At 43.2% G+C, this 68,909-nt stretch overlaps 3 protein-coding genes across 5 annotated transcripts; 1 reads left to right on the top strand and 2 right to left on the bottom strand.

Annotated features, from left to right (window-relative positions):
- Positions 1-43,416: 43,416 nt before the first annotated feature.
- On the bottom strand, positions 43,417-50,872 carry LOC115016819 (alpha-2B adrenergic receptor-like). The gene is made up of 2 exons (XM_029444866.1): positions 50,521-50,872; positions 43,417-46,202 (listed from the first exon to the last, which is right to left on the bottom strand). Exon 2 carries the CDS (start codon positions 46,065-46,067, stop codon positions 44,520-44,522), a length of 1,548 nt encoding a protein of 515 aa, XP_029300726.1. The 5' UTR covers positions 46,068-46,202; positions 50,521-50,872; the 3' UTR covers positions 43,417-44,519.
- A 2,418-nt stretch (positions 50,873-53,290) lies between these two features.
- On the bottom strand, positions 53,291-56,391 carry LOC115017134 (zinc metalloproteinase nas-4). 2 transcript variants are annotated; one of them, XM_029445373.1, is made up of 10 exons: positions 56,264-56,391; positions 56,161-56,193; positions 56,011-56,076; positions 55,859-55,908; positions 55,277-55,346; positions 55,098-55,212; positions 54,729-54,901; positions 54,154-54,235; positions 53,802-53,923; positions 53,291-53,731 (listed from the first exon to the last, which is right to left on the bottom strand). In XM_029445373.1, exons 1-10 carry the CDS (start codon positions 56,307-56,309, stop codon positions 53,703-53,705), a joined length of 786 nt encoding a protein of 261 aa, XP_029301233.1. In that variant the 5' UTR covers positions 56,310-56,391; the 3' UTR covers positions 53,291-53,702. The 2 variants fall into 2 exon arrangements, with proteins under 2 accessions (XP_029301233.1, XP_029301232.1); XM_029445372.1 differs by lacking the exon at positions 54,154-54,235.
- Positions 56,392-57,157: 766 nt separating this feature from the next.
- Positions 57,158-59,649, top strand: zcchc9 (zinc finger, CCHC domain containing 9). Of its 2 annotated transcripts, none has more exons than XM_029445370.1 (6): positions 57,158-57,279; positions 58,124-58,524; positions 58,818-58,968; positions 59,063-59,155; positions 59,231-59,299; positions 59,425-59,649. In XM_029445370.1, the coding sequence occupies exons 2-6, from the start codon at positions 58,138-58,140 to the stop codon at positions 59,535-59,537; spliced, it is 813 nt and encodes a 270-aa protein (XP_029301230.1). In that variant the 5' UTR covers positions 57,158-57,279; positions 58,124-58,137; the 3' UTR covers positions 59,538-59,649. The 2 variants fall into 2 exon arrangements, with proteins under 2 accessions (XP_029301230.1, XP_029301231.1); XM_029445371.1 differs by lacking the exon at positions 57,158-57,279 and adding an exon at positions 57,653-57,793.
- The last annotated feature ends 9,260 nt before the right edge of the window (positions 59,650-68,909 follow it).

Genomic DNA, 68,909 nt, shown 5'->3' with positions numbered 1-68,909 from the left:
ATGCAATATGGCAGGATATCGTCTGGGAGACGTCTGCGTCGTGATGGAGAAGCCGTTTAACATGCTGGTGAAGTACTGCAGCCACACTTAAGATCTGTGTAATATTATGTACATTATGCAGTTCACTGACGCCCACGCAGCCACATTTATGAGGGCAGAAAGTGATATTCATTAAAAGATATAATCTTTTATCAATGGATGGATCTGTTAGATTTCCTCTTGTATTTAGGACAGCAGTTCTTGTTTGTGTTGGAGAGAGAAGGAGGGAGATGATTGTGACGCAGACCACTGCAACATCACAGGGCTTTCTGGACTCCTTCATTTAATGCACATTATAAGTGCAGCGTGTCCTCGCCTGCCTCCAACACATCATGTCTTATGAACTACATCTGAGCACCCTGGCACTTTGTGTCGTTGTGTGAAGTCCAGACTGAAACGTCGACTCTTTAATAAATCAATGAAGAGGGAATAAGAATGTGTGCAGCTCCTCCTGAATCACAGCAGCTCAGCAGTGAACCAGGAGAGTGCAACACCAGTGATCCCAATGTCAGCCAGAGCGTGCCAGGAGTAGTGGGTGGGAGATTGTGTCGAAGGGCAGCGGTGAGGTCAGGAGGATGAGGATGGTGAGCAGTCCAGAGTCAGCTGCACGGAGAGGTCGTTGGTATTTTAACCAGAGCTGTTTCGGTACGGTGCATTGGGCGGAAACCAGATTAGAAGGTTAATGGGGTTGTTTGAGTCGAGTTGGGACTGGAGTTGAGCGGCAACCACCCTCTCAAGGGTTTTTGAAATGAAGGGAAGGTTGGAGATGGGCCTGTGCAGAAGTCAGTGCACCGTTCAGGGGAGATTATTAGGATCATTAACTTTATTATGATTAATATATATAAAAATTATAAGTATATCAAGCATATATAAAGATATCATTTATAAAGATATATGAATATATTAAACTAATTTCAGCTGTATGATCTCTCTTCTCCCCTGCTCTATCCTGCTCTCTCCCTCTATACCCTCTACTCTACTTCCTCTCTCCCGCTCTCTACCCTCTCTCTCCCTCTCTGCCTCTCTCTCCCGCTCTTTCCCGTCTCTCCTGTCTCTCCCTCTCTCCCCCTCTCTCTCCCGCTCTCTCCCGCTCTCTCCCTCTCTCTCCCGCTACTTTCCACGCTCTCTCCTGATCTCCTCCCTCTCTCCCCCTCTCTCTCCCTCTCTCACGCTTCCCCTCTCTCTCTCCCGCTCTTTCCCGCTCTCTCCTGCTCTCTCCCCTCTCTCCCCCCCTCTCTCCCGCTTCCCCGTCTCTCCTCTCTCTCCCGCTCTCTGCCTCTCTCTCCGCTCTTTCCCGCTCCTCTCCTGCTCTCTCCCTCTCTCCCCTCTTCTCCTGCTCTCTCCCTCTCTCCCCCTCTCTCTCTCCGCTCCTCTCCCGCTCTCTCCTCTCTCTCCCGCTCTCTGCCTCTCTCTCCCCTCTTTCCCGCTCTCCCTTCTCTCTCCCTCTCTCCCCCTCTCTCTCCCGCTCTCTCCCTCTCTCTCCCTGCTCTCCCGCTCTTTCCCGCTCTCTCCTGCTCTCTCCCCTCTCCCCCCTCTCGCCCCTCTCTCCCCATCTCCCTTCTCTCCCGCTCTCTTCCTCTCTCTCCCGCTCTCTCCCGCTCTCTCCTCCTCTCTCCTCTCTCTCCGTCTCTCTCCTCCTCTCTCCTCCTCTCTCCTCCTCTCTCCGTCTCTCTCCTCCTCTCTCCTCCTCTCTCCTCCTCTCTCCCTCTCTCTCCTCTCCTCTCCTCTCTCTCCCTCTCTCTCCCTCTCTCTCCACGCTCCTCTGCGCTCCTCTCTCCTGCTCTCTCCCTCTCTCCTGCGCTCTCCTGCTCTCTCCCTCCTCTCCTCTCTCCTGCTCTCTCCCCTCTCCCCTCTCTCCCGACTTCTGCTCTCTTCCCGCTCTCTCCCTCCTCTCCTGCCTCTGTCCCGCTCTCTCCTGATCTCTCCTGCTCTCTCCTGCTCCTCCCGCCTCTTCCCGCTCTCTCCGCTCTCTCCGCTCTCTCCTCTCCTCTCTCCCGCTCTTCCTCGCTCCTCTCCCGCTCTCTCCTCTCTCTCGCCTCCTGCTCTCTCCTGCTCTCGCCTCCTATCTCTCCGCTCTCTCCTTCGGTCTCCCGCTCTCTGCTCTCTTCCGCTCTCTCCCGCGCTTCTCTTCTCTCTCCGTCTCTCCGCTCTCTGTCCTCTATCCTTCTCTCTCACCCTCTCTCCCTGCCTTCTCTCCCGCTCTCTCCTTCGCTCTCGCTCTCCTCTCCTACTCTCTCCTCCTCCTCTCCTCGCTCTCTCCCGCTCTCCCTCCGCTCTCTCCCCTCACCCTGCTCTCTCCTGCTCTCTCCGCTCTCTTCGCTCTCTTCCCTCTCTCCTCCTCTCTCCCGCTCTCTCCTTCTTCTCTCCGCTCTCCCCTCCTCTCTACTGCTCTCTCATGCTCTCTCTGCTCTCCCCTCCTCTCTCCTGCTTCTCTCTCTCTCGCTCTCTCTCCCGCTCTCTCTGCTCTCTTCCCGCTCTCTCCTGCTCTCTTCCGCTCTCCTCCTGCTCTCTTCCTCTCTCTCCTGCTCTCTCCCGCTCTCTCCTGGCTCTCTTCCGCTCTCTCCTCTCTCTCCTGCTCTCTCCTGCTCTCTCCCGCCCTCCCTCCTCTCTCCTGCTCTCTCCTGCCTCCTCCTCCTGCTCCTCATCTCTTCCTGCTCTCTCCCTGCCTCCGTCCCTGCTCTCTTCCGCTCTTCCCTCTCTCATCCCGCTCTCTCCTCCTCTCTCCCCGCTCTCTCCCTGCATCTCTCCCGCTCTCTCCTGCCTCTCTCCAGCTCTCCTTCTCCTCCTCTCTCCCGCTCTCTCCTGCTCCTCCCCTCTCTCCCCTGCTCTCTCACCCCGCTCTCTCCTGCTCTCTCCGCTCTCTGCCTCTCTCTCCCGCTCTTTCCCGCTCTCTCCTGCCCTCTCCTGCTCTCTCATGCTCTCTCCGCTCTGTCCCGCTCTCTCCTGCTCTCTCTCTCTCCCGCTCTCTCCTCGCTCTCTCCTGCTCTCTCCCGCTCTCCCCTCCTCTCTCCTGCCTCTCTCCTGCTCTCTCCTCCTCTCTCCCGCTTCTCCTCGCTCTCTCCCGCCTCTCTCCTGCTCTTCCGCTCTCTCCCGCTCTCTCCTGCTCTCTCCCGCTCTCTCCTGCTCTCTCCTCTCCTCTCTCGCTCTCCCTCTCCTGCTCTCTCCGCTCTCTCCTGCTCTCCATTCGCTTCTCTCCTCTCTCTCCCGCTCTCTCCTGCTCTCTCCGCTCTCCCCTCCTCTCTCCTGCTCTCTCCTGCTCTTCCTGCTCTCCCCTCCTCTCTCCTGCCTCTCCTCCTATCTCCTCCTCTCTCCCGCTCCTCTCCTCCTCTCCCGCTCTCTCCTGCTCTCTTCCCGCTCTCTCTGCTCTCTTCCTCTCTCTCCTTCTCTCTCCCTCTCTCCCTCCCCCTCTTCCTCTCTCTCCTCCTCTCCCGCTCCTCTCCCTGCTCTCTCCCGCTCTCCCTCCTCTCTCTGCTCTCTCTCTGCTCTCTCCTGTCTCTCTTCCGCTCTGTCCTGCTTCTCCGCTCTCTCTACTCGCTCTTCCGCTCTGTCTCTCTCCCCGCTCTTACTCCTCCTCTCCCGCTCTCTCCGTGCTCTCCTCCCGCTCTCTCCTCTCTCTCCCGCTCTCTCTCCTCTCTCCCGCCTCTCTCCTGCTCTCTCCCGCTCTCTCCTGCTCTCTCTCCGCTCTATCCTCCTCCTCCCGCTCTCTCCTCCTCTCTCCGCTCTCTCCTGCTCTCTCCTGCTCTCTCTGCTCGTCCCCCTCTCTCCTCCTCTTCCCGCTCTCTCCTGCTCTCTCCCGCTCCCTCCTGCTCTCTCCCGCTCCCTCCTGCTCTCTCCCCCTCTACTCTCGTGCTCCTTGACGCGTCCCCGAGTCCTTTCTCCTTCCCGCCCCTTTTGCAGCTTCACTTGCCCTTTTCCCTGCCGGCCTTCCCCTTTTCCTCCTCACTTTCTACTCTCACCTGCCCTCATCCCCGTTCCCGTCCACCCTCACCCCTGAGATGAATAAATTAGCATACAATGGTAATACCACATCCAATACTTTACAGATAATATAACTTTTGAGGTAAATCTGCTGTCGTAGCAACTTTTGACAGATAAATATTGAGGTTCATGATGATCGGGACAGTTTTGTGCTTTGAGTTCTGGAGTTGACCTGCTGTGACGCTCGTCCTCACTTAATCTTGTTCATCTCTCCCAAGTGAGATTATGTCACAGGAACAGCAGATCAATATCCATGTTTCCCCCGGGGAGGGGAGATTAATGTGGGACGATGAGCCGCTTGAAAGGCTGTTAAGTAGAACCCCCCCTCCCCCCCCCCAAGGAGATCATTCACATCTTAATTAGCTTGCTACTTGGACAGAAAGTGAATAATTTGTGTTGTAATGTGTGTTTCATTATCACATCAGCACTTAATACGATTTAAACTCAAGTGGTCGACGAAGAGCTGCTTGCACGCCGAGTTTATTAATTACCAGACGCCTGGTGTTAGTGCATGATCCTGTAACTACAGGAGGCATATCACCCTCTCACCATGGCATAATGACCGTCTCACCATAGTATAAGTACCCTCCACCTGGCATAATGACTCTCTCACTCTCACCTGGCATAATGACCCTCTCATCATAGTATAATCCCTCTTCACCATGGCATAATAACCCTCTCTCACCATGGCATAAATGACCGTCTCACCATAGTATAATAACCCCTCACCATGGCATATGACGCTCTCACATGGCATAATGACCTCTCATCATAGTATAATACCCTCCACCATGGCATATGACGCTCTCACCATGGCATAATGACCCTCATCATAGTATAATAGACCCTCTCACCAATATATGAACCTATGCACCATGTTTGATATTACTCTCACCATGGCATAATGACCCTCTCCCACATAGTAATAATACCCTCGCACCATGGCATAATGACCTCTCACCATGGCATAATTACCTCTCACCAAGTTTAGTAACCCCTCTCCCATGGATAATGACCCTCTCTTACCATGGCATAATGACCATCTCACCATAGTATAAATACCCTCTCACCATGGAAATGACTCGCCTCACCATGGTCATAATACCCTCTCACCATGCAAAGACCTCCAATATATAATAACCCCCTCAACCATGGCATAATGAACGCTCTCACCATGGCATAACCCTACCAGATATGCCTCTCACAAGTATCATAACCCTCGCACATGCACATATGCTCATGAGCTCCTCACCATGTACTAATGACCTTCTCATCATAGTATAAAAAACCCTCTCACCATGGATAATGACCTATACATGACATCTCACAGGAAACCCCCATAACAATACGCCTATCATAACATACATGACCCTCTCACCATGGCATAATAACCCTCTCACCATGGCATAATGACCATCCTCACCCTATATAGATACCCTCTCACCATGGCATAATGACGCTCTCACCATGGCATAATGACCCTCTCATCATAGTATAATACCCTCTCACCATGGCATATGCGCGCCCATGACATAATGACCCCAGGCATACTCCTCCACATTGCTATAATGACCCTCTCACCAGACAAATGACCCTCACATGGCATAATAACCCTCTCCATGGCATAATTACCCACCCTGACATATACCCACCATAGTGCATAATAACCCTCTCACCATGGCCATATAACCCATCTCACCATGACGATAATAACCCTCTCACCATGGCATAATGACCGCTCTGCACCATGAATAGACCTCTCACTGACAATAGACCCTCTCCCATTCCTAACCCTCTCCACTGCATATACCCCGATAATATAACCCTCTCACCATGGCATAATGACGCTCTCAACCACTGACACTAATGACCCTCCCATCATAGTATAATGACCCTCTCACCAGGACAAAATGACCTTCTCACCATGCAGAATAAACCCTCTCACCATGGCATAATAACCCTCCTCCACCATGACATAATAACCCTCTACACCATGGGCATATAACCCTCTCACCATGACATAATGACCCTCTCTACCATGACTAATGGACCCTCTCCCATAGTATGATATACCTCTCACCATGGCATACATAACCCTCTCACCATTGGAACATAAAATTGACCCTCTCAACCACGGCATAATACCCTCTCACCATAGTATAATAACACCTCTCACCATACATAATGACCCTGCTCACCACTGTCATAATGAACCCTCTCACCTAGTAGTCAATAACCCTCTCACCATGGACATAATGACCCTCTCACCATAGTAAATAACCCTCTCACCATGGCATAATAACCCTCTCACCAGTATAACCCTCTCACCATGACATAATAACCCTTTCACCATGACATAATACCCTCTCACCATGGTATAACCCTCTCACACTGACATAATACCTCACCTCCTATACCTTCACCATGAACATAATCACCCTCTCACCATGACATAATAACCCTCTCACCGGATATGACTCAGATAATAACCCTCTCACCATGTATAACCCCCACATATAGATCCACCACATCTTCCACCTATGACATAATACCCTCTCACCATAGTATAATAACCCTCTCACCATTACATAATGACCCTCTCACCATAGTATAATACCCTCTCCCATGACATATACCCCCGTCACGCATAGTATAATAACCCTCTCACCATGGCATAATAACCCTCTCACCATGTATAACCCCTCTCACCATGACATATAACCTTTCAACCATGACATAATAACCCTCTCACCATATATATAAACCCTCTCACCATGGGCATAATAACCCTCTCACCATGGTAACCCGCTCACCATGACATACAAACCCTTTCATCCCAGACATAATAAACCCTCTCACCATGGTATAATCACTGTTGTGACTGAGTGAATAGAGGCATGCTTCAGCTCAACCTGCCCTGTGAGGCTTCAGTCTTTCACATCACCATTCCTGTCACTTTGCTACACTCGCTCACAATATAATACGTCCATAAAGCTGATGGATTATGAAACATGTATAAATCATCAAGGTGTGTCATGCACAAACAAAACGTTCAGAACAAGTCGCTTCACACTTTCCTGAAAGTTTCCTCCCTCCTGATCAAAGTGATCCATGAAGTCTGTGCAGCTGCTCACAGCTGATTCAGCAAACCTCTAACACACTTATATAGCGAAGCTTTTACCGTGAAACTTTCAAACGTTTTCCTCCAAGTGAAGAATAATAGTAGACAGAAGAAGAAGAAGAAGAAGAAAGAAGGAGGAGGAGAAGGAGGAAATTAGGAGAAGGAGGAAGAAGAAGGAGAATGAGTAGACAGAATGCTAATTAGAATGAGAAGGAGTATAAGAAGAAGACGAAGAAGGAGAAGAATGAGAACGACGCAAGGATACTGCTAAGAATGTGAGAGAAGACGTCTAATAAAAGAAGGCTAAGGATGTAGAAGAAGGAGATTATGTCTAAGATCCTACCGCCTTATCAGTCTCATTCTCCGATCCTCCGCACCTAAGGACGGCCAGTCTCCTCCTTAGAACATCCTCCTTAGACTCCTCCTGCACTACTCTTCGACCCAGCCTGATCATGCGCAAGGTCGCCTATCACTGCGCAGTGAGATCAGTCGCCTTCTCCTTCTCCTCCTCCTCCTTCTCCTTCTTCTCCTTCTCCTCCTCCTCCTCCTCCTGCGTCTCCTTCTCCTTCTTCTTCTCCTTCTCCGCCTCCTCTTCTCCTGCGCTTCTCCTCCTTTCTCACATCCCTCCTTCTCCGCCCGTACTACTCCATCATTCTTCTCCTCCGTCTCCTTCCATCGACTTCTTCTACTCCTCACTTCCGACCTCCGCGTCTTCTCGCCGCCGGCCCTACTACCTGTCGACGGCTTCGCTCCGTCTCCTCCTCCTTTTCTCCTGAAAGAAGGAGAAGAATGGGAAGAAGGAGAAGAGGAGATGCACAAAACCCAAAATAATATTGTTTGACATTACTAATCCAACATGTAAACAGATGTTTATTGAAACCCTAGCACAGAAGCATTTTTAATAAAAAAATCTCTTGCAAAACACACACACACACACACCCACTCGGTCTCGTTCACACACATATGTTCTGGAAACATAACCGCATCCCGCATACCTGAAGTGGGCCTCCTAGAAACTACAGAGTCCACGTCAGGACTGTGATCATGTGCTTCACAACCCGAGTCCTACGAAGCATCAAAAGAGGTTGAAGATGTGGATGTAAGGGACTTGTGTTCGTCGCTGCAGGCCTCAGCTGTGAGCTGCGGGGCCAGCAGAAGCCCATTGATTTCAGAGAAGGATCAGGAAGAGTGAGAGGACGCTCCATTGTTTCAGTGTGTCAGCTGCGTGAGTCAGACCTCTTGTCCTGTAACGGTTAAAAAAATAGAATCTGCGTCCCCCCCTGCACTGATGCGGTGTGTGTGAATGTTTACCTACTCCCCTCAGCGCTCCGGGACACGAGCGTCACACATCTGTTTAACCACTTTCTTCTGTTTTCTACATTACTGAGAATACACAGAACATTTGTTCTGCTGATACGTTCAAATAAAGACTACTGATTGTAGTAATGATAGAGCTTGGCGCCACCACGCCAACGTCGTGTCCCATTTGGATGAGTTATTCACATTTTATACGACTCCTTCCAGTTGCCAGCATTTATTATGTGCTCCAGAATATCCTGTGAGCGGCCAAATCGGATTAAAGCTGATCACCAAGGTTACTGAATGGTGACATCATGCGTGGTTACAGATGTAATACGATTGGTCCTGCTGATATTTTTACACCACAAAAGGGGGGGGGGGGGGGGGTCATTGGGTGGTATTGGGTGGGGCTTGGGTGGGGGTGGGTGTGTGGGGTTTTAATCCTTAATGTGCAGCTCCTTATGCTTGTGACCTCAGATTAGCAGCTGAGGTCCTCTGCGAGTGACATGAAGTCAAGTTCCGCCATGTTTAGATGTATTTTAACAGAAGAAATTTGGTTCATTAGGCAGCGCTGCTCCTCAGTCCACTGGATTCAGACTGATCATTATCACGATCACAAATATCCATGTTTTGTTTTCTCTGAGTTCCAATATTAGAGCTCCACCCACTTGTTCCTACTCCTTCCCTTGTGCTTCATTTTTCCCTCAGTATGAACTCATCCCTGTCAACATTATAATGTCCAATACACAACTGATGACCTTCATCATCTGGTCTGTGTGTGTCCTGACAAATTAGCAAAACATGCTAACATGCTAATTTTAGCATGTAGCATGTCGCTCCAAAGAAACTGCCTCATAGCTCTTCACGCTGTCGTTATTCAACACATGACAATGTTTTTTCCTTCAACACACTTGTTGCAAAGCTTCCGTTGATACACCGCTCTTAGTAAAGGCTCAGAAAGAAAAACCATCTCTCTCTGTCCACCTTAACCTTGTTGTCCTCCGAGTGTTTAATGAACTGATGTCGCTCTCCTCCAGCTCATATAACATGTTGTCTCGAACGTCATCCATGCAGTAAATGTTTCCCATCACAGTGTAATTGTAAAAGAAATGAGTAATATATAGACGTTCTTAAAGGAGCACTTGATGTACGAGGAGCCGCTTATGGAAACAGACATTTCCTCCCCTCCTTTACCAGTCTTCTGAATAAGGACTCACCGCGTCGGGAACACGAGATATAATGAACTCAATGGTTATTCTGGATGTTCCTGACTAAAGAGTGAACGCCTCCGAGAGAAGTCTTATGTTCTCTTTACTGCTTTTCTTTGTCACCATGTTTTATATTCTTTTATTGTTCAAGCACTTTGTTGGGCAACGGTGGTTTTTACAAGACTCCATCAAGACCTTGATTTGAATATGTTTTGGTCTCAGCTGACTGATTTATTTATTAATAATAATAATGAGCTTTATTTGTTTTTTAATGAAATATCACCATTAAAATGCTAAAGTAAAGAGTATAAAACACACTATGAAAAGGCTAAATTAAAGAGATATAAAACATCACTATGGCAAAAAAAAAAAGGCTAAAGTCAAGAGATATAAACATCACTTTAAAGGCTAAAGAAATAGTTATAAAACATCACTATTAAAAGGCTAAAGTAAAGAGATATAAAACATCACTCTGACAACGGCTCAGTCACCAGAAGTCAAGTCCATGTTTTTTACTCCCTAATGTCTGCCTACAATTGGTTAACCTCGGCTTTTATTTCAGTTTATTTTTCCTCTTTAATTCTTACCACACAAGATTTACATTTGTGCTTTTTCAACGATTCTTTTGGGCGGAGAAACCTTGTGAACCGTTTGATGAAAGTTTGGCTTTGCTGTTTTTATGTTTGGCAGACCCGACACACGCAGGTAGATCTGGAAGAAGTGCAGCTACGTCTCTTTGGCAATGGAGTACAATGTTTTTCAGGACGAAAAAAAACAAACTGAACGTGACTCTGAGTCAGTTTTTTATCAAAGAGGTTAACAGAGTATAATACTGAATAATCCCTAAAATCAGGACAATAACTTCATAGTGGACGCCTTGTTCCCGCATCCTTTTGAAATGTGTTTTTTGTAGTAATCGGTATTCCAGTTTTGCTGAATAAGCCTTGTCCTGGAGGTGACCTTTAACCCTGGCGCAGCGACCCGAGATTCCTCGTGGAGCCTCTTCAAATTCTCCAAATGACCCAGCCGTCGACCTTCGCGACTTTTGTGAAATATGTTTCTTTCCTCTCCTGCAGTAATTAGCACAGAAATGAAAGTGCTTGTGTGTGCACACTTGCTTTCGTGGTCTTTTTCCTCCCACCTCTTATTACATTTTGGAACATCACCGTGTCCTCCTCTCTTTATACATCTTACTGCAGCGGTCAGAAAGACACACGGTTAAGAGACATTTTAAAAAAATTACTGGTAGTTTGGCTACAGAGCCACACACACATCATTGAGCAATTAAAGTTCTTAAGGGCAACGACGTCAGATTTAGGATTCAGTGTGATTGACACACAATCAGCCAAATATAATACAAATCTGCAGAACCTGCCTGAGATCTGCAGGTGTTTTAAGTTTTCTTCAGGTAAATAAGTACATACAATGACAGTATTTTTGGGTGTTTATTACTTTTTTTATGTTATACATTTCATTATTACAACTAATATTGTTTGCATTCCATTTATTATTTGCCAATTTATTTATTATTTATTTTTCTGTGTTCTTTTTACTTTTTTTTTATTTTTTTTAAGTTTTTCTCCTTGTATCTTCGACACTTGTTTCTTTATACGCAAAATAAGCGTGACATACTAATGTTTGTTTATGTTTTGAAAATGATGAAATGTCTCAGTGGGCGCAGGATCATTAATTAATTCATCTTATTGGATAAACCTCTTGTTTTCTCTCTTTTCGCCTTTCTTAGACTTAAGTAAATCCTTCAGCTGTGGAGGTGCATGCTGAGTCTCCTTTTACGTTTCCTTTTATGTGACTTTTGAACTCGATTTTTGATTGACGCCCTCACATGTCCAAGGTACAGACCTCAAGTGTTTTTACAGTACTCATATAAAAAGGACACAATCATCATTCCCTTTCTTTCTGACACAATATTGAATTTATCTTGGTAGAGTTCCATTCGTTCGGTTGCTTTTATTATAAATAATATCAGCGTGAAATGACAATAATCAAACACGTACTATACAGGCTGGTAACCCTTGGTAACCGTTTTATAAAAGCAATAGCTCACTTCAGACCGTGATATATGCCTCATTATATCACAGGTACGGGGGTTATACCACGGCCTGTCATGAGCTATTGCTTAAATATATATACAGTAATATATATAGTGTATATATATATATATATATATATATTATATATACAGTGTATTTATATATATATATATATATACTGTATATATATAGATATATATATACAGTATATATATATATATACAGTATATATATATACTGTATATATATATACATACAGTGTATATATATATATACTGTATATTATATATACATATACTGTAATATATATATATACTGTGTATGTATATGTACTGTATATATATATATATATATATATATATATATATAAAGTATAATATACTGTTATATATATATATATATATACAGTATATATATATATACTGTATATAATATATATACTGTATATAATATAAACTGTATATATATATATATAACTGTATATATATAAACTGTATATATATACACTATATATACAGGTCGTTGTTGTTGGACTTCTATGCTAGTCATGGAAATTGGCCATAACAAACACCATGTTCGAACATAAGGATGCTCATAGTGCACGTGGGTACCAGAGCACCCCCTAGACCAAAGGTCAATGATCGATTTGTAATCGTATCATCTGATCTGAGGCCGCAGTGTTTTGGACACTCGGGTGAAGAGAGGGGGCGGAGCCTGTTGACTGATCACCATCTGGTGGTGAGTTGAATCAAGGGGTGGGGGAAGACTCTGTACAGACCTGGTAAAACCCAAACGGGGTAGTGCGGGTGAAACTGGGAACGTCTGGAGGAAGCCCCTGTCCTGGGGATCTTTAACTCACACCCTCCGGCGGAGCTTTTCAGCCATCCCTGGTGGAGGTTGGGGGCATTGACCTGAGTGGGCGATGTTCAAAACCTCTATTGCTGAAGCTGCGGTGATGAGCTGTGGTCTCAAGGTCTTAGGTGCCTCAAGGGGGCGGTAACCCTCGAACACCGTGGTGGACCCCCGGTGGTCAGGGAAGCCGTCCGACTGAAGAAGGAGTCCTTCCGGGTTATGTTATCCGGGAGGACTCCGGAAACAGTTGCAGGGTATCGAAGGACTAGAAGGGCGGCAGCTTCTGCCGTGTCAGAGGCAAAGCAGCGGGTGTGGGAGAAGTTCGGAGAAGCTATGGAGAAGGACTTTCGGTCGGCACCAAGGTGCTTCTGGAAAACCATCCGGCACCTCAGGAGGGGGGAAGCGAGGAACCATCCAAGCTGTGTACAGCAAGGGTGGGACCCTGCTGACTTTGATTGAGAAGGTTATCGGCCCGCTGGAAGGAGCACTTTGAGGAACTCCTGAATCCGACTAACACGCCCTCTATGGTAGAGGCAGAGCTGGAAGCTGATGGGGGATCATCGTCAATTTCCCTGACGGAAGTCACTGAGGTAGTCAAACAACTCCACAGTGGCAAAGCCGCAGGGAGTTGATGAGATCCGTCCAGAAATGCTGAAGGCTTTGGGTGTTGAGGGGCTGTCTTGGTTGACACGCCTCGTCAACATTGTTAGTCTGGGACAGTGCCTAGGGGTTGGCAGACCGGGGTGGTGGTTCCCCTATTTAAAAAGGGGGACCAGAGAGTGTGTGCCAACTACAGGGATATCACACTTCTCAGCCTCCCCGGTAAAGTCTACTCCAAGGTACTGGAAAGGAGGGTTCGGCCGGTAGTCGAACCTCTGATGGAAGAGGAACAATGCGGATTCCGTCCTGGTCATGGAACAACAGACCAACTCTTTACTCTTGCAAGGATCCTGGAGGGGGCCTGGGAGTACGCCCATCCGGTCTACATGTGTTTTGTGGATCTGGAGAAGGCGTATGACCGGGTCCCCCGGGTGATACTGTGGGAGGTGCTGCGGGAGTATGGGGTGAGGGGGTCACTTTTGAGGGCCATCCAATCCCTGTACACCCAAAGCGAGAGTTGTGTCCGGATACTCGGCAGTAAGTCGGACTCGTTTCCAGTGAATGTTGGCCTCCGCCAGGGCTGCGCTTATCACCAATCCTGTTCGTGATTTTCATGGACAGGATATCGAGGCGTAGTCGTGGAGAGAGGGGTTGCAGTTCGGTGACCTGAGGATCTCATCGCTGCTCTTTGCAGATGATGTGGTCCTTATGGCATCATCGGTCTGTGACCTTCAACAGTCACTGGATCGGTTCGCAGCCGAGTGTGCAGCGGTTGGGATGAGGATCAGCACCTCCAAATCTGAGGCCATGGCTCTCAGCAGGAAACCGGTGGATTGCCTACTCCGGGTAGGGAATGAGCCATTACCCCAAGAGAAGGAATTCAAGTACCTCGGGGTCTTGTTCGCGAGTGAGGGGATATATATATATACTGTATATATATATATATATATATATATATATATATATATATATATATACAGTATATATATATATATATATATATATGTGTATATATATATATATATATATATATATATATATATATATATATATATATATATACATGTATACACACATACATGTAGAATAACACACAGTAGACACAGACTGAAGAGGCTCTTCTGCGTAGTGAGTACTTCTATTTGTTCCAGTGTTTTCACACTGTGCTGTTGTGTCCGTGTCTCTGCACACCTGGACGGGTGACAGGTGCGTCGGAGGGAACTGTGTCATCTGGGAAACAAAGAGAATCAGATTCCTTTTACTTCAGAAGCACTTCTTCCTCCTCTTCATCAACGACGGTACTTTCTATTTATTTGACTAATCTCTGGCATGACATCATCCCTGCAGCGTCTCCACTCGTTCACTGCAAGATGTCCATGTGTACAGTAACGTCCCTCAGGCAGAGGTGGATACATCTGCATATACACACCACTGCACCTCTGCATGTGAAGCCGATGGATGAAGAGCCCATGTGCCACATTTGGTATTACATCCCTTCCTTCCAAACTCTCCCTCTCTCTCCCACACACTCGATATCTGCCAGCTGCGCTTTGGAGCCTTTCTGGAACAAACAGAGAAAGCAGTCGCAGGTCAAAGTGAACAATTCATGCTGGATGTTTCTTCCCTCTGTGAAGTCTGAGTGCTTCTAACCAGAACAATGATCTTCCTCACCACTTCCTTTTGTTTTTTTATCGCCTTCACATCACGTATTACAGTCGACGTTCCTGCAGAGCTTCTGTTGGAAAACTCTTCACATCCACACAAACACTGTTAGTTTGTTATCAGTTAGTGAAACAGTGGAGATGTTTATGTGCTTTTACATTGTGTGCAATGACAGGCGTGTTGTGCTAATAACAAATAAAAGGTTCCTGCACAAAGCACACAATATGAAAATGTGTAATTTTTGTGAAAAACTTCCATGAAGTCGAGCAACTTACTCAAAGCAGTCGAGGCTGAAATATCCCGACTTTCAGCTCTCTAGTTTGAGTCAAGCTCCAAAACACCAGACACTACATTTCCCACAATGCAACTCAATAGTTTCATTACACCCATAAAAGGTCTAACTTTTAGATATTTTTGCTGAAAGAATTTAGCAAATAATATAAATACAATGACCAATAATTCAGTTGATGTTGAATGTAGCAGTTTTATAATAACATATACTTCACAAGTGCAGAAAACAACTAAGATACAATCAATTAGTAGAGAGAGTCACAGCATCAGGTAACCCTGTGCTGTAAGTTACAGACGCGTGAACATTAATCATTGAAATCAGACAGTTATAGTGAATGGAGTTGCTACTTGTACTGCATGTCAATACATTACATGTAAAGACGTGAAGGCCTGACGTGTTGAAGACGGGTGAAGCAGAGGACGTCTCATGTGAGCATTAACCCTAACGAGGTGAGACAGAATCAGCGTTTCTAATGCTTCAGTGAGATTACATCATGAAGAGGCGCTGATCTGAAGCTGCTGAATAAATAACAAAGAACAAACGACTGTCTGACCATCGAAAACATGCAATACTGTATGTATATATATATATATATATATATATATCAGTATATATATATATACTGTATATATATATATATATATTATTATACAGTATTATATATATATATATATATATAATATATACGTATATATATCATTATATATATATATAGATATATATACTCTTATATACTCTATATATATACAGTATAATATTATCTATATATATACTGTATATATATATACAGTATATATATACAGTATATATTATACAGTATATATATACTATATATATATACTGTATATATATCAGTAATATATATACAATATATCTATAATACAGTATATATATATATTATACTGTATATATATACTGTATATATACTATCTATATACAGTATATCTATATATATATAATACTGTATATACTGTATATATATATATACCGTATATATATGTGTGTATATATATATATATATATATATATATAGTATATATATACAGTATATACAGTAATATAATATATTACTGTATATATACTCTTATATTACTGTATATATACAGTATATATATATACAGTTATTCTAATATATATATATATATATACTGTATATATATCTATATATATACAGTATATATATAATACTGTATATATTACAGTATATATATATACAATATATATATACAGTATATATATACAGTAATATAAGAGTATATATACAGTAATATAAGAGTATATATACATACTGTATATATACTGTATACATATACTGTAATATATATACTGTATACATATACTGTATACATATACTGTATATATTTATATACTGTATACATATACATATATATATATACTGTATATATATACAGTATATATACTGTATATATATATACTATATATATATATATATATATATACTCTTATATTACTGTATATATATTCTTATACAGTATATATATATATATATATATATATATATATACTGTATATATATATACAGTATATATATATATATATACTGTATATATATACAGTATATATATATACAAATATATATATACTATAATATACAGTAATATATATACTGTATATATATACTCTTATATTACTGTATATATATATTATATATATCTATATATACTGTATATATATACAGTATATATACAGTATATATTATACTGTATATTATACAGTATATATATATATATATATACTGTATATATATACAGTATATATATATATATCTATATATACTGTATATATATATACGTATATATAATACAGTATATATATACGTATATATACAGTATATGTATATACAGTATATATATACAGTATATATATACTGTATATATATATACTGTATATATATATACTGTATATATAATATATATATATCCTGTATATATCTATACTATACTGTATATATATACAGTTATATAGTATATATATAATAATATATATACTGTATATATATTACTGTAATATACTGTATATATATACAGTATATATATATATATATATACTGTATATATATATACTGTATATACTGTATATATATACAGTATATATATATATATATATATCAGTATATATATATACTGTATATATATACTGTATATATACTGTATATATAGATATACTGTATATATATACAGTATATATATACTGTATATATCTATACTGTATATATACAGTACATATATATACTGTATATATATACAGTATTATATATGTAATATACAGTATATATATTATATATATATATATATCTATATATATACTGTATATATATACTGTATATATAATACAGTATATATATATATAATACTGGTATATATATATACAGTATATATATATATACTGTATTATATACATATATATATATACAGTTATATATTACAGTATATATATAATACTGTAATATATCTGTCTCTATCTCAGTATCTCTCTATATATCTATATATATATATAATAGTACTGTATACTCTATATACTACAGTATAGATATATATAAAGATATATACAGTTAATATACAGTTAACTATATATACAGTATATGAGTATAGATATATCATATATAGAGATATATACAGTTATATATATACAGTATATATATACAGATATATATATACGTACTATATATATACGTATATATACTTACTATATACGATATACGTATTATATATACTGTATATATATATTAACTGTATATATATCTATATACAGTATATATATATAGATATATATGATACTGTATATATATATATACTGTATATATACTGTAATATATACGTAATATTAATACGTATAATATATACTGTATATATATACTGTATATCATATACCGATATATATATATTATATTATATATATACATGTACATGTCGTACAGGCGTTGTGGCTCCTGCTCCTGAAAGGAAACGATCAGCAGTCACAGAGACAATAGCTTCCCACAGCGAGGCAGAATTAATAGCACCCACGTGAGGTCTCACGGGGGAAGAGTTCTCCAGAGGCGGCTGTGGGCAGCGCTCTTCATGGTGGTATATTCAGAATCTCGTGAGGAATCATTTGTCTGATAGAATCTGTTGTGTCCCTGAAGACAAAGAGAGACGAGTGCTCAGATTAAACATCATTCACATCGATTAAGACAGATGACCTTCTGACTTCTGATTCAGGGTCTGGAGAGTCTCCTCCGACGCTCTGACAGAAGGATGAACACCTACAGTCTAACTAACAGAAGTGGGAGGAGTGATCCTCTTGTGTTTGCTTCATCTTTTCATTTACATTTCAAATTTACGAGGGATGAAGCCAAAACATCCTCCTCACAGACTCGACTGGGAGGATGAAGTGGGACTGTTGTGTTGCGTTAAAGTTGTGAAGTGGACAACCCCTCCACCCTCCACCCACAGCCCCTCTCAGTGTGGGTTAGACTCTGCAGGCTTTAAACGCTGGACAAAAGGATCGTTTCAACAACAACAAGCACAAAACTCAGCCTGAAAAGAATGTTGATGATTCTGCAGAACGGAGAATGACATTTCTACTTGGTGTTTCTGCACATAAATGATTAAGGTCAGCGTCAGGTTTGGTTGCATAAAAAACAAGCTTCATCCTCTCTGCTCCATGTTTGTATCAACACAATGCAACATTTTGTCCAAAGGGACAATAAGTGCAAACAATCACGAGGATACAAGTGTGAACAGCAGGAACCCTGCAGGTGCAAGAGCTTCAAACAAGACAAACAAATGTAAGTGCCACATACGAAGAACATATATATACAGGAGAGTGCTCAGTCTGCAGAAGGTGAGCAGACTTCCTGCTGACCTGACATCAATGTGGAGCTCGTTCCTCCATGTTGGAGCAGGACAGTTGGAGGTCCCGCTCACAGCGAGGGAGCAGCGAGCTGATTGGACGATGCAGAGAGAAGTGAGCGAGCTGGGTGTCTGCTTTGACCGTGTCCAGGATGTAGGAAGACGCTGATCCGCTCACAGCGTAGGGACTTCTCAGTTTTAACGACAGCAAACTAAATCATCTGCTGCTGAGCTGTAACACGCTGACATGAAGTGTTTGTGTTGGCCCAGCCCTGAAGTCAGCATCGCCCTGGTTCTTCCAAGTGTTCAGCCGGATAATCTTCACAAACAAAAAGCACTTTAATGATACTTGAAGCGTAAATGCAGTCGCCAGACGTTAGGCTGTAAACTGCAGCACGGTCACTTGTAGATTGTGCGCCCTTTGTGTCGACGCTTCACGTCCCAGACAACATCTGGAGTCTCAAATCTACACGATGACGACAAAAAGATGCAAAGCAACCAAAAGATATTCAGAAAGGCCACAAAGTGACAGGACTGTTTGTGTCCCGTGTGCTGTTTGTTACGTCATGTGACACGACTGAGTCACAGCTAACCACTCGCTGACCCCGTGTGAATCAATAATGTTTCATATCTGTGCCCACTGTCCCATAAACCAACAACCTGCTCTCAGCTGCTTCTGCTCAACTCAGATGTCTGTGTGCGATGCGGAGACTCAGTCAGGACGTCTCTGCTGTCAGTGAGATATTAAGTAACTGTCGCCGTGACACTTGTAGTGCGTGTGGAGCTGCAGGTGAGGAAGAATAAAACATCAGTGCAGCAAACTGCATCTGCAGGAGAAGAGAGAAGCAGCTCAAAGATAGGAAGTGGATCTTTATTCCCTGTGAGACTTTACTCTCCTCATCCTTTCATCCTTTCATCCTTTCCTCCTGAACAGTTCCGTCAGTCTTCGGCTCGGTGCAGCGTTGAGTCTGTAAACTAATAAAATAACGTTTACTACATTTCACTTGAATCATTTCTCTTTGTTCTCAGCAACAACAAAGCAAATGTTTCCATTAATCCCTCACTTTCACACATTCCATCTGTTTTAGCATCCTATTAAATCCACAGTGCACCTCCTACCTTTCATCCTTTCGTTTCTCACAGCTGACTCCCCCATGTTTCACCTCTTTTCCCTTCCCCGCCTCTCCCTCCAACTGGCTCACCTCCTCTTCTCCGTCTAATGGAAGCCGCTGAAGTTAATGTGTTTTACTTTGGGATTCATTATTGTGTTTCCAGCTGAAGCTTGGTGGAAACACATTTCAGCAGGACGAGAGAAACATGTGGAATAATTCTAACCTCCACACACAGATGAGAGCGTGCAGTCTGTGTTTCTTCTTTATCTGCAGTTCAGAAATGAATTGTGTTTGTTGACGTTTGTTCTGCGTCATGACAGATCTCACGGTGGTGAATAACACCGCCAACCGCTTTCATTTCCGTCCTCATGTCGGCTACCTTAATGGATGACATTTATGTGCGCTGTGCAGTAATCTGAAATTAATGGCCATCATCATTTCAGGCTTTTCAAGCTTGCTTTTAGTTTCCAGTGTCTCTCTGTTGTGGGGGGGGGGGGCATGTCTGTGTGTGGTCGCAGTATTCTGCAGATCGATGATCCTGTGAGGCTGAAATACAGCACGTTCCGGAAGCTTCTTTATATTCTGCACATGTTGATCTTCCTGAAACTGAGGTAACTTCTAAACGCTGCTCCATCCCTCATAAATAAATAACCTGCAGCTGATAATTATAATTATAAACCTATAATAACATATTATATGTGAGATACAACTATTATCTGCTCCGATGCACAAACAATATATTCAAATCAACACTGAGGGACAAATAGAAATATATATTTACAGTAAATACTCTGTTTGCGTTTGAAATAGTTTTGGCCCCAAAAGAAGAAGAAACGAAATGATTGAGACTTCCATCAGATGATGTCGTTGATTTTATTATCTATTAATCTGCAGATTATTCTCTTGATTAATGAAATGTGAGGAAAACAGTGTCCAAAGTGAAGTTTTTAAATATCTCTGTCGCTTTAATCTGAAATAAACATATTTGAGACGCTGAAAACATTCTGACATTTTTGCAGGATTTTTTTTTTTAACAATTAATCAGTTACACAGTGACGCAGTGGTGCATGATGGGAGAATAGAGCTGGTTCTGGAGAGTGTAAGTGACGCAGTGGTGCATGATGGGAGAATAGAGCTGGATCTGGAGAGTGTAAGTGACACAGTGGTGCATGATGGGAGAATAGAGCTGGTTCTGGAGAGTGTAAGTGACACAGTGGTGCATGATGGGAGAATAGAGCTGGTTCTGGAGAGTGTAAGTGACGCAGTGGTGCATGATGGGAGAATAGAGCTGGATCTGGAGAGTGTAAGTGACACAGTGGTGCATGATGGGAGAATAGAGCTGGTTCTGGAGAGTGTAAGTGACACAGTGGTGCATGATGGGAGAATAGAGCTGGATCTGGAGAGTGTAAGTGACACAGTGGTGCATGATGGGAGAATAGAGCTGGTTCTGGAGAGTGTAAGTGACACAGTGGTGCATGATGGGAGAATAGAGCTGGATCTGGAGAGTGTAAGTGACACAGTGGTGCATGATGGGAGAATAGAGCTGGATCTGGAGAGTGTAAGTGACACAGTGGTGCATGATGGGAGAATAGAGCTGGATCTGGAGAGTGTAAGGGACACAGTGGTGCATGATGGGAGAATAGAGCTAGTTCTGGAGAGTGTAAGTGACGCAGTGGTGCATGATGGGAGAATAGAGCTGGATCTGGAGAGTTAAGTGACACAGTGGTGCATGATGGGAGAATAGAGCTGGATCTGGAGAGTGTAAGTGACACAGTGGTGCATGATGGGAGAATAGAGCTGGATCTGGAGAGTGTAAGTGACGCAGTGGTGCATGATGGGAGAATAGAGCTGGATCTGGAGAGTGTAAGTGACGCAGTGGTGCATGATGGGAGAATAGAGCTGGATCTGGAGAGTGTAAGTGACACAGTGGTGCATGATGGGAGAATAGAGCTGGATCTGGAGAGTGTAAGTGACACAGTGGTGCATGATGGGAGAATAGAGCTGGATCTGGAGAGTGTAAGTGACGCAGTGGTGCATGATGGGAGAATAGAGCTAGTTCTGGAGAGTGTAAGTGACGCAGTGGTGCATGATGGGAGAATAGAGCTGGATCTGGAGAGTTAAGTGACACAGTGGTGCATGATGGGAGAATAGAGCTGGTTCTGGAGAGTTAAGTGACACAGTGGTGCATGATGGGAGAATAGAGCTGGATCTGGAGAGTTAAGGGACACAGTGGTGCATGATGGGAGAATAGAGCTGGATCTGGAGAGTTAAGTGACACAGTGGTGCATGATGGGAGAATAGAGCTGGACCTGGAGAGTTAAGTGACACAGTGGTGCATGATGGGAGAATAGAGCTGGATCTGGAGAGTTAAGTGACACAGTGGTGCATGATGGGAGAATAGAGCTGGATCTGGAGAGTTAAGTGACACAGTGGTGCATGATGGGAGAATAGAGCTGGATCTGGAGTGTAAGTGACACAGTGGTGCATGATGGGAGAATAGTGCACGGGGCTCTACATGTGGCTCCTCTCACTCAGACGTTTAAAGGGACGTGTGTGTGCAGCGCAGGTGGAGCTAAAGCAACACGCTGCCTGTTATTGTGCAGCTGACACTGAAACAGGAAGCTGCTGCTGTTCCACTCTGCACATGTTGATGCTCAGCTTTCTCTTATTCGTCTTCAGCTGTTGCTCTTTCTGCACCGTGTTCTCCACGTACAAACCTTAATAACGCCTCTTAGTGAAGAGGACTTTGTACAAGCTGAAAGCCTGAAGGAGTTTCAAACAGCCGCTCACACCTGACTGGATCCACACTCCTCTGAAACATCAGGCCTTTGTTTTCTTTTCCTCGTCCATAATCTTTAGAAGTAAAGTTGCACGCAAGTTCAGAGGTATCATAACTTATGCAGACTCCACTGAGGTTATTATACTGTAGAGAGTTGTGAGGTGAAGGCAGGGCCGGGTTTATCTCCTCAGGGTCCCCCCCCCCCCCCCTGTTTGCTGTGTGCTAATTTGATTAAAAACATTCATTCCTGAATATACGACCTGTAAGCATGAAGGACGCTGGCATATTGAAGGTCCCACCTCAAGGCTCTTATGAGCTCACCTGATAAATCTAAACAAGACCAACGCCCTTTTCTAACAAAGTCGAGCGTGCACCACCTGAAGGAGGCGCCAGACCCCCAGAACCAGGAGACCAGAATGCATTTCTGTTTTGTTTCTGTTGTGTCCCACGAAGCAAAGTGACATTGGTGACTTCTCTGTTTCCTCTCTTTCAACACAGAGCTTGTGTGTGTGTGTGTGTGTGTGTGTGTGTGTGTGTGTGTGTGTGTGTGTGTGTGTGTGTGTGTGTGTGTGTGTGTGTGCGTGTGTGTGTGTGTGTGTGTGTGTGTGTCAGGATGATTTCTATTGCTCCTCTTTAAAAGTGAACAATAACTTGGCAGGAGAAATGTTGCTTTATTTAGTTTCCCATGTCTAAAACTGTTCACTCGCTCCACCTCAGCTTCATTGATGTAGACAGAGCTGTGTGTCTTCACCTCCTTTTTTCTAAAATCCACGATCGGCTTCTCTGCTTTGCTGATGTTGAGCTCTGCAGGATTGTTCACTTCTCTATATAAAGTCTCATCTGTGTTTGTAATCCGGCCGATGTTGTTGAAACTAATTGAAAATGTTTGAATTTACTAACACTTCTCCTCTAAAATTCCCTTTATGCTCTGTTTGCACACACAGTAAGACATCAGCTAACACAGGCATGCTACATACATGCTACATACATGCTACATACATGCAACATACATGCAACATACATGCTACATACATGCTACATACATGCAACATACATGCTACATACATGCTACATACATGCAACATACATGCTACATACATGCTACATACATGCTACATACATGCAACATACATGCTACATACATGCTAAATACATGCAACATACATGCAACATACATGCTACATACATGCTACATACATGCAACATACATGCAACATACATGCTACATACATGCAACATACATGCAACATACATGCTACATACATGCAACACACATGCTACATACATGCTACATACATGCTACACACATGCAACATACATGCTACATACATGCAACATACATGCTACACACATGCGACATACATGCTACACATGGTTCAGACTTAATCTATAACATTTTATATATATATATATATATATATATTACATTTGCCTCAGGGGGCATTACGATCAGTCCTTGGACTCTTGCACCAGATCTGGAAAAACTCCCCAAAAGAAACGTCACAAATAAAGAAACTGTTGTAAAGCTCAGAGAGAGACGTAGGAGGATCCTCAGGACACACAGACGCGCAGAAGATGTCGTGTGTGCAGAACACATTCATCAGGCGACGCCCACGTAAAGACAAAGTACAGCGTAACCTTTAAGAGCACGATCTCAAGAGATCACATGATTAATCACGTCTGCTCATGCATGTCTGATTTATTTGCAACTCTTCATTCCTTAACAAAGAAAAACATGCGATTTCACTCCCCAGGAGCAGTGAGCATGGTAAGAACCATCCAATGCTACTTAATTAACACTTAAACAAGCTTTAAATGACAGAGAACTGCTGCAGGAACATTAAAGATGCAGAGGACGGACGATGAAGGTGTTTGATGTGGAAACCAAGCTAGCATTTTTTTCTTAATCCCATATATCCAGGTCAAGAGTTAATTAATTTGTTATCTCCAGAAAACAAGCTTTTTTAATCTCGAGATCATCGTCATAAGATGAACATGCTGTGAGACTTCATACGGAGACTTTCCTTTGAGCAACACAAAGAGAGCAGATCTAGAAAAAGGTTTTATATCATTTAACATTTTTAGAATAACAATCTGAGTCAGTGGACAAACTAACTTTTAGTGAACCCTCCATTACCTGAAGGATTATACTGCAGCCCGTTCAGCTGGTCTCGCTCAAGACTGGAACAAAACGTTGTTGCAACATTCGTCACTGAGACGCAGAAACAAGGAAAATACAGATTTATTATCAGCTGAGACAGAAACGCTGTGAGAGCAGCTCATGCAGGGAGTACAGGGGAGCGTTCAGGATCTTACTGTCTGTCTGACTGTCTGTCTGACTGTCTGTCTGTCTGACTGTCTTACTGTCTGTCTGTATGACTGTATGTCTGTCTGTCTGTCTGTCTGTCTGTCTGTCTGTATGACTGTCTGACTGTCTGTCTGACTGTCTTACTGTCTGTCTGTCTGACTGTATGTCTGTCTGACTGTATGTCTGTCTGTCTGTCTGTCTGTCTGTCTGTCTGTCTGACTGTCTGTCTGTCTGTCTGTCTGTCTGTCTGTCTGACTGTCTGACTGTCTGTCTGTCTGTCTGACTGTCTGTCTGTCTGTCTGTCTGACTGTCTGACTGTCTGTCTGTCTGTCTGACTGTATGTCTGTCTGACTGTCTGTCTGTCTGTCTGTCTGTCTGACTGTCTGTCTGTCTGTCTGTCTGTCTGTCTGTCTGACTGTCTGACTGTCTGTCTTACTGTCTGTCTGTCTGACTGTATGTCTGTCTGACTGTCTGTCTGTCTGTCTGTCTGTCTGACTGTCTGACTGTCTGACTGTCTGTCTGTCTGTCTGACTGTCTGACTGTCTGTCTTACTGTCTGTCTGTCTGACTGTATGTCTGTATGTCTGTCTGTCTGTCTGTCTGTCTGTCTGTCTGACTGTCTGTATGTCTGTCTGTCTGACTGTCTGACTGTATGTCTGTCTGTCTGTCTGTCTGTCTGACTGTCTGACTGTATGTCTGTCTGTCTCTCTGTCTGTCTGTCTGTCTGTCTGTCTGACTGTCTGACTGGCTGTCTGTCTGTCTGTCTGTCTGACTGTCTGTCTGACTGTCTGACTGGCTGTCTGTCTGACTGGCTGTCTGTCTGTCTGTCTGTCTGTCTGTCTGTGGACATATTTTGTGCAACATGGAAATTTCCAGCTGTGTAGTTGAGAGCAAACTGAAGGCTGACTTCAAAGACAGGTGGAGTCCAAACGATGGCGCCCGAAGTAAGGAGGGGGGTAGGACCTTGTGACGGTGACTTTGCCCCCCCCCCCACTGAAGCCCCTTTCCTGATAATTATAATAATACATTTTATTTATAAGCGCACTTATCATTTGCGTAAACAAAACTCAAAGTGCTAAACGGGCCTGAACAGGCGTCACGTCTGGTGTGTGGTCTCTAGTTTTCATTAAAATCCAGAACTTCAGCTGCTTGTGTGATACAGACAGTGATGCATGTTGTCTGAGCCAGAAGCAGAACATAAAATAAAACCTGTTCACGCCATCTGAAGGCTGAAAACAAACAACAGAGCAGCGTGAAGATCCGGCGCCGCCTGCACTCACAATGCTTCTGGACTCAAAAAGCTCCTCTGTGACACATGTTGGCAGAGCTGCTTGCAGGCAGCACATTCATGAGTTCTGCAGACTCTGATAGCAGCAGACGGAGTCAGGCTGAGCTGAAGGCCTCACAGAGCATGACCTGCAGGAGGAGGAGGCAGGAGAGGAGGCAGGAGAGGAGGCATCGATGGGGAGGAGAAGTAACCTCAGCTTCTGCTGCGAGTGGATAATAAAAGCCTCGGTGCAGAGACGAGAGGACAGACATGAAGGGAAGGGAGGAAATTGTTTTCTGTGGTCTGACGATTGGATTTTAAAACGGTCAGATTGAAGTCACGTGTGAAAGAGGAGAGGGAGAGTAGAGAGTGATGAAGAGACGTCTTCCATTTTCTTTCAGTCCTCAAACTGAAATGACAGAAAAGATTAGTTTCCTTTCCTTCCAACAGCCCACATGCCAAAACCTGCCTCACACACAGTGAGCGCTGTGATGAGGCTCAGCGCACTTCATGGAGGAGGTTTGACAAACACACTTTCTGTCTGAGCGTGAGATGAAGTCGAGTCGGCAACTGTTGCAGTGAACATTTCTAAATATGATGAATATCATATTCAAGTGGACAGTGTATTATAACGAGTATTATTACTCATTACATTGTGAATGACTTTGTTCCTGATGACTTCATCTCATTGTTTTCTGTTTTAATTAGTGCTTTTAAAAATACCAACATGTATAATATATATCAAGGTCCAGTCAGTTTGAGCTTTCTATATTTCCTTCTACACAATAACAATTAAATGTGACACTTTGTTATGATGTTGATGTATATATATTATAATATATAATATATATAATATATAATATATAATATATAATATATAATATATAATATATAATATATAATATATAATATATATTATAATATATAATATATATTATATTTTATATAATATATATTATATTATATATTATATAATCCGGAAACAGTTGCAGGGTATCGAAGGACTAGAAGGGCGGCAGCTTCTGCCGTGTCAAAGGCAAAGCAGCGGGTGTGGGAGAAGTTCGGAGAAGCTATGGAGAAGGACTTTCGGTCGGCACCAAGGTGCTTCTGGAAAACATGGATCTGGAGAAGGCGCATGACCGGGTCCCCCGGGTGATACTGTGGGAGGTGCTGCGGGAGTATGGGGTGAGGGGGTCACTTCTGAGGGCCATCCAATCCCTGTACGCCCAAAGCGAGAGTTGTGTCCGGATACTCGGCAGTAAGTCGGACTCGTTTCCCGTGAATGTTGGCCTCCGCCAGGGCTGCGCTTTATAACCAATCCTGTTCGTGATTTTCATGGATAGGATATCGAGGCGTAGTCGTGGAGGAGAGGGGTTGCAGTTCGGTGACCTGAGGATCTCATCGCTGCTCTTTGCAGATGATGTGGTCCTTATGGCATCATCGGTCTGTGACCTTCAACAGTCACTGGATCGGTTCGCAGCCGAGTGTGAAGCGGTTGGGATGAGGATCAGCACCTCCAAATCTGAGGCCATGGCTCTCAGCAGGAAACCGGTGGATTGCCTACTCCGGGTAGGGAATGAGCCATTACCCCAAGTGAAGGAGTTCAAGTACCTCGGGGTCTTGTTCGCGAGTGAGGGGACGATGGAACGAGAGATTGGCCGGAGAATCGGAGCAGCGGGGCCGGTATTACAGTCACTTTACCGCACCGTTGTGACGAAAAGAGAGCTGAGTCAGAAGGCAAAGCTCTCAATCTACCGGTCGATCTTCGTTCCTACCCTCACCTATGGTCATGAAGGCTGGGTCATGACCGAAACAACGAGATCACGGGTACAAGCGGCCGAAATGGGTTTTCTCAGACGGGTGGCGTCTCCCTTAGAGATAGGGTGAGAAGCTCAGCCATCAGGAGAGACTCGGAGTAGAGCCGCTGCTCCTTTACGTTGAAAGGAGCCAGTTGAGGTGGTTCGGGCATCTAGTAAGGATATATATATAATATATATAATATAAAATATAATATATAATATATAATATAATATAATCTATATTATATTATCTATATTATATATAATATAATATATATATATATATATTATATAATATATAATATGTATAATATAATTTATATTATATTATATATTATATGTTATAATTCCGCGTTCATTTCGAATAATTAATCACAGAAAAAATGACGCGTTTAATTGCGCTCCTAGATGCCCCGGACTTTTGGTCCGACAGCACGGAGCACGGAGCTCTGACATACCCCCCCGCTGCACGGAGCTCAGAAAGCTTGGAGCACGGAGCTCCTCTGACAGCCCCCCGCCCCCCCGTTGCACGGAGCTCTGACAGCATTATACATTGTATTGGATTATATTTATTATACATAAATGTTTGTCGTTTTGCAGCTGGTAAAGGTTAGGGTTAGGGTTAGGGTTAGGGTTAGGGTTAGGGTTAGGGTTAGGGTTAGACAGTAGTAACTTCCACAACAGCTCCTCCAGATTTGACATTTTAACTTCCTCCTTCCTCCGAGCTGCAGGAAGTGAAGACTGATGACAACCACTCAAGCTGCAAAACTGCAAAACCTCCAGAAAAGGCTCCAGAGAAATGTATAAGCAAAGTGTGACTCTGTGACCCCAAAGAAGTGCAGCGTAAGCAAAATGCGTTTCACAAAGATTGCTCGGCTCAGCAGCAGCATAAATGCATGACTAGCAGCCGTCACCCCGAGCGTTGCATGTAAATATCCACATCCCAGAATCAATTACACGCTTGTCGTGCTGCTGAATGGCCCTCCTCGTCCTGAAGGTGCACACTCACACACTCACACGCTCACACACTCACACACTCACACGCTCACACACTCACACACTCACTCAAAATATGCTCTAGTGGTGCACTGCTGTCCATAACTTTCCAGATCTGTTATTTAACACCAGGAAGTGCAGCACCGCTGCAGCTGAGAGCAGTGACGCATGAAGACGCATGAAGACGATGAAGACGATGAAGACGATGAAGACGATGAAGACGATGAAGACGATGAAGACGATGAAGACGATGAAGACGATGAAGACGATGAAGACGATGAAGACGATGAAGACGATGATCTGCTCAGGTGAGACACAAAGAAACGCTCGGAGGATGAGAAGCAGCTCTCACTACTGAGCAGGAAGCGTCTCGGGGCTCCTGTGATGTTTGCACATATTTAAATGTATGATTAACTGTTTGACCAATAAAAGCAGTCGGTTAGATTCTTTACATCTAAAGTCCAATTTAAGGAAACAATGAGCACCAAAGTACAATTCACTCTTCAGCAGCTGGTGAAGAAGAGATGGAGCCTTGTGAAGCGCTCTGAGTCCATTGCTCCGTTATTTATATTCCTCTAACTCACATAAACAATATGTTCTCTCCTTCTTGCACCGTGGTGCTGGGTGTGCTTGTTTTGGTTACCTTGCTGGCTTCAAAATAAAAGCATCTCCACTTTTCTCTGTTTAGTCTTCAGCTCTTTCTTCCCTCTATGCCACACAGGCTCGTCGCTGACAAGCAGGTGCATTTTCTGAGGATAAAAAGAGTAAAGGCTTCCTGGTTACCTGTGAGTGACGCTCAGGTGACGCTCAGGTGACGTTCAGGTGACGCACAGGTGACGTACAGGTGACGTACAGGTAACGTACAGGTGAAGTACAGGTGACGTACAGGTGACGTACAGGTGACGTACAGGTGACGTACAGGTGACGTACAGGTGAAGTACAGGTGACGTACAGGTGACGTACAGGTGAAGTACAGGTGACGTACAGGTGAAGTACAGGTGACGTACAGGTGACGTACAGGTGACGTACAGGTGACGTACAGGTGAAGTACAGGTGACGTACAGGTGACGTACAGGTGAAGTACAGGTGAAGTACAGGTGACGTACAGGTGACGTACAGGTGACGTACAGGTGACGTACAGGTGACGTACAGGTGAAGTACAGGTGACGTACAGGTGACGTACAGGTGACGTACAGGTGACGTACAGGTGACGATATTTATACTGTTTGAATAAGCAATCTGATTGTATTTCTCATTTTGATGAGCAAGAGTTTTGTGCGAAAGGACTAAAAAAGCTTTTGGGTTCATTTCACAAAATCATCTCTGTAGGCGTTTTCACCTTCATACATCTTCTGTGCTGCATCCGCCGTGTTCCTGTCTTCCTCTTGGACGCGTACAATCCGGCCGAACACTTGTTGTGATGATTGACAGGGATTCTTCTCTCTAAGTCTATACGTTGTTTTTTAGGAAAGTCCTACTCATTCAGCCTTTAAGTGTGTGTGTGTGTGTGTGTGTGTGTGTGTGTGTGTGTGTGTGTGTGTGTGTGTGTGTGTGTGTGTGTGTGTGTGTGTCTTCTCATGCAATTAGTCTCTGCAGAGATGGGGTCTGACATTTAACCATGTCACAGCAGACCCCCGAGCACAACGGCTACTTTCTAACAGGATAACATCCTTATTTGTTATTGGATTATTACACACACACACACACACACACACACACACACACACACACACACACACACACGTGCACACACACACACGCACACACACTCGTACTTATTCTCCTTCTCACACTCATCTTGACATTCAACACTAAAGAGACGATCAGACTGATGTTATAAAACTATTTAAACTTCATAAATACAAATAATTAAGAAATGAAGGGATTTTATAACACTTTATATTATCTATCTATCTGAGTGAAGAGTGCAAATATGTGTGCAGAAGAAGTCCAGTCGTGCAGCTCCAGATCTGCACACATTATACACTTTCACGATCATGAAAATGTGTTATTGTGTTCCATGTGACATCAGAGCGTTTCACTTCAGGGTTTGGAGTTTATTTCATTTGTATGCAGCAAAGTATTTAAAGCTTAAGGTAACACTCAAATGAAATGCACTTATGCACAGACATGTTGTTACTTATTATGAACTACACTCATGTGTAGTGAGGACAATGTGCAGGTGTATTCTTCTTCTCTCTGTTGACACTGTAGAGAGTGAGAGTCTTTCACCTGCTCTGTATATTATTCATGTTACAGCAGCTCCGTGACTGCGAGTCGTGTCAGTAAATCACAGCGTCACTCTGGAGTCACCCGGCACTTAAAGCCGTCCGCCTCCTCCCGCGCTGACACCCGTCACTTATCATGACGATCATGAGCTGACACCTGAGGCCGAGGTAGCTGCCATGAAAGCGCCACAGGCGGTGAGGCAGAAAAACAAAAGGCCAACGGTCAGCATGTGTCTTTGTGTCACTGCAGTGGCTCTCTTGTGGAGCAGACTGACACGCAGCTCGCCTCGCACATCACCGCACGATGAAGACGCTCATTTTAAGATGTCGCTGTAAAGTCAGGCAGCAGCATTAATGCACGGACACTGAAGCTGAAGTGGAGCGTTTTGGGAAATTGTTTGTTTTCTTTCTGGTGCTGAAAAGAGAATATAGATATTAACCTCGTGTCTGTGTGTTTAGTACCAGGCAGGAAGTGGTTAGCTTAGCTTCAAGTCACACAGTTCACTGCTCATGTGCGTCCTCTGCGAGCTCCACCCTTCCTCCGCAAGCTCCACCCTTCCTCCGTGAGCTCCACCCTTCCTCCGCAAGCTCCACCCTTCCTCCATGAGCTCCACCCTTCCACCCTTCCTCCGCGAGCTCCACCCTTCCTCCGCGAGCTCCACCCTTCCTCCGCGAGTTCCACCTTTCCTCCGCGAGCTGCACCTTTCCTCCGCGAGCTCCACCCTTCCTCCGCGAGCATCACCCTTCCTCCGCATGCTCCACCCTTCCTCCGCGTGCTCCACCCTTCCTCCGCGTGCTCCACCCTTCCTTTGCGAGCTCTACCCTTCCTCCGCGAGCTCCACCCTTCCTCCGCGTGCTCCACCCTTCCTCTGCGAGCTCCACCCTTCCTCGCGAGTTCCACCCTTCCTCCGCGAGCTGCACCCTTCCTCCGCGAGTTCCACCCTTCCTCCGCGAGCTGCACCCTTCCTCCGCGAGCTCCACCCTTCCTCCGCAAGCTCCACCCTTCCTCCGCGAGTTCCACCTTTCCTCCGCGAGCTGCACCTTTCCTCCGCGAGCTCCACCCTTCCTCCGCGAGCATCACCCTTCCTCCGCGTGCTCCACCCTTCCTCCGCGTGCTCCACCCTTCCTCTGCGAGCTCCACCCTTCCTCCGCGAGCTCCACCCTTCCTCTGCGAGCTCCACCCTTCCTCCGCGAGCTGCACCCTTTCTCCGCGAGCTGCACCCTTCCTCCACGAGTTCCACCCTTCCTCCGCGAGCTCCACCCTTCCTTCGCAAGCTCCACCCTTCCCCCGCTAGCTCCACCCTTCCTCCGCGAGCTCCACCCTTCCTCAGCGAGCTCCACCCTTCCTCCGCGAGCTCCACCCTTCCAAAGATTTCTGTTTGTACAATTTAAACAAACCAGATATGAGTTATTCAATGATAGCTGTCCCCCCTCGTACCAGTCTTTATGCTAAGCTAAGCTAACCGGTTCTGTATTCAACATGTTCCTCGTCTCACTCTTCTCTACCTGTCTTGTCTTCCTCTGGGTATCTGGACTTCCTGCTTATCTCTGTGAACATGTATGCTCCTGTATGTTCATGTTAATCTTATATTTTATTGAACACACCAACAGTCCAAACACTTTGACACACAACACAAGTGTTTGGAGCTCAGCTAGCGTGTGTTGTTGTGACAGCTCAGCCAGAGATTGTACAACATATTTTTCTTCATGCAGTTTTAAATATTGTAGGCTTTATGACCAGCAGTATCAATTTGTAATCCGGCTGAATTATTCACTGCACTTTGCCTCCCGAGTCATGGCGAGTTCACTCAGGTGTAATGTACAGAGACTGTGTGACTAACATGCACATACAGTGCAGTCACACAATGATGCATCTCATTTAGTGAAGGTGCTCAGAAGGGTAAAGAAATATTCCATTTATCGTACCAAATATAAACTCCACACATTAGTTTTCATTTCTATTAAAAGGATTTACAATTATGTCTGTGGATGATGGATTAGAATCTGATGTTTTGTATTTATTTATTGTATTTACCTTGTTGAGATAAAAAGAAATCTCCTTAAAAAGAGAGTCCTGAAATGCTTTATTGATCCTAACTTCTCCTTGGTGATCATCAAAGTATTTCTGATTCTGATATCATACGCAGACATCATTTTAAACCTTTGTAATAGAAAAGGAAACAAATGTGAAGTTGAACTTTAATTAAATGAGTTTTTCTATTTAACACAAAGAGTTCTCCATGACCCCCCTCCTCTCAGGCCTCCACATCCTCTCCACGGCACAACTGTGACGAACTGTTAGGAACTAGAAAACAGGATCCTATTACTCCTGCAGCTGCTCTGCACTGGCTCCTGGTGAAATACAGAAAATATCATTTAAAATCCTTCTCCTGACGCACAAATCCATTAATGGTCAGGCGCCAACTTATCTTAAAGATCTCATAGTACCTTATAACCCAACTAGAGCATTGTGCTCCCAGAATGCATTGTTCCTCGTGGTTCCTAGAGTCTTTAAAACAGGGGTGCCCAAAAGGTTGTGTGTAGTGTGGGTAGATATGGGTAGCCCCCTGAAATTCAAGTTTTTAGTTTGTTTCTTGCCTTGCGCATTCGCATTCCCTCCTCCGCTCTGTTTCACTCCCAAACACACACGGTGCGCGCACACCTACAGTCAGAGACAGAGGGAAGGAAAGGAGAGGAGTGAACTACGCACCAGCACCCCCCCCGTCGCACGTACCTCAGACAGCAACCTCCCCCCCCCCGCAGCATTTTTTAATACAGGTATATCACTTGGACCTGGTCATTTTAAAAGTAGCTAACAAGCCGAAAAAGTGTGGGCACCCCTGCTCTAAAAGTACAATGGGAGCCAGAGCATTTAAGAGCAGGCTAAAGACTTTCCTTTTTGATAAAGCTTATAGTTAGGGCTGGCTCAGGTTTGCCTTGGATCAGCCCCTAGTTATTCTGCTATAGGCTTAGACTTCTCTTCCTCTCTCCTCCCCTCCCTCTCTCTCTCTCTCTCTCTCTGTCTCTGACTCTCTCTCTCTCTCTCTCTCTCTCTCTCTCTCTCTGTCTGTCTCTGACTCTCTCTCTCTCTCTCTGTCTCTGACTCTCTCTCTCTCTCTCTCTCTCTCTCTCTCTCTCTGTCTGTCTGTCTCTCTCTCTCTCTCTCTCTGTCTGTCTGTCTCTCTCTCTCTCTCTCTCTCTGTCTCTGACTCTCTCTCTCTCTCTCTCTCTGTCTCTCTCTCTCTCTCTCTCTCTCTCTCTCTCTGTCTCTCTCTTTGTCTCTCTGTCTCTGACTCTCTCTCTCTCTCTCTGTCTCTCTCTCTGTCTCTGTCTCTCTCTCTCTCTGTCTCTCTCTCTCTCTGTCTCTCTTTCTGTCTGTCTCTGACTCTCTCTCTCTCTCTGTCTCTCTCTCTCTCTCTCTCTCTCTCTCTCTCTCTGTCTCTCTCTCTCTGTCTGTCTCTGACTCTCTCTCTCTCTCTCTCTCTCTCTCTCTCTCTCTCTCTCTCTCTCTCTCTCTCTGTCTCTGACTCTCTCTCTGCACTGGCTGCACACATGTTAATATATATATATGGATCCAGGAGGATGTTAGAAAAGCTTCACGTGAAGCTTTTCTAACATCCTCCTGGATCCATATATATATATTAACCCTGGATCCATCTTCTTCATATTTGATGACATCATGTTGTATTTTCACTATGTTGTTTATTCTGTCCATAATCCACCACAGTGTGTGTGTCCTGGGGGAGGATCCTCCTCAGTCTCTCTCTGAGCTTTACAACATTTTTCACCCTTTAATTGTTTCTTTTAGGGAGTTTTTCCTTGTGCGGTGCGAGACAAATGTATAATGTGTGATGGTGGACTATATAAATAAATTGGATTTGATTTATGTAGAGGTAAAGATGTGCCGCTCATGACTTTCATGTAGGAAATTAAAGTCCACATCCCTTCAAAGACCTGCAAGAAATGTTCCCTTTTAAATCTTCTGTTGTGTGTAATAAACTCCTCATCCCTACTCCAGCATCTTTGCATCTCTGCCATCTCGTCTCGTGGCAATGGGAAAGAGTATGTCGTCTATTTTTAGCAGTTTAGAATATGTTCTATTTTTGGAAAAGGTATGATACTCTTTTGTAAAGGGAATATCCTGCAAAATACTACGAAGTATTACTTGCTTGTTAGTGTGTTGCTGTTGGTGCAGATGGAAATGTACACCTATGGAGCTCATTACCTTGATATCGTAGGTTTATTAATAATGTTAAAGGTTGTTATTTAATGTCTACTGTGTATTTTTCTTTATGGGGGAAACGGGTTGGTACCGGTCCACTTCCCACTGCTAGTGAATAAAGTGTGTGTGTTCATGTAGTGAAGGAACCTGTCACACAGAGCAACAGTGCGGCTCATTCATGTGTTTTTGGACAACAATGGAGCTCAGATATCCGGCACACAGTCGCTGTCATTGTTGGATTTGTTGACAAAAACATTGAATATCACGAGACTCCTCCATGATCCGCTGATCGTTCCCCCGCCGTACTGTCGTTGCCACGTTCAAATATTGTTAACGTACAATACATGACGTAGAATCTGAATGTTATTAGCGCGAGTATCTACAGACGTGAGCTGAAGAGCAGAAAGTGATTCATGAAGCGTTGCTGAACATCGACACTGACGGAGACAAACGATGTCGGGCTTAATATGGCATCATAAAAAAGACATTAAAAATCCAATACCATAATACCTCGGAGCCATGAAACTGTCATCATCTATATACAGAAATGAATATACTATTCTACTCTTTTAACATTTCTCCAGCGCAGTATGAGGGCATTCAACACCCAGTGGACTTTAAGATGTTTGGCCAATAGTTTCTGTTTTGAAACCATCGTTACAAAGTTTTTTAATCTTACAAAATTAAATAAATATAAAAGTGTTTTTAATAGATAACTCCCCAGCCCCTGCAGGTAGAACATCATGAGAGGATAATTACACTCAATTATAGCACTGGAGGGCTTTAACACCTTTAATTACATTCAAATTATAACTGCAAGAAGTAAACAACACATTCTGCTTTTTAGCTCTCTGACGGCTCATAATTCAGAGCACTAGTTAATTAGTTAATTATCACCTTTAATATTTTTCTTAGGATGTTTGGTATTATTTGATGAATCATTTTGTGTGTATGTGATAATGTGGTGCCGACAGTAGGTTTAATGTACCTACTATTCCATATCCATGTCAGTATAATGTGACTCGGGTCAAAGGTCACTGAAGCAGACAAAGAAAGACAGAAAGCAGCGATGCTAAATTGTCTGATTCCATTATTCTTTGCTCTGTAAGTGCTCGCAGTCCATCCCACCCTCCGACCTCTTAAACAACAAGCAGCAGTGTTTATATCGTCTCATCGTGTCCTTTATTCAAACCTTTAATATGAAGATATTTTCAAAATAAAAGCACTGGGACACAACAACACAGGAGCAGAAATAGGAGATACAAGTAGATACGAGACAATGCTGAAAGGCAATTATTCTAAACTTAAAGTCCAGCTGAAATCACAAAATTCCTTCTTTAATCTTTTACCATGTGCCATCAACCTTTCAGGAAGATTAAAAAATGGAGGAGGCTATCGTAGCTTATTAGCTGTGTGTTAGCATTCAGTTGTATTTTCTGTCCATGTGTAAGCTGCTCATAAATATCAGGTATATATAACTGGTTTATAGAACGTTGGTGCAAAGCTGTGTGAATTTATCTTTACCATTATACTTTACTTTTACTACCTGTTTACATCTCTCTCTCTTTATATATATATACATATATATATATATATATATATATATATTACTTCTTATTGCACATATGCATTCACAACAACCCTGTTTATATTCAGTTTATTCACTTTGCAATTACTGTCCACCACAAATATTATTTTATATTTTATCCCTAGATCTTAACTTCTGCACTATTCTACGTTTTAGATTCATCTCTGGCCTTTTAACTCGGCTACATTAATATCAACTCACAAAAAGCATTTCAAATATGATTTGACAATTCTATTACAAAACTCTTCTAGACATTTCTTTCAACAATGTTTGGATGGATTAATCCCTAATTAATTCCCCTCACGATTAATTGTAATAACATTGTTTTTCATCCAGCGCCATCATCAGGGTTTGTAATGTGTCTAATACTTTGTTTTATGACCAAAACCTGCAGAACTAAAGACATTTATCGGCCACAGCTCCGTGTTCACTGCTAATTAGCGGGTGTTAGCATGCTAACACGCTAAACTAAGAGGATGAAAGGTTAAACCTGCTAAACATCATCTGTGCTGTAGATTCTTAGTCTTGTTTCTCAGAACAGAGCAGAGGATGTTACGGCACATTACCGAAGCAGACTGAAAAACGTGCAATTTAATTTCAGTTGGACTTTAAAACAATAAGCAAGAATGCTTTTTTACGTTTAAGCTAACATAATGTACATAAACTAATTCCAACACCAGTGTTACCTTACAGTCAAGCTAATTTCTATCGGCTTTCAAAAAGATAAAATAAGTGTATTTATTGAAATCATGCAGCTGAAAACTCAGTCTCTCACACACACACACACACACGCATACACACACGCACATGCACACGCACACGCACACGCACACGCACACGCACACGCACACGCACACGCACACACACACTAGACCAGTCCAGAGTGAGGAGGAGCTTCTTCCTTAGGGATTCAGCTCATCGTCGGGGTCAGAGTTCAGATTCAGTCTGTATTGCTTTGGCAGGGAGCAGAATAAAAAGGTTAGGAAGCTCACCGTCCATCGTGTTCATTAATTATTGCAAATAAATCAATAAAAACACCGGAAACCAGCTGTGGAAGAAGTGTTACTTTACTTCTGTAGACCACAATATGAAAATACTAAACTACTAAGTAAAAATACTGCATTTAAAACCTTACTTTATAAGTATTAGCAGCAAAATATAGTTAAAGTACTTTAAGTAAAAGTAGTGATTGTGCAGTAAATGTTTTATATTATATCTGATGTTTCTGCATTGATGTGTGTGTTACATGTTCCTGTTACATTGATGTGTGTGTTACATGTTCCTGTTATATTAATGTGTGTGTTACATGTTCCTGTTACATTGATGTGTGTGTTACATGTTCCTGTTATATTAATGTGTGTGTTACATGTTCCTGTTACATCATGTGTGTGTTACATGTTCCTGTTACATTAATGTGTGTGTTACATGTTCCTGTTACATTCATGTGTGTGTTACATGTTCCTGTTACATTAATGTGTGTGTGTTACATGTTCCTGTTACATTCATGTGTGTGTTACATGTTCCTGTTACATTAATGTGTGTGTACATGTTCCTGTTACATTAATGTGTGTGTTACATGTTCCTGTTACATTAATGTGTGTGTTACATGTTCCTGTTGCATTAATGTGTGTGTTACATGTTCCTGCTACATTAATGTGTGGTGTTACATGTTCCTGTTACATTAATGTGTGTGTGTTACATGTTCCTGTTACATTCATGTGTGTGTTACATGTTTCCTGTTACATTAATGTGTGTGTTACATGTTCCTGTTACATTAATGTGTGTGTTACATGTTCCTGTTACATTAATGTGTATGTTACATGTTCCTGCTACATTAATTTGTGTGTGTGTTACATGTTCTGTTACATTAATGTGTGTGTTACATGTTCCTGTTACATTAATGTGTGTGTTACATGTTCCTGTGCATTAATGTGTGTGTTACATGTTCCTGCTACATTAATGTGTGTGTTACATGTTCTTGTTGCATTAATGTGTGTGTTACATGTTCCTGCTACATTAATGTGTGTGTTACATGTTCCTGTTGCATTAATGTGTGTGTTACATGTTCCTGTTGCATTAATGTGTGTGTTACATGTTCCTGTTGCATTAATGTATGTGTTACATGTTCCTGTTGCATTAATGTGTGTGTTACATGTTCCTGTTACATTAATGTGTGTGTTACATGTTCCTGTTACATTCATGTGTGTGTTACATGTTCTGTTACATTAATGTGTATGTGTTACATGTTCCTGTTACATTCATGTGTGTGTTACATGTTCCTGTACATTAATGTGTGTGTGTTACATGTTCCTGTTACATTCATGTGTGTGTTACATGTTCCTGTTACATTAATGTGTGTGTTACATGTTCCTGTTACATTAATGTGTGTGTTACATGTTCCTGATTACATTAATGTGTGTGTTACATGTTCCTGTTACATTAATGTGTGTGTTACATGTTCCTGTTACATTAACTGTGTGTGTTACATTGTTCCTGTTACATTCATGTGTGTGTTACATGTTCCTGTTACATTAATGTGTGTGTTACATGTTCCTGTTACATTCATGTGTGTGTTACATGTTCCTGTTACATTAATGTGGTGTGTTACATGTTCCTGTTACATTAATGTGTGTGTTACATGTTCCTGTTACATTAATGTGTGTGTTACATGTTCCTGTTACATTAATGTGTGTGTTACATGTTCCTGTTGCATTAATGTGTGTGTTACATGTTCCTGTTGCATTAATGTGTGTGTTACATGTTACTGTTGCTTAATGTATGTGTTACATGTTCCTGTGCATTAATGTGTGTGTTACATGTTCCTGTTACATTAATGTGTGTGTTACATGTTCCTGTTACATTAATGTGTGTGTACATGTTCCTGTTACATTAATGTGTGTGTTACATGTTCCTGTTACATTAATGTGGTGTGTTACATGTTCCTGTTACATTAATGTGTGTGTTACATGTTCCTGTTACATAATGTGTGTGTTACATGTTCCTGTTACATTAATGTGTGTGTTACATGTTCCTGTTACATTCATGTGTGTGTTACATGTTCCTGTTACATTCATGTGTGTGTTACATGTTCCTGTTACATTAATGTGTGTGTTACATGTTCCTGTTACATTAAAGTGTGTGTTACATGTTCCTGTTACATTCATGTGTGTGTTACATGTTCCTGTTACATTAATGTGTGTGTTACATGTTCCTTTTACATTCATGTGTGTGTTACATGTTCCTGTTACATTCATGTGTGTGTTACATGTTCCTGTTACATTAATGTGGTGTTACATGTTCCTGTTACATTCATGTGTGTGTTACATGTTCCTGTTACATTAATGTGTGTGTTACATGTTCCTGTTACATTAATGTGTGTGTTACATGTTCCTGTTACATTAATGTGTGTGTGTACATGTTCCTGTTACATTCATGTGTGTGTTACATGTTCCTGTTACATTCATGTGTGTGTTACATGTTCCTGTTACATTAATGTGTGTGTTACATGTTCCTGTTACATTAATGTGTGTGTGTTACATGTTCCTGTTACATTCATGTGTGTGTTACATGTTCCTGTTACATTAATGTGTGTGTGTTACATGTTCCTATTACATTAATGTGTGTGTTACATGTTCCTATTACATTAATGTGTGTGTTACATGTTCCTGCTGCATTAATGTGTGTGTTACATGTTCCTGTTACATTAATGTGTGTGTTACATGTTCCTGCTACATTAATGTGTGTGTTACATGTTCCTGTTACATTAATGTGTGTGTTAAATGTTCCTGTTACATTAATGTATGTGTTACATGTTCCTGTTGCATTACTGTGTGTGTGTGTGTGTGTGTGTGTGTGTGTTTGTGTGTTACATGTTCATGCTACATTAATGTGTGTGTTACATGTTCCTGTTACATTAATGTGTGTTACATGTTCCTGTTGCATTACTGTGTGTGTGTTGTGTGTGTGTTTGTGTGTTAAATGTTCCTGTTACATTAATGTGTGTGTTACATGTTCCTGTTACATTAATGTGTGTGTTACATGTTCCTGTTACATTAATGTGTGTGGTACATGTTCCTGCGACATTAATGTGTGTGTTACATGTTCCTGTTGCATTAATGTGTGTGTTACATGTTCCTGCTACATTAATGTGTGTGTTACATGTTCCTGTTGCATTAATTTGTGTGTTACATGTTCCTGTTGCATTAATGTATGTGTTACATGTTCCTGTTGCATTAATGTGTGTGTTACATGTTCCTGTTACATTAATGTGTGTGTTACATGTTCCTGTTACATTAATGTGTGTGTTACATGTTCCTGTTACATTAATGTGTGTGTTACATGTTCCTGTTACATTAATGTGTGTGTTACATGTTCCTGCTACATTAATGTGTGTGTTACATGTTCCTGTTACATTAATGTGTGTGTTACATGTTCCTGTTACATTAATGTGTGTGTTACATGTTCCTGTTACATTAATGTGTGTGTTACATGTTCCTGTTACATTAATGTGTGTGTTACATGTTCCTGCTACATTAATGTGTGTGTTACATGTTCCTGTTACATTAATGTGTGTGTTACATGTTCCTGTTACATTAAAGTGTGTGTTACATGTTCCTGTTACATTAATGTGTGTGTTACATGTTCCTGTTACATTAATGTGTCTGTTACATGTTCCTGTTGCATTAATGTGTGTGTTACATGTTCCTGTTACATTCATGTGTGTGTTACATGTTCCTGTTACATTAATGTGTGTGTTACATGTTCCTGTTACATTCATGTGTGTGTTACATGTTCCTGTTAAATTAATGTGTGTGTGTTACATGTTCCTGTTACATTCATGTGTGTGTTACATGTTCCTGTTACATTAATGTGTGTGTTACATGTTCCTGTTACATTCATGTGTGTGTTACATGTTCCTGTTACATTCATGTGTGTGTTACATGTTCCTGTTACATTAATGTGTGTGTTACATGTTCCTGTTACATTAATGTGTGTGTGTTACATGTTCCTGTTACATTCATGTGTGTGTTACATGTTCCTGTTACATTAATGTGTGTGTGTTACATGTTCCTATTACATTAATGTGTGTGTTACATGTTCCTATTACATTAATGTGTGTGTTACATGTTCCTGCTGCATTAATGTGTGTGTTACATGTTCCTGTTACATTAATGTGTGTGTTACATGTTCCTGCTACATTAATGTGTGTGTTACATGTTCCTGTTACATTAATGTGTGTGTTAAATGTTCCTGTTACATTAATGTGTGTGTTACATGTTCCTGTTGCATTACTGTGTGTGTGTGTGTGTGTTTGTGTGTTACATGTTCATGCTACATTAATGTGTGTGTTACATGTTCCTGTTACATTAATGTGTGTTACATGTTCCTGTTGCATTACTGTGTGTGTGTGTGTGTGTGTTTGTGTGTTAAATGTTCCTGTTACATTAATGTGTGTGTTACATGTTCCTGTTACATTAATGTGTGTGTTACATGTTCCTGCTACATTAATGTGTGTGTTACATGTTCCTGTTACATTAATGTGTGTGTTACATGTTCCTGTTACATTAATGTGTGTGTTACATGTTCCTGCTACATTAATGTGTGTGTTACATGTTCCTGTTACATTAATGTGTGTGTTACATGTTCATGTTACATTAATGTGTGTTACATGTTCCTGTTGCATTACTGTGTGTGTGTGTGTTTGTGTGTTAAATGTTCCTGTTACATTAATGTGTGTGTTACGTGTTCATTGTACATTAATGTGTGTGTTACATGTTCCTGCTACATTAATGTGTGTGTTACATGTTCCTGTTACATTAATGTGTGTGTTACATGTTCCTGTTACATTAATGTGTGTGTTACATGTTCCTGCTACATTAATGTGTGTGTTACATGTTCCTGTTACATTAATGTGTGTGTTACATGTTCATGCTACATTAATGTGTGTTACATGTTCCTGTTGCATTACTGTGTGTGTGTGTGTGTTTGTGTGTTAAATGTTCCTGTTACATTAATGTGTGTGTTACATGTTCATGCTACATTAATGTGTGTGTTACATGTTCCTGTTACATTAATGTGTGTTAAATGTTCCTGTTACATTAATGTGTGTGTTACGTGTTCCTGTTACATTAATGTGTGTGTTACATGTTCCTGTTGCATTACTGTGTGTGTGTGTGTGTGTGTGTGTGTGTGTGTGTGTGTGTGTGTGTGTGTGTGTGATTGTGTGTGTGTGTGTGTGTGTGTGTGACAATTAACTAAAGCTGTCAAAAGTATATTTGTTTCTGCGGTGTAGTGGATGTTGCATGAACAAAATAAATAAATAAAAGTGCTTCAAATTGGTACTTAAGTACAGTAATTAAGTAAATATATTTAAATAACATTATACTGCCACACATGCACTGACTCCCTGCGTATTCTTTAGAAAAGATGAAAGTAAGTGGGGGTAGCAAACCGCTCGTATCACATTCAAATGTAGAGTTTCCATCTATCAAGCTTCTGCAGATGCTCTTGCATTAGTTTCCCCCTGTTAAAGCCTCTGGCTGTATCCCCTTAATGAAATACTCCCAGAGAGAGGTGAGCATCCAGCGGTTCACAGAAACTTGGGAATAAAAGATCCATCCCTCATAATGTTCACGTTACAGCTTCACGTGGAGAAAGAAGCAGAGAAGGGAACAAGTGAGATCAAGAGGCACAGAGAGGAGGACGCTCACCATTTCCTGATCTTGTGTTCTTTGAGTGCCCATTTTATCTCAGATAAAGGACACTTAGTGATATTTGTTCTCTTCCAGTCAGACCCTTAGGCAACCTTCCTCTTCTTCATGCACACACACACACACACACACACACACACACACACACACACACACACACACACATACACACACACACACACACACACACACACACACACACACATCATTTGCACTTTAAGTTACTGAACACAGACCCTGTATCCTCTTGACTTCCGTTTTAAAACATAATCAAATGATTCTTCTTCAGAGTCATTGAATATTCAATTACAATGTATTCTTAAATAACATTAAAGATAATTGATTCGGCCACTTGACTGTGGCTTTCTGAAATCTCTCTCTTTGTCGGTGCTGCTCTGACTCAGCTAACAGCGTTCAGACGAGCACAAGGAGAAGAGACAACGGCCGCAATTTCCTCCTTAATGTACAAGTGTTTATGTCTCTGCTGAAGAATGTCAATCCTGGCAACTGCAGTAAATAAATCTGTCCGCCGGCAGGTCAAAACATAATACACTTCTAGAAAAATGTACCCTTCGTGTCCCTGCACAGTATCCTCTTGAAGGCCTTCCTAAAATCGTGGTTGAAGATGGTGTAAATGACCGGGTTGAGGCAGGAGTTGCAGTAGCCAATCCAAAAGAAGAATTTAAACAAGGGGTTGGGGATGCTGCAAGTCTCTGGGCACACCGCCTGAAGAGAGTACGAGAAGAAGAAAGGGAACCAGCAGATCACAAAGCCTCCCATCACTACAGCCAACACAAAGGTGAACCTCTTCTCCCTGTTCACCATGGCTTTGCGGCGAGATGTTGGTGTCCCCTGAATCTTAGGCGTTTCCTCAGGAACCACTTTGGTGCCAGATGATGTAGCCATTGTGTCTTTGTATCTGCAGGCCAGGTTTAGCATCTGAACTTTGAACCCTTTCCTTTGGGACAATCCCAAAGTTTGTTTGTTGGTCTTGTTCGTCTCTTCTTTGCCGTGCACGCCTTCCTTTTCCATTTCAGAGCCAGAGCTGGATGAGTTGTCGGGGAGCTCTTCCCCCCCTTCGTCAGCATGTGTCTGGGACTCTTTGTGGGGAACAGCTGAAAGGATTTGGCTGCCACATTTGGGGATTGAGGGTGAAGCGGTACTCGAATTAGTAGGGAAGTGCTGAGTGTCCTGGCTCGGTGTATTCTCAGGCGGGGTTTGAAGTGATGACTGGATGGAATCAGAGCCAGGCATTTTGGTTTGGACTTTTTCTCGCTGGCTGGCCGTCGTACCTCCTTGATCCCCGTTCTGTGGTGACTGCTCGGATAACTTTGCCGTTGGCTCATTGGTTCCCCCGCTGGCATTTCCTCCTGCTGCAGCTTTTTGCTTCTGCCCGGGCGGGCAGCGTGTATGCTGCTTAGCGATCTGATAAATCTTCACATACACTAGAATCATTATCACACAGGGGGCGAAGAAAGAGCCAATGGTGGAGTAGAGAATGTACCAGCGCTCGTTGTTTAGCTCGCACACATCTTCCCCTCCTTCGCTCTTGTCCAAAGTGAGAAGAGGAGGGAAAGAGACAACCGCAGAGATCAGCCAGACTACAATAATGGCTGCCTTGATTCGTGCTGGAGTACGTTTGGCACCGTAAGTCATGGGTCGAGAGATCGACAGGTAGCGGTCGAGTGCTATCGCGCATAGGTGCACAATGGAGGACGTGCAGAAGAGGACATCCAGTGCCAGGTAGATTTCACACCAAATGGAGCTGAAGGCCCAGTAGCCCTGCAGCTCATTGGCCAATGAGAAGGGGATAATAAGCGTTGCCACTAAAATATCCGCTGCAGCCAGCGACACCAGGAAGAGGTTCTGAGGCCCCTTGAGGGATCGGGACGTCAGGACGGCGATGATGACCAGGATGTTCCCGACGATGGTGAGGATCATCATGAAGGTGATGGCGATGGCGAAGGCCGCGGTTGCTTGCGGGTTGTAAGGCGAGGTCCTGGCAGTGCTCCGGTTGCAGGGTTGTGTGCCGGAGACGAGGCTGATGTTCCTGTTGGGTCCACCGAGCTCCGACAGGCAGGGGGCATCTGGAGTAGCTGCCATGGTGGTGACGGGGAAACTTACAGAGTGACAGACGAGACAATTATGTCCTGGTTCTTTAGTAAACCATTGAAAAACAGGATATTCCCCGTTTAGAGGAGGAACAGATGGTCACCCGTCAAAGTGAAGCCATGTGATCTACAACAGAGAAACATATTTTATGATCAACGTTAGAGAATAATCGATACGTTATTTTGTAAGCGTTCAGTTTTAGACAACTAGCAAGAAAACATGACACGTGTATAACATATAAACTAATGTAAACACACACAGGACCAGCTCTTTATGAGCAGCTCCTCATTAAGAGACACATTTACACAGGAGGCTCCACAGTGTAACTGCATTGATTATATAAATCTCGTTTTTTTATCATGTATTTTCAAAAATGACATGAAGGAGCTTTATTCCTTTATTTTTCATGACACGACTGTCTTTGCTTTCTGTCCCTGTTTTAACGCACTGACTGCAAGTAGACGAGTTTGAGCCGACGCCTCTTATACGTTTCAGTTACCACCAACTCTTTGAAGACGCTAATCATTTCTCTGTACCTGCGTCTGGATATTAATGCTGATCTTTGTGAATTCGACCGCTTTTGTAATGAGGCCCATCAGCATACAAAGGGGACTCTTTTTACCTCATTTAAATAGGTGCAAATAGCACAGGAGCACCGAGACACTATTTGCTTTAGTGAATTTGCCTGTGAGTGTATCGTTCTGTCTCTGCGTCATTGTTCTGATGTTTCTGAGTTGTTTTCAGTTCATTCATTGGTTTTAGTCCAAAGAGGTAAAACTATCCAAAGTTTTACAATAAAACTAAACTTTGGAGAAAAGTCCAAAAACTGAAAACAGATTTATGTATCAGAACTTAGTTTCTTCTTCTTCTCTCCCATTAACCATCTGACCCCTCACATGCATCTGGTGACCCTTTGGAGAGGTCGGACCCCCTATGTTGGGAACCTCTGGACTAAACGACTAGCTGTATCTAAAGTTAAAAGTGCATCAGGATTAAATACCTAATAATGTCGCATGGAATCAGGTATGAGTGACAGGAGAACCTAGTGTTTGTGGAATAATCACATTCATTTGCATTTTCTTTTACATATTTTCAGAACATTTGGTTATCATTTGTTCTAGATCTGGATGGAAACCTGACTTGTGTTCTTCTGTAAGTCACTATGTTTTATTTTAAAATTCTGTACACAAATCTGTTGCATCTGCGATCCCCAGCTCCTCCTGTCTGCCCCAAATGTGTGCTTGGAAGCGACATGGCAGCTGGATCAGATATATGGATTAAAGCAGAATATTTGGTTGGATATAAACTTGCCGTTCTCAGTCCAAAAGTTAAACATTATTGAAAAAAGAAACATGTAATCATTTCCAAAGTTCACAACATGTTTTTATCTCACAAAATATTCTATATTTTTATTATTTCATCGTCGATCGCTGCTTGAACTGAATAATGGACGGAAACTAACAACTTGTATTTCTGAATTTCGGACATAAAAGAAGTTTGCTTGGTGAAATATCAGTTGGAGTCGTATTGAAATGTATCTTCTGCTAGCAACACTGGCGTTGTAGCTGAAGTGGCAGCGCTTAGCACAGCGCCACCAGGAGGTCCGGAGAGGTCCTGCTGGACACCGGGAAGCCTTTTTGACATTTTCCTGGATTCATCCAAAAAAAAAAGGTTCAACACAACATAATTTCTGTCAAATGTTGTATTTGTACTATGTTGTTTATCCTGTACACACGACATCTATTGCACGTCTGTCCGTCCTGGGAGAGGGATCCCTCCTCAGTCTCTCCCTGAGGTTTCTTCCATGTTCCCCCTTTAATTATGGGGTTTCTTTTAGGAAGTTTTTCCTTGTGCGATGCGAGGGTCTAAGGACAGAGGGTCTAAAGACAGAGGGTCTAAGGACAGAGGGTCTGAGGACAGAGGGTCTAAGGACAGAGGGTCTAAGGAGTGAGGGTCTAAAGACAGAGGGTCTAAGGACAGAGGGTCTAAGGACAGAGGGTCTAAGGACAGAGGGTCTAAAGACAGAGGGTCTGAGGACAGAGGGTCTAAGGACAGAGGGTCTAAGGACAGAGGGTCTGAGGACAGAGGGTCTAAGGACAGAGGGTCTAAGGACAGAGGGTCTAAGGAGTGAGGGTCTAAAGACAGAGGGTCTAAGGACAGCGGGTGTAAGGACAGAGGGTCTAAGGACAGAGGGTCTAAGGACAGAGGGTCTAAAGACAGAGGGTCTAAGGATAGAGGGTGTAAGGACAGAGGGTCTAAGGACAGAGGGTCTAAGGACAGAGGGTCTAAGACAGAGGGTCTAAGGACAGCGGGTGTAAGGACAGAGGGTCTAAGGACAGAGGGTCTAAGGACAGAGGGTCTAAGGACAGAGGGTCTAAGGAGTGAGGGTCTAAAGACAGAGGGTCTAAGGACAGAGGGTCTAAGGAGTCAGGGTCTAAGGACAGAGGGTCTAAGGAGTGAGGGTCTAAAGTCAGAGGGTCTAAGGACAGAGGGTCTAAGGACAGAGGGTCTAAGGAGTGAGGGTCTAAAGACAGAGGGTCTAAGGACAGAGGGTCTAAGGAGTCAGGGTCTAAGGACAGAGGGTCTAAGGAGTGAGGGTCTAAAGTCAGAGGGTCTAAGGACAGAGGGTCTAAGGACAGAGGGTCTAAGGACAGAGGGTCTGAGTACAAAGGGTCTGAGGACAGAGGGCCTGAGTACAGAGGGACTAAGGACAGAGGGTCTGAGGACAGAGGGTCTGAGGACAGAGGGTCTAAGGACAGAGGGTCTAAGGACAGAGGGTGTAAGGACAGAGGGTCTGAGGATAGAGGGTCTAAGGACAGAGGGTCTGAGGACAGAGGGTGTAAGGACAGAGGGTCTGAGGATAGAGGGTCTAAGGACAGAGGGTCTAAGGACAGAGGGTCTGAGGACAGAGGGTCTGAGGACAGAGGGTCTGAGGATAGAGGGTCTAAGGACAGAGAGTCTAAGGACAGAGGGTGTAAGGACAGAGGGTCTGAGGACAGAGGGTCTAAGGACAGAGGGTCTAAGGACAGAGGGTCTAAGGACAGAGGGTCTGAGGACAGAGGGTCTAAGGACAGAGGGTCTGAGGATAGAGGGTCTAAGGACAGAGGGTGTAAGGACAGAGGGTCTGAGGACAGAGGGTCTAAGGACAGAGGGTCTAAGGACAGAGGGTCTAAGGACAGAGGGTCTGAGGATAGAAGGTCTAAGGACAGAGGGTCTAAGGACAGAGGGTGTAAGGACAGAGGGTCTGAGGACAGAGGGTCTAAGGACAGAGGGTCTAAGGACAGAGGGTCTGAGGATAGAGGGTCTAAGGACAGAGGGTGTAAGGACAGAGGGTCTGAGGACAGAGGGTCTAAGGACAGAGGGTCTAAGGACAGAGGGTCTGAGGATAGAAGGTCTAAGGACAGAGGGTCTAAGGACAGAGGGTGTAAGGACAGAGGGTCTGAGGACAGAGGGTCTGAGGATAGAGGGTCTAAGGACAGAGGGTGTAAGGACAGAGGGTCTGAGGACAGAGGGTCTAAGGACAGAGGGTCTAAGGACAGAGGGTCTAAGGACAGAGGGTCTGAGGATAGAAGGTCTAAGGACAGAGGGTCTAAGGACAGAGGGTGTAAGGACAGAGGGTCTGAGGACAGAGGGTCTAAGGACAGAGGGTCTAAGGACAGAGGGTCTGAGGATAGAGGGTCTAAGGACAGAGGGTGTAAGGACAGAGGGTCTGAGGACAGAGGGTCTAAGGACAGAGGGTCTAAGGACAGAGGGTCTAAGGACAGAGGGTCTGAGGATAGAAGGTCTAAGGACAGAGGGTCTAAGGACAGAGGGTGTAAGGACAGAGGGTCTGAGGACAGAGGGTCTGAGGATAGAGGGTCTAAGGACAGAGGGTGTCGTATCCTGTACAGTCTGTAAACACTGAGACAAATGTATAATTTGTGATATTGGGCTGTACAAATACATTTGATTTGAATTTATGTATTTGTTAAATGTTATGTTTTGCACAATAAACTCAATGATGATGATGATGATGATGATGATGATGATGATGATGAGGGCAGAAAGAAGCAGAGGGATGAAAGTATATGTGTCAAGATTTTACAAACGGTCACTGAAGATTCCACGTTTGTTTTTAGAAACTTATTTACATTATTTTGGTTTGAAGCGTCATATTGTGCTTTGCTGATTTAGGTGTTCATATCCTTCAACACAAATCAGATCATATATGTCAACTTCTGCAGCTCTTTGCCCTTATTATGTCTTTTTATTAATATATATATATATATATCCAACCATGTATATTGTGCAGAAGGTGTTCTTTATTAAAGTGACCAGAACTGCAACACTTTCTGTGTTTAGCTCATTGAAACCATCCAGATGTTTTCACAGAATCGTTGGTCACAGTTGATTCAGAAGACAGTAATGTAACTGAACATGTTATCATGTAAGAATGTGGACTTACTGGAATATACAGATCTTCTCTTCAGCTGCGCCAATGCGTCATTCCACGTGAAGAACTTTAAAAGTTTATTTTCTTGCACGAATGTGCAGAATTTAGCAGGAAACGATCCGGTGATGCTGCGCTGGGTGTCCGTCACACCGAGGCAGAGAGAGGCAGAGAGAGGCTGTGATCTCCACACGCCGGGTCAGGGATGAAGAACAGCGCAGGGGGTATACAATCCGGTCAGATGTGCGGAGAGAATGTAGGAAAAGACAGATCGACTGTAAAGTTTTCTTTAAAAAGTAGATCCCTGGACACCCAGGGTTAAACAGCTGATGTATCCGCGCGCAGGGCTGCTTTTCCATCCCGGGTTGTGGTGTCAGTCCGGCCGCTGGAGACACTCTGCTCGCTGCTGGAGCTCTGGAGGAACTGATGCGGGTGTAACCGGATAAACGACGACGCGACGCGCTTTTTTACGCGCAGCTTCTTCTTCCAGACTGTCCGGCTGCGCGCTTCATGTCCACTGTGGGAGTTATAGGAGCTCACATGCAGGAGTCCAGGTGTGACTTGTAATGGCACAAGAAACATGTCTCTTCTTATTGTCATGTCTGTTGTTCCACACGGTGACGCTTTTTACACCGTCATTAGCTTTTGGGTTTTAATCCATCCGGTCATTTTCTGAGCAAAACTGTCAAATATTGTGAGGTGTCTGTGTGTTGGCAGTAAACTCAACATGTTGGGGTTTCTTTTGGTTGGTTGGACTAAAACTGAAAGTCATTTAGACTTTGTGAAATTGTAATGAACATTTTCACTCTTTGCACTTTGTATTAATACTTTCTGCTGATATTAGTTTTGCCTTTAAACACATTGACTTTGCTTAACGGACACAATAAGACACTTGAAGACTTCAGTGGCACGTTTCACTTTGTAAAGATGTATCTACTAACTCAGAAAGATGATTACATTTAAACTGTCGCCTTTAAAAATGTGATTTATTGAACTGAATAAAGAAAAGTGAGTCGAGAGAATTCAAGCCTTTAGAGTCAGAAGACTTGAGGTCAGAAGAGTGTTTGACCTTGATATCAAACACATTCCTCTCACTTCCTGTCTGACGTCTTGCAGAGTTGATTGAATGCTCTCCTCTCGCTGTCTCATCGTCACGGATCCATCATCTCTGCGCTCAGCTTCACGTCGAACCTGTAATCTGTGTCCTGGGACACACTGACTTCTTCATGTTTAATCAAATGCTCTTCTGTAATGACTCCCTGATTACCAGCTTCATTAACGTTCAACTGGATTCATTTGTTCCTTTTTTAATAAACCATAAACAATGTATTGTGTTGGATATCTGATATAATGTCATGGAGATGTATTCATATCTGTGGGCGGGTTCCTGCAGGAGCCTCAGAAGATGAATGCTCTGCGAGGGTTTCGTGATTGAATTGTGACAGTTAATGATCATTAATGTTCATCTGCATCCATCACAGCTGAGATACAAAACAAATGGGACTTTCTCTGCGTGTGTCTGGAGCTCAACGGATGTTTAACTGACATCAGACATTATTTGCACTTTTTGTGTTTCTCTCAAGTGCATTTCCTGCTTCCTCGCGTGCACAACTGAGACGAAGCTGCTTCATGTGTTCAGTAAACGTCACAACAGCAATTCATCTTGGAGTTCAGTGACTTCACTCAGTAGTTGTATCATGTTACATGTTACATGTCGCTAAACCACAGACGGAACGACTGCAACTCAAGAAGAACCTGCAAAGAGAGAAATATAAACACCTGAAGAACAACGAACATCCAGGAGACACCGTGAAGCTTCAATGACCTGATGACAACACGCGCGTCCCCGACGTGCTCGTCACTTCTTACTGATTCATTTCTTTGTGTTTTGTCTGTTTGCATGTTTGTCTTCAGTTGCAGTCCAACAGTCTTACTCATCAACGTAGTTTTATTGTCTCAGAGACTTCGGTGCACAAAGTAAAACACATGTGTTGAGCTGCGTCCTGCAGGCTTCAGTGACACGTGAGTCATTACCGGACACGGTACTGCTGTGAGTGAGTGAGTGACGTGTGTGTTGAAGCACACGAGCAGCAGCTCGCGGTGAAAAAGCTGCAGAAAGATCTTAGAAAACAAAAAATAAATAAGTTTGACTGACATCGGGCGTATTGCATCACTTCCTGTTAGTTTAAAACAATCAAGTAGATTTATTTTTGTAAAACAATATATGACAATGTGTGTGGTGTGGATCTGGGACACAATATGAACTGATGGGATATTTATTTATATTTAAATGCAGAAAATGTCATTTTCAGAAGTGTGGTGGTGCAGCAGTGGTGCATCATGGGAGATATTGTGGCGGTGCAGCAGTGGTGCATCATGGGAATCCTTCATATATAACACACAACATAAGTCTGGTGGTTTCCCGTCTGCAGGTTGTTTAACTCAGATGAACTCATCTCCAAAGGGTTCAGTGTTGAACTGTTTCCTGCACTTCATGTTCCCTGAATCAGTTTACAGCTGAAGGTTGTTGTGGAGGTCGAGTGTTTGTGAACGCGTTAATTCATGCAGCTACATGGTGGCAGCTACTGCGAATGTGCACGTGTTTACATTAAGATATTGTAAAAGAAACATTCACTTTGACTCTGAAAATAACTTTCCTTTAATCTCATCTAACCAAATATTTATTATTTACTGTAAAATGTTCGATAAGTCTCAACATGCAGAACTCCATACATTACATTAAGTATATATAATACAATATAATACATTAATCTACATATTCACACCAAAACATGTCAATTTATTTAATCTTTGCTTAAAACATTTTATTTAAGTCAAGTGCAGACACCTGCGTGAGTCTTTGCAGCGTGTGCACACACACACACACACACACACACCACACTTTTTATGCAGCTTTTCCTTAATGTTAAACTTTAGTGTAACTTAAAGCTCCTTTAATTTCAGAGCATTTAGAAAATACCTTTTTTATTAATTATAATAATAGCGCAGGGACATGAACAGTGAAATATAGTTTGTTCCAACAGCTTGATGTGAAAACAGTGAAGACAAATCTGGTGTGTTTATTTAAGAGTTCCGAGTCGGCCTCTTCTCAGCGGGTGTTGCGCCCCCTGGTGGCAGCAGGTCTGCAGGTGGAGGCTGATGTTCCTGATGCTTCCTCCTGCATGTTTGCATCCGACTCAACACCAGTTTGGTTTTTTGGAGGCCGCTGGTAAAGACAGAGCACACAGTCAGGCCTTGTGGAGCCTTTTCACACTTCCAGTAACAATAAGACGTACCGCAGTTGTAGCGAAGGCAAACCTTCTTGATGTCCGTCTTGGACAATTTAACTCTCTGCCCCATCTCCTGCTCGTCAACTTTGGGTACGATGGTGGGCAGCCCGTTGGCTGAAAAGAATTCACTGACAAAGAACCGTCATGAGTACATCTGGGTCGCCAGACGACGGCCATCTTTAAAAATAAACTAGAATACGGCCTCAGCATATTTCTAACACGTTGCACATCCTAGTTTAAAGATGTCGAATACATTTAGTGAAAGTATCTCCGTCTTAACTTCTTGGCACAGAAACATTTCTATTGTTCCACCTTGTTACACATCATCTCCAGATCTCCTGGTGCAGGAGCACGTTACCTTCCATAGTGCATGATCGACGCGACGTCATAACGGAGATTAAAGGTTTCGCCTGCTCTCTTTTGGAAGTTTTTCTCCTTTCCTGAAACACATTTCCACTCTTCATCATCTTCATCATGAAACATTTAGTGCCTCAGAAACAAGTTTCACTTCTTGTTGCTTCACTGCAGAAAGAAGTTTGTTTTCACACTCGTCTGCTGAGCTCTTAAAGCTGCAGTGAAGCCACAGCTGTACTGACGCCCATCACTGGGACACTTCACTCAACTGGATTATTTTAAGGAACGTTCTGCAGCTCGTCCCCCATGATGAAGAGGAAGTGGATTTAAGGACGTTTATTCTGGATGCACATCAGATGTAATTATATCCTGATCTGGAAGTCACTCAACTTAGTTTACAATTACTACAAACAAACATTTATTTTATCTACACAATTGTCCGTCTTAGAATCTAAGAGACGATTTTAGTAATATAGAAAAACCTCTTAATTTAAAACACGTTAAATACACGCAGGCAGGCGGAGGCTTCAACTGTAGGGAACATTTACCAAACCAGAATATTTTAATACAGATCTTTACCTTCCATGATATTTTCCTGAAGAACTGTGACGTAGTCTTCGCGGTCTGTCCTTGTGTGTTCGTGGTGGAAGCCCAGAGCGTGAATAAGCTCATGGGCGATGTTACCCACGATGCACTCGGGGGCGATGAACACAGTTTGCACGCCGCCCATGAAGCCCACATAGGAAGCACAACTAGAAGGTGACAGTAAGTCAAAGGCAGAAGAATTCAGTGTTACATTAATGTGTGCGTTACATGTTCCTGCATTATATTCGATAAGAGCATCATGTTCATATCTTCATAAACACACCGCAGATATTCATTTTGAGCTGAACTGAAAGGATCAGGTTACTCATGACACATTCTTCATGTAATATTAACTTTCCAAACCCTTTGCTTTTTATGAAGTACAGGTAGTCGGTCTCATAGGTTCTCTTGTGGAAGGACACACAGGTGGGTTTGGACAACATGGCCATCGCTGCGAGGATGTCGCCCGTCCGACTTTCTGTAAAACAAACTGAAGTAAAGCCTGAGGAGACACGAGGACGATCTGAGGTCAGGTTGCTTACCCAACTCTGGGCTGATGACGTACGGGATGGCCGGTGACAGCCATATGGTTTTCACCGCGTTCCTGTCGGTCTGGAGTCAAATAAACCAAATACACACAGAAATGATGAGTCACAAAGAAACACTCGGCAGAGCGTGGTCGTTCTGCTCCTGTTCATCGTAGCGACTCTTTGCAGTCACGTAGCGACTCTTTGCAGTCACGTAGCGACTCTTTGCAGTCACGTAGCGACTCTTTGCAGTCACGTAGCGACTCTTTGCAGTCACGTTGCGACTCTTTGCAGTCACGTTGCGACTCTTCCTGGTTGCTACGAGTCTCTTTGAGGGACATTTTGCCAGTGAAAGCCGGGTGCCCCCGACTTTTGGCCCCTGAGAGTCTGTAGATATCTCAAACTTAAAGATCTGGTGGGCAGGCAGGGACAGGTCAGAGGCATGATGGGAAATGTAGTATCAAGTGTTTGTGGAGCTAAAAGTCGAGACAGGTCTTCAGTTTAGATCGTTTGTTGTTTAATGCGTCAGTGTTGTGCAGGAATAAGTTTCACAGCAGGTTCAAACCATTGGAACAGTAACGTGATGCGTAGACTCACCGACAGCACCATGTCGCCCTCCGACACGCCGTACTTCTTAGTCATCAGCTCTGTCAAACATGGGATTAAAGGACAAACAAGACAAATTGTACGGCTTTCTTTAACCTTTAAGCTGCAAATATTAAATGCATGTTAGCAGATAAATGACTGACCTTCTACAGTCTCGGGGTTAGATTCCATATAATGCAGCACCCTGCCTAACCAGTCCCCCTGAGAGCCTTTACAAACACATCACGCATTAAAAAACACAAAGCTCATGAACGATATCGATCGAAGCAGACTTAAATCAAACCAAAACTTACCGTGCTCAGCGTCCGGTAAAGGACTGGAGTCGACTAAAACAACGAGATGAGAAGAATTATACGTTTGCTTTTCTACAGAGTAAAATCAAAAGATGTTTCTTACCATGTTTCAGGGATTGAACAAACAGAAGCGCAGCGAGCAGCAGCATGTTGTCGGAGGTCTCACAGTGACTGAGATTCCACTGCCTCGTTACTCACATTAAGTACAGCTGAGGACTCGGCCTCATGGAGTCCTGTGGAACTGAAACAAACCTTTCACTCTTTCACAGCTGTAGCTAATGTGCTAATTAACATTTAGTTTTCATGTTTATAGAATATGATGCATTAATATCAATTAAAATGCCCAACAATACATAAAATAGATAGAATTATCTCCCCTTCAGTCATTAAAAAGTTCTTAAATATTAATGTTTCTGCAATAATATATAATATTTTAACTTTTAAATCAAAATAAGTACTTTTACTTTTGACACTTTGAGTACATTTTGCTGATAATACTTTTGTACTTTTAGTAGTTAATTAATTTGATTTATTGTTAATATACTAATATTGATTGCAGCAGATTTGATTGTCTGAATGTAATCAAAGAAAGGCCTTGCAGTTTAATACTATAATAATATATATAATATAATATATACTACAAATATATATATTTTATTTTATATGTTATATTTTATCTTCTACACAATTGTCTGTCTTAGATTCTCTTCTTTTAGAATTCACAGACAATTGAAACCTAATTTGAATGTTAGTTGAAATACCACTTAATTTATAACAAATGTTAAATATGTGTATGAATTCCATTCTGCAATAACAATGTCCACCTGAATTAAATGTTACTATCATATATAGATCTAATAAAAGTGTAAATATCACAGACTGACGAACAAATAGTCCACATTTTATGCAGACATAATTGCATTCATCGTTAAATGTGTATTTGTTTCACAAGTTCAAACATTAAAACCTTTATATGTTCACTCATCGAGGTTGTCATTAACCTCCCGTCCACCAGGTGGCGGTGTGCAGCTTTACCGACAATAGATTTAACGAAGAAGAGATGACGTAGCGCGTCACTTCCGGTAACAATATAAACACATGGGCTGAAAATCTCTAAAGGTAATGTTGTTTTTATCTTACATTGATTTGTTTAAGCGACATGTTCTGTCTCTAAAGTTAAAATGTAACTGTGTTGTTGTATAAGTGCCGCTCACTGACTGGGAAAATGCGATTCTGCGTTAGAAACTAAGATAACGCTTTGCGTGTTAGCTAGCTGCTAACATGCTAACATGCTAACAGGTGTTCCATTAGACAACAGAAAAACGTCAGAAAAGTTATTTCTGGTTATTTTGTCGTATATTCAATATACGGTGCTTGAATTGCAATTCGATGTAACAACTACAGACAATTTCAGTAACGTTTGACACTTTGCTAAATGTATTATTAAGAGTTTACTGCGTGTTTCTTACTGTAATGTGGGGTCGACCCTAATAACAGCCTGTTTTGTGATGATGCATCGTGCAGCTGATCTGAAGAAGAATCTTCTCATGAAGGAAACTTCATCACAAACATCTGGAGACGCATGTTTAACTGACAAACTGAGATCTGAGTATCACAACATGGAAAGACTTGAGTAAAGAACTAGTGCCTCAAATATGTGCTTTTTCTCTAAGAAAGACGTTCACTAAATAACAATGTTTCTGGTCTGGTGCAATAAATATGTGTTTCTTAACTAACTGAGGTAAAGTGATTCCAGTATTTAGTTTTACTGCCATTTTAAGCATATTTTTCAATGATTTCTTTGGATAATATTGTAAATCGAAATGTTCTGGCCACGATAAATGTGACATGAGATTGTGCCTAACTGTAATGTTGTCTCACTCTTAGTTCATTGGGTCTAAAAATGCAAAACTGTGTTAATGTCAAATATTCCTCCTGAAATACAGTTTTCCTCTTACTTCAGACGAGGCTACAGTCATGACGAGGTGGGCGAGAGCCAATAATGTCCATAAACACAAGCCCTCTGAGGCCACTCCATGGAGTCAGCTGAGAGGAGGAGGAGGAGGAGGTGGAGGAGGTGGAGGTTGTCCCCCAGGCAGCTTTAGACAAGGAGGTCAGAGAGACTACCTGAGAGGGACTCAGCCTGGTGGATCAGATGTGAAGAAGCCCAACCGTCCCAAGAAGGACTACGTCAGCGAGGACGTCAACGGCTTCCTGGAGTATCTGCAGCAGAGCGGAAGGCCGCTGCCCAGAGGGGACAGAGGAGGGCGGGAGTTCAGGGAGGAGCTGGAGACGGCTCTGAAAAAAGACCGAAGAAGAGAGGACAGAAGGGTGAAGAGGCAGGATGACAAGAAGAGCAACATGGTGGGTCTTCATTCACACATTGCTCAGCCTGAAGCAGGGACCAGAGCGCTCGGAGGAGTACAGATGTTCTTTAATGACGAAGCTTTTAAAAAAGATCATGTTAACTTAACAACAAGAATGTTTTGGCTCTTTAACAACTGAAAGTTTCTGCATTTCACTAATCAGACTCTGAAAAAGCCAAATTAAATTTGAGCAACTTGAATTTTTAAGAATCTGAATTTCTCATCTCTCCTTGTTTCCTTGCTTCCTTGTTTCCTTGCTTCCTTGTTTCCTTGCTTCCTTCCCTCCTGCAGCTGTGTTTTAACTGCAGGAAGCCCGGTCACGGTTTGGCCGACTGCCCGGAGGCCGACCAGGACGAGGAGATGGGCCGAGGCATCTGTTACCGCTGCGGCTCCACCGAACATGAGATCCAGAAATGTAGAGCTAAAGTGGACCCCGCTCTGGGTGAGAGCAACATGGAGACTCACAGCTGCACGTCTGTGAAACTTTCATATTGAACGCCGCTCTAACGATGGTTAATCCCCCGTGTGTGTGTCAGGTGAACACCCGTACGCGAAGTGCTTCATCTGTAGTAAGACCGGACACCTGTCGCGCGGCTGCCCAGACAATCCTAAAGGACTTTACGCACAAGGTACAAACACAGATGTTCTCTATATTCAGTGTTGATCTTTTACACCAGTTGAAACGATGATCTGTGTTTCTGCAGGAGGCTCCTGTCGCGTTTGTGGTTCAGTGGAACATTTTCAGAAGGACTGTCCGGAGCATCAGGCCGCAAGTGAGTTCTGTCCGTCTTCAAACGCCTGCAGCATTTCAGTGGAGGAGTTCCATGGGATTTTGTTGGTGTTAATAATGTTTCTCTCGAATGTCTTACATTAAATCTGTCTCGTCGTCTTCTTGCAGCGAACTCGGTGACTGTTCCCTGGTTGTCCAACAACATGAGCGCAGACCACGAGGACATCCATGTTCCGGTGAAGAAAACCAAACCCAAACAAACTAAAGTGGTGAAGTTCTGATCCGCACCGATCAGCTGACTCGTCACTCTGACAGCTGGACTAATCATCGATTCCTTCGGATTCTCTTTGTGTATATTTAAGATCTGTTTTAATAAAGTGCTGCTTCTGTATATTTACTGCGTTATGTTGTTCAGGAACAAAACTTCTGTTATAAAGGCAAAAACATCCGCTGCAGTTTAAACAAACGTATTAAACTCGTTTCTGTTATCAAACAGAAAATTTGAACTCAAGATCAGAACTTTCTTTCTAGAGAGGAAATGTTACCTTCAGGAACATTACACATTTCTCTGTCTCACTACATATACAACACAGGACTGATGACACCATGACAGGAGAGAGGAAACGTTACCTTCAGGGACATTACACATGTCTCTGTCTCACTACATATACAACACAGGACTGATGACACCATGACAGGAGAGAGAGGAAACGTTACCTTCAGGAACATTACACATGTCTCTGTCTCACTACATATACAACACAGGACTGATGACACCATGACAGGAGAGAGGAAACGTTACCTTCAGGAACATTACACATGTCTCTGTCTCACTACATATACAACACAGGACTGATGACACCATGACAGGAGAGAGAGGAAACGTTACCTTCAGGGACATTACACATGTCTCTGTCTCACTACATATACAACACAGGACTGATGACACCATGACAGGAGAGAGAGGAAACGTTACCTTCAGGAACATTACACATTCCTCTGTCTCACTACATATACAACACAGGACTGATGACACCATGACAGGTGAGAGAGGAAACGTTACCTTCAGGGACATTACACATGTCTCTGTCTCACTACATATACAACACAGGACTGATGACACCATGACAGGAGAGAGAGGAAACGTTACCTTCAGGGACATTACACATGTCTCTGTCTCACTACATATACAACACAGGACTGATGACACCATGACAGGAGAGAGGAAACGTTACCTTCAGGAACATTACACATGTCTCTGTCTCACTACATATACAACACAGGACTGATGACACCATGACAGGAGAGAGAGGAAACGTTACCTTCAGGAACATTACACATGTCTCTGTCTCACTACATATACAACACAGGACTGATGACACCATGACAGGAGAGAGGAAACGTTACCTTCAGGAACATTACACATGTCTCTGTCTCACTACATATACAACACAGGACTGATGACACCATGACAGGAGAGAGAGGAAACGTTACCTTCAGGGACATTACACATGTCTCTGTCTCACTACATATACAACACAGGACTGATGACACCATGACAGGAGAGAGAGGAAACGTTACCTTCAGGAACATTACACATTCCTCTGTCTCACTACATATACAACACAGGACTGATGACACCATGACAGGTGAGAGAGGAAACGTTACCTTCAGGGACATTACACATGTCTCTGTCTCACTACATATACAACACAGGACTGATGACACCATGACAGGAGAGAGAGGAAACGTTACCTTCAGGAACATTACACATGTCTCTGTCTCACTACATATACAACACAGGACTGATGACACCATGACAGGTGAGAGAGGAGACGTTACCTTCAGGGACATTACACATGTCTCTGTCTCACTACATATACAACACAGGACTGATGACACCATGACAGGAGAGAGAGGAAACGTTACCTTCAGGGACATTACACATGTCTCTGTCTCACTACATATACAACACAGGACTGATGACACCATGACAGGAGAGAGAGGAAACGTTACCTTCATGGACATTACACATGTCTCTGTCTCACTACATATACAACACAGGACTGATGACACCATGACAGGGGAGAGGAAACGTTACCTTCAGGGACATTACACATGTCTCTGTCTCACTACATATACAACACAGGACTGATGACACCATGACAGGAGAGAGAGGAAACGTTACCTTCAGGGACATTACACATGTCTCTGTCTCACTACATATACAACACAGGACTGATGACACCATGACAGGAGAGAGGAAACGTTTTATATATATATTAATATATATATTTATATTAATATATATTAAAATAAATATTTTACATTAATATATATGTATATATGTATATATATATATATATATATATATATATATATAATATTTTATATATATATTATATATTCATATATACATTTATATATCATCTTATATATTAATATATGTATTATATTATATATTCATATATGTATACATTTATAACATTGAGCTTGTGATTTGTGCAGCTGTAATGTACAGACTGGACCACTGTGTGGCAGCACTGACCTGCTGCTTTGCTCCTGACACATGTTGTCTTACTGCATGTGTTTTTATGTTACATACAGATGAAGTGATGTGAGATGATCACAGAACATGATGATGAGGAAGATGAAGCTTCATGATGTGTTCAGGCTGCAGATGTTGTTCTAACATCAAGCAGAAGGACTCGTGTTAACAGAGTTAGCAGGATCAGATTTAAAGGTATAATATGTAACTTTTCCCCGTTTCAAAGTCTTAGTTGATACTTTCATTTTACAAATGCTCCAGAGAATTGTGTATTTTTAATAAGAGAACTCGTTTCCCCTGCTCTCCTGTCATGATGTTGAACTCCCATGATGCATTGCTGCAAGTGTAATAATGTGCTCGACTGGTGTGCAATAAATAAATATAATAAATAAATAAAAATTATTAAATACATAAAATAAATACAAATGCACAAAGAAATGCTTCTGAGTTTATATGTTGTTGTTTTTTTACTTAGAATTTAACTGATTTCTCTCCATTTTTGTGGCTGTTATTTAACTTTTGTCCACCAAACAGAGAGAAACGTAATGTTGTGTTCTGCGTTAAGACCTGGCTGCAGTGGAAACTCTAAAGGATGTTACAGATCTACAAGTTAAATGGGAATAAAGCAACAATAATGTGTCTGTTTATAGTTCTCACAGCAGAGGGAGGACAAAATCATATGTGGCCGATCAATAAAGCTGTCAACACCTGGAGCTCGTTAAAGAAACTCACGCTGCAGCATCATGCGTCAGCAGCCGAAAGTTACGCACGCTGCAGCTCACACACGGAGAGGAAACTTCACACAGAGAGAGTGTGTGTGTGTGTGTGTGTCTTGTAGTGCCATCATACAGGCAGAGTTAGATAAAGAGATGCAGGAATGAATGACTAACTTCTTTGCATATCCTGTTCTCTCGTCTCAAATTTGATGCAACTCTTAAAAATAACTTTTAGGTTGGATGCCTGAAATAAGGTCTGTTGTTACCACAAGCTTCAAATAATTAGTTATTTTAAGCGGCTAAATGAGACGACAGAGGTGGTCTCGAACATTAGACGTTAAAAATCAAATCATGCAACCGTGGTGTTGTTCCTTTAAAGCCTCGTGTTCGCTTTACGACTTTTATTTATTATTAACGGAAAATCCCAAAACAATGTTTCCTCGAGTATTTAACATTCAGCGCAGCATGAAGACGCTCCAGCCTTACAGGCTCTTGTATGCTGAAAGCATTTCTTAAGCGAATAGTTAAAATATTTAGTTAAATACACTTTGCTTTCATTCCGAGAGTGTGTGTGTGTGTGTGTGTGTGTGTGTGTGTGTGTGTGTGTGTTAAATACGGAGCTGCAATCTCAGACTAAAGCATAGGTTTCCTGTAAACACAAGTTTTGGATTTGGTGTCTAAACCAAACCTGGCAACCTCACGTGACGACAATCCTCAGAGAAGACTCTGTGCCAATAACAATGATAATAAACTGCAACAGAAGAAGAAGAAGAAGAAGAAGAAGAAGAAGAAGAAGAAGAAGAAGAAGAAGAAGAAGAAGAAGAAGGGGACTAAAGACAGAGGGTCTAAGGACAGAGTGTCTGAGGACAGAGGGACTGAAGACAGAGGGTCTAAGGACAGAGGGTCTGAGGACAGAGGGACTGAAGACAGAGGGTCTAAGGACAGAGGGTCTGAGGACAGAGGGACTGAAGACAGAGGGTCTAAGGACAGAGGGTCTGAGGACAGAGGGTCTAAAGACAGAGGGTGTAAGGACAGAGGGTCTAAGGACAGAGGGTCTAAAGACAGAGGGTCTAAGGATAGAGGGTGTAAGGACAGAGGGTCTAAGAACAGAGGGTGTAAGGACAGAGGGTCTAAGGACAGAGGGTCTAAGGAGTGAGGGTCTAAAGACAGAGGGTCTAAGGATAGAGGGTGTAAGGACAGAGGGTCTAAGAACAGAGGGTCTAAGGACAGAGGGTCTAAGGACAGAGGGTCTAAAGACAGAGGGTCTAAGGATAGAGGGTGTAAGGACAGAGGGTCTAAGAACAGAGGGTCTAAGGACAGAGGGTCTAAGGAGTGAGGGTCTAAAGACAGAGGGTGTAAGGACAGAGGGTCTAAGGACAGAGGGTCTGAGGACAGAGGGTCTAAAGACAGAGGGTCTAAGGACAGAGGGTCTGAGGACAGAGGGTCTAAAGACAGAGGGTCTGAGGACAGAGGGTCTGAGGACAGAGGGTCTAAAGACAGAAGGTCTAAAGACAGAGGGTCTGAGGACAGAGGGTCTGAGGACAGAGGGTCTAAAGACAGAAGGTCTAAAGACAGAGGGTCTGAGGACAGAGGGTCTAAAGACAAAGGGTCTAAAGACAGAGGGTCTGAGGACAGAGGGACTGAAGACAGAGGGTCTGAGGACAGAGGGTCTAAAGACAGAGGGTCTAAAGACAGAGGGTGTAAGGACAGAGGGTCTAAGGACAGAGGGTCTGAGGACAGAGGGTCTAAAGACAGAGTGTCTGAGGACAGAGGGTCTAAAGACAGAGGGTCTAAAGACAGAGGGTGTAAGGACAGAGGGTCTAAGGACAGAGGGTCTGAGGACAGAGGGTCTAAAGACAGAGGGTCTAAGGACAGAGGGTCTGAGGACAGAGGGTCTAAAGACAGAGGGTCTGAAGACAGAGGGTCTGAAGACAGAGGGTCTAAGGACAGAGGGTCTAAAGACAGAGGGTCTAAGGACAGAGGGTCTGAGGACAGAGGGTCTAAAGACAGAAGGTCTAAAGACAGAGGGTCTGAGGACAGAGGGTCTAAAGACAAAGGGTCTAAAGACAGAGGGTCTGAGGACAGAGGGTCTAAGGACAGAGGGTCTGAGGACAGAGGGTCTAAGGACAGAGGGTCTAAGGACAGAGGGTCTGAGGACAGAGGGTCTAAAGACAGAAGGTCTGAGGACAGAGGGTCTAAGGACAGAGGGTGTAAGGACAGAGGGTGTAAGGACAGAGGGTCTGAGGACAGAGGGTCTGAGGACAGAGGGTCTGAGGACAGAGGGTCTAAGGACAGAGGGTCTGAGGACAGAGGGTCTGTAAAGTACACTGAGACAAATGTGTCATTTGTGATATTTCGGCTATATAAATACATTTGATTTGCACACGGAAAATATGAGCAAGAAAATCAAAGCACAATGTTTTGACCAAATAGTTCATCGGGTGTTTGCTGATGGTGCCGGCACTCCATCAGCACTATCAGACAGGATTGTATACCATCACTAACACATGCACACACAGGGAAATGCTAGGTTGCGATTTGGACCATGTGAGCGTTTCCCATAATGTGACAAAGTCGAAAACACGACAATTCCCCATGAATTCCCCCGGTAACAAAAACAAGATAAGGAAAAACAATTAATAAAAACGAAACTTAAAATAACTAAACAGTAAATTAAAGGGATATTCGTATATTGATCCGTGACCCGTTTGGATATGGGGCTGCAAAAGGATTGAATTTACACCTCAACCCAGGAGTTAAAACTTACTAAACCGTTGTCGCGGGGTAAAGGAGGAAGAATTCCACACCTTTGGCCCGGGCTGCATCCATGGCTCGGGAGAGAGCCTGGTGACGTTTAACAGTGTAGCTGCTGTAGTCAGGGGAGAAGCGAATCCTCCGTCCATCAGTCGTGTGCGGAGCTTTCTTCGCGGCACGGAGGATGTCTTGGCGGGAGGTGTAACGGAGAACGCTGAAAATCAAAGTTTGGGTGGCGCCCTCCTGCTTCTTCCTGTTGTCGCTGTAGATACGATGAGCTCGCATTAACTCGCCCTGTAGATTACCTAAGGAGGGGGACCACTTTGGAAGACAGTGTGTCAGACATTGGATGGCGTTAGACCCTCCAGACCTTCTGCCAGCCCAGTTATCCAACTTCTGCTCCGGTCCTCCATGTCCTCTAGCTTAAGTTGCACCAAGTTCAGCGCAGCCTCGTGGGTGGCTAGCATCTCCGAATTGTTCCCCACGTCACCCCGTATCTTGCACATCTCCGCCTTTACGGTGCCGATGCTTTCAGTTAGTGCCACCAAGTCTGTTTGGATAGCAGCTCATGTTCCCTCCGTTTCCTTCCCCATCTGTTGAAGTTGGTCGAAGCGCGAGTCCAAGTAGCTTCGTTGCTTCTCCAGCACCGTGTTGGCTAACGCCTCCACGTCAGACTGTTCCCTTGTTTCGGAACCATTCTTACACGATGATTTGTTGCTCGATTTAAACATTGCCTTCAATCAGATACTCACATTGGCTAAAATATTTTTTTTAAAGTTGTCTCAACGGTATAAACTAACAGAATTAGCAACACTGGGTTAAGCCGGTTCAATCTGTGCTGCCATCTTGTCCAGCTCCAGTCAATTATTTCGCCACCATCTTGTTTGTGTTTCAGCTGTTTCACATCTTCCTCTTAGATCAGCCTCACAAACTAATCAGCTAAATGACTTGCAGAGGAAAAGCTGTTTGTTTTATATTTGTGTCTCTTTATGTTATAATTAATGAGACTGTTCACCGGCTGCTTATATAACCTCCATTTGTTTTTGTCCCATGCTGGGTAAAAGTGAAATATAAAGTAAATAAAAATGTGGGGGACCGCCTGCTGGAGGTTACCCTCAGAAGACCCCCTGAGTCTGGTTTCCACAGAGCCTGATGCGTTTTCATGGAGGAGAAGTGAAGCTGCAGCCAGACAGCTGCACACTGCCAGCTCACCGAGTGTGTGTGTGTGTGTGTGTGCGCGTGTGTGTGTGTGTGTGTGTGTGTGTGTGTGTGTGTGTGTGTGTGTGTGTGTGTGTGTGTGCCTCATAACAAAAGCACAGAGGGTTCATTCACTGATGTCTCCTGGATCCAATTTAAGAGGAGCTGAGAGGGGGTCTTTCCTACAACTATTGTCTCTGTTGCTGGATTGCCCAACATCCTTTCTTCATCCTGTTCAAGTCCTCTGAGCTTTTAAATGTTTGTACATACGTCTTCAGAGATGCTCCATCGGAACATATGTTTATCATCATTTCTCCCACGATGATCTTTTCAACTGCGCTAACTACATGATGCAGTCGGTCCAACACTTTGGTTCTGACTGAAGTATTGGATGGATTGTGATGAAATGTTATGCAGACATTCATGTTCCCCCCAGGATGAATCAAGCAGCAACCTCCGGGACTAAAAAGTGAAGCCAATGGGGAAGAGCCTTAAACCTGCATCTCTGTAACATCCAGCAGCAGGAGACTCCTCTGTAACATCCAGCAGGAGACTCCTCTGTAACATCCAGCAGGAGGAGACTCCTCTGTAACATCCAGCAGGAGGAGACTCCTCTGTAACATCCAGCAGCAGGAGACTCCTCTGTAACATCCAGCAGCAGGAGACTCCTCTGTAACATCCAGCAGGAGGAGACTCCTCTGTAACATCCAGCAGGAGGAGACTCCTCTGTAACATCCAGCAGGAGACTCCTCTGTAACATCCAGCAGCAGGAGACTCCTCTGTAACATCCAGCAGGAGGAGACTCCTCTGTAACATCCAGCAGCAGGAGACTCCTCTGTAACATCCAGCAGGAGACTCCTCTGTAACATCCAGCAGGAGGAGACTCCTCTGTAACATCCAGCAGGAGGAGACTCCTCTGTAACATCCAGCAGGAGACTCCTCTGTAACATCCAGCAGGAGGAGACTCCTCTGTAACATCCAGCAGGAGACTCCTTTGTAACATCCAGCAGGAGGAGACTCCTCTGTAACATCCAGCAGGAGGAGACTCCTCTGTAACATCCAGCAGGAGGAGACTCCTCTGTAACATCCAGCAGGAGGAGACTCCTCTGTAACATCCAGCAGGAGGAGACTCCTCTGTAATATCCAGCAGGAGACTCCTCTGTAACATCCAGCAGCAGGAGACTCATCTGTAACATCCAGCAGGAGACTCATCTGTAACATCCAGCAGCAGGAGACTCCTCTGTAACATCCAGCAGGAGGAGACTCCTCTGAAACATCCAGCAGCAGGAGACTCCTCTGTAACATCCAGCAGGAGGAGACTCCTCTGTAACATCCAGCAGGAGACTCCTCTGTAACATCCAGCAGGAGGAGACTCCTCTGTAACATCCAGCAGGAGGAGACTCCTCTGTCACATCCAGCAGCAGGAGACTCCTCTGTAACATCCAGCAGGAGACTCCTCTGTAACATCCAGCAGGAGGAGACTCCTCTGTGACATCCAGCAGGAGGAGACTCCTCTGTAACATCCAGCAGCAGGAGACTCCTCTGTAACATCTAGCAGGAGGAGACTCCTCTGTAACATCCAGCAGGAGGAGACTCCTCTGTAACATCCAGCAGGAGGAGACTCCTCTGTAACATCCAGCAGAAGGAGACTCCTCTGTAACATCCAGCAGGAGACTCCTCTGTAACATCCAGCAGCAGGAGACTCCTCTGTAACATCCAGCAGGAGGAGACTCCTCTGTGACATCCAGCAGGAGGAGACTCCTCTGTAACATCCAGCAGCAGGAGACTCCTCTGTAACATCTAGCAGGAGGAGACTCCTCTGTAACATCCAGCAGGAGGAGACTCCTCTGTAACATCCAGCAGGAGGAGACTCCTCTGTAACATCCAGCAGAAGGAGACTCCTCTGTAACATCCAGCAGGAGGAGACTCCTCTGTAACATCCAGCAGCAGGAGACTCCTCTGTAACATCCAGCAGGAGGAGACTACTCTGAAACATCCAGCAGGAGACTCCTCTGTAACATCCAGCAGGAGACTCCTCTGTAACATCCAGCAGGAGGAGACTCCTCTGTAACATCCAGCAGCAGGAGACTCCTCTGTAACATCCAGCAGGAGACTCCTCTGTAACATCCAGCAGGAGGAGACTCCTCTGTAACATCCAGCAGAAGGAGACTCCTCTGTAACATCCAGCAGGAGGAGACTCCTCTGTAACATCCAGCAGCAGGAGACTCCTCTGTAACATCTAGCAGGAGGAGACTCCTCTGTAACATCCAGCAGCAGGAGACTCCTCTGTAACATCCAGCAGGAGGAGACTCCTCTGAAACATCCAGCAGCAGGAGACTCCTCTGTAACATCCAGCAGGAGACTCCTCTGTAACATCCAGCAGCAGGAGACTCCTCTGTAACATCCAGCAGGAGGAGACTCCTCTGTAACATCCAGCA

This window comes from Cottoperca gobio, chromosome 12, assembly GCF_900634415.1.
Source record: "Cottoperca gobio chromosome 12, fCotGob3.1, whole genome shotgun sequence".
Classification (NCBI taxonomy): domain Eukaryota; kingdom Metazoa; phylum Chordata; class Actinopteri; order Perciformes; family Bovichtidae; genus Cottoperca; species Cottoperca gobio.
Note: the sequence above shows the minus strand (reverse complement) of the source record. Positions and strands in the feature narration are given on the sequence as shown.

Coding starts and splice junctions, on each gene's coding strand:
- LOC115016819 (XM_029444866.1), bottom strand. CDS start 46,067: ATGGCAGCTACTCCAGATGCCCCCTGCCTGTCGGAGCTCGGTGGACCC.
- LOC115017134 (XM_029445372.1), bottom strand. CDS start 56,309: ATGCTGCTGCTCGCTGCGCTTCTGTTTGTTCAATCCCTGAAACATG. Junction 56,194..56,263: donor TGTTCAATCCCTGAAACATG/GTAAGAAACATC, acceptor TCGTTGTTTTAG/TCGACTCCAGTCCTTTACCG. Junction 54,902..55,097: donor TACTTCATAAAAAGCAAAGG/GTTTGGAAAGTT, acceptor GTCACCTTCTAG/TTGTGCTTCCTATGTGGGCT.
- zcchc9 (XM_029445370.1), top strand. CDS start 58,138: ATGACGAGGTGGGCGAGAGCCAATAATGTCCATAAACACAAGCCCTCT. Junction 58,525..58,817: donor ATGACAAGAAGAGCAACATG/GTGGGTCTTCAT, acceptor TCCCTCCTGCAG/CTGTGTTTTAACTGCAGGAA. Junction 59,300..59,424: donor TCCGGAGCATCAGGCCGCAA/GTGAGTTCTGTC, acceptor GTCTTCTTGCAG/CGAACTCGGTGACTGTTCCC.